This window comes from Lepisma saccharinum, chromosome 9, assembly GCF_977018435.1.
Source record: "Lepisma saccharinum chromosome 9, izLepSacc3.1, whole genome shotgun sequence".
In the NCBI taxonomy this organism is placed as follows: Eukaryota; Metazoa; Arthropoda; class Insecta; order Zygentoma; family Lepismatidae; genus Lepisma; species Lepisma saccharinum.
In genome coordinates, this window is record NC_139237.1 from 38,292,943 (window position 1) to 38,365,031 (window position 72,089).

The window sequence follows — 72,089 nt, forward strand, 5'->3', positions numbered from 1 at the left end:
ATATATTTCTTTCAAATATCATCAGTTTCCGAATTATATCCTCTTCGAGCACCCAGTTTTCACCCGTGGAAACTAGTTTAGATTGAAATATCATCTAATTATACTAGTATGCTCTGTTTCCAGCTGCAATCTTTAATTTCTTCTAAAATTAAATTGTTTCCATTTAGTATTGACCCTAGATATTTAAATGACTGAACCTGCTCTATTTGCATTGTATCTATATCTGATTTTTGTTTTTGGACTCTTCTTCTTGTACAGTGTCTCTCAAAAGTTTTAGGAAAACGACATTTTAAACTAGGCAACCCAATTTACACAAGGCGTTGGTGGGTTGCTTGTAGAGTTAGGCTCAATTTCGGAGTTACCACATGCACAATAAATATTTGTGAAATACGCGAAATAAATGAAAAGAAGTATTTTTGTATAAAATTATTAAAAATATCAATATTATATCGCAAATGACGAATTTCTTTCTAAAAGAAAAGAAACTAGGTTTTCTAGTATTTCATCGCTGATGAGCCTAAGGAAAGGATAAGAGGTTAGAGGAAACGAAAGACGACAAAGGAGAGGAGAAAGAGAAAGCGAAAGGAGAAGAAGAAAAGTAGAGGAGAGAAAAAGAGAGGATAGACGAAGAGAGGAGAAGTAGTGAGAAGAAAGGAGAAATCGAGGAGAGATGAGGAAAATGGAGCAAAGAAGAGAGAAGGAAACGGAGAGGAGAGGAGAAGAGAGGAGGAGACAAGAAGAGGGGAGTGGAGAGTAGAGTAAAAGCGAAGAATGAAAAGAAGAGGAGAAGAGTGCAGTGGAGTCGGAAATCTAAGACAGGAAGGGAGATAAGAGGAATGGAGAAGAGTGGGATGGAGACAAGATGCGAGAAAAATAGAGAAGGTGATATGAGATAAAAGCAGAGGAGAAGGAGGGGAGAGAAGAATAAGAAGGAGAAGAGAAAATAGAAGAGAATGGAAACGAAAGGAGAGAAGAGGTAGTTGGAGAAAATATCGTCTCGGCATCAAGAATTGATGGATTGATCAAATTATCGACATGAAACAAATCACTCAATAACCTTTTGAAACATATTGGAGAATGTATTAGATCGGTGCCATATGCCTTTTGGCTGAGTTCAGAGCAAGATGAAATCTTTCACGTAAGATCATTGATTTTACCTGCGATTATACCAATAAAAACATGAATGTAATTTTAACATTTATAAGAATTATCCAATTCTTCTCGACTTCTCGGTTCGTTGAAATAAAGATGTTGTAATTTAATATTTCCCCTCCCCCCATCGTTAATTCCAAACTGAATCATTCCGTTTCACACAGCGTGGACAATGAACACAATGGGATATATCTAAAACTTACGAAAATTTTCTGCCACCGGAGGGGTTTGAACCTACGACCATCAGATTGACAACCCTTAACGGTAACCACTACCCTACAAGCTGTCGCTCCTAAAAGCAGGTAGAAGGAGGTGACCAACGTGAAATGTAGATGCAACTCTCCTCCTACATGTAACGTGCAAAGAAAACTTGTTTGTAACAAAGAAAACGAAGGTAGAACGAATCGCGAAAACATTTAACGGAGAATTGCACATGTTGAAAACTTTTCGTTCGATATTTGCGGAGGGTCCTTTCATTGATCTCGAGTGGGAAAAGGGGTAAAATTAGTATATCCTGAATTGCCACAAATATAAAGAGTTATTTCATTAATATTTGTCAATGTCTTTAAACGAGTACAGAATTATCGTTAGAGTATCATAATTCATGATCTTATACATGAAAATATCCCTTTGAACGTGTGTCAATTCATTTATTTGTTTTTTTATATATACATTCCCGATGCAGAACAATGTAGCCACTTTACACTGCTATTACAAATAATGTTACCATGCTCTTGTTTAATAGAAGGGTAAATATGTTTTCTAGTATGAAGGATCGAACCTGGGACCGCAATCAATGCTTTCAAGAACTCTAACCAATACACTACACCCTTCGTTTCCCTTGGAGCAACAATTCTTAATCATTCTCTCTCCTCAATATTGTAAACGTTATCCCGCAAAAGAAAAGTTCAATACTCTGATATAGCTCTGTACTTCTAGAATTAGTTTATACAAATGCATTTAACTCTGAATTTCTTTCTGCGTATTAGTATATCTAAGCTTCTGAATATACTTGGCGGAAGGGTTCGGTGTTAGGGGTAGTACCGGACCCTCATTCCGATGCGCTTAACTTTAGCGAATCTGTTGCGTATTTCGAGCTGTTTCATGCTGTCGCTTGGCTTATTTCGCACAAATATGTGAATATCTTGACTTATTATTTTTAATTCTTCTCTAAAATTTTTAAAATACAATATTTTTAGTATTTTGCTTGGTCATCGCCGCATCTCTCGATGACCTCTGCCTAGTTTAAACATAATTCATACAACATAAATTGGAGTTGCATCTCTTTTTCCTCACACGATCATATATATATATTGAGTTTTAGGCTCGTGTAAAGTTCATTTTATGCACACAAATTTGCTGGAAAACAGTAGCGTACCTACACAATGACAAGAAAGCAATTGGGAAACTATCTCGTTAAAGAAACTTAGTGGATTTTGCTGTTATTTTCATGTCATGTCATGCTCCAGTGATATCGACGCATTCATCTGTCTCTTGAAGATATCGCATGTGACTACAGAGACATTTCCTGATAATATTCTATGGTGATGCATGTTAATAATTTATGGTTAGGAACAAAAAAGCAAATACAAAACTACCAAGGTGTGTGTTGAACTGACTAATGAAAATGCGCGCCAATAACGATCGAAGAATTTGCATGAGACACGTTTATCATGGTGGAGTAGGCTGTTATAGCTTGAATCAATGTTTGCGTATGAAGTTTGATCGTTAAATTCGTCCACGAATACAGGGTATTTTATTTCTCGCGTAACACCTAGAATTATTTCAAATGTTAAATGTATTTACTAATACAGAAATTAAAAAGAGAATTAAAATTTAAAAGCAGAACGCGGGCATGAGTTTGAGTCCTAATTCAGCCTGTATGTTGCACATCAATTTGTATTATTTTAAGGTTTACAGTTTGTACTTCTCACTGCTCGAACAAGAATCTGGCCGTATATTGTTCTCAGAACATCAAATATAAAGAACAAAAATGAAAATATTAGTTCCTGAAATAGTAAATATGATTTAAAATGGGAAGATGATTAATATTTTTTGTGATTCAAAACCGATAACAGGGAAAGAAAATGGAAAGTCCGTAGGTTGTGTGAACAAATGAATAATAATTCATTATGTGATTGTAAATTATTTTAATATTTCTTCTGTACATTGTTAAAGTGCCTCTCCGATAGCTTAGTAGTAACGTTGTCGCTTTGTAATCAAGGGTTCCAGGGTTCGATATTCGATGGTGGCATATAGTGGTTAGGATCTTAATTTGAACTGTGGGTCCAGTCCCGATTAGCTAGATGTGTATAAAGTGGAATTAAAACAGAATCTTAAACAAATCAGCAAGCAAGATATCTTTAATAATAAAAAAAACAATAACATTGGCAATCTATTTCATTTTCCCCGTAAAATATAAAAATAATAATTTGTTAATATATATGAAATTTCTATTGTGTCCATTTGATTGATTGATTTGGTTTATTTTACTTCACTTTTAGCTAATCGCGAACTATTTATTGATTGATTGAGTTAAAACTTTTGTGTGCTTCAGCACCCTTCTAAGTATACAAGTATAACTAAAACCCTTAGCTTAAAGTTAAAGAAAGGGTATAAAATGCCCCTTGATTAAGGTTGTAAAGTGACCTGCACAGAACTAGCACAACACATTAAAAGAGGCAAAAACTTTCTCAGAAATAGTTTAAAAGGCCCGTACATCTCAAAACCTAAAAACTTTTGATAAAATACTGTCCCTTATCGTCTCCCAACATGGATGATAAATTGTTGGAATAAAGGAAATTAAAATCGAAGCTTTCGAGAATAATCCATGAATTGATGATATCACCAGTTTAAATTAAAATATTAATTCGCACACTGTTCAGCTATTCATGTGAGCTAGCCATGCTTTTTAGTAGCACCATACTCGGATTTACATTTGCACATAACAAACACTGGAATGACTTAGTTCCTTATCGAAAATACACCAGAAATGCTTTCCTGTATGTCACATGACTCTAGAATCCCATGTTTTTTGGTGCTTCTCGGTCAATAGTTACCACTTGGAGACAAAATAAGGTACTATGTATAGGGAAAATATTCCATTGTTGTTACCTACAGCTCGTTACCGCGGAAACAATATACAAATTGCCTTTATCTTTCGATTGAAAACATTGTCCGTGATTTAATTTCATGCGTTAAACGTTCCATTGCTACTGACTAGGCCTGAGTCAGTAATGGAAGATTTTTAAGCCGAGAGACAATGGAATCATCCACACTTAAGTAAGTAACCAAATAAGCGATATAATAAGAAACGTGTATAATATGTATGTGCTACTAAATATCTATTTATTTGTAGCAATGCCGAGTCTGTAGCGCCCTCCCCTCCTCCAAGGTCATATTTTCAGAACAGAATTATTACAATATTTTCATTCAGTACGATAGATATAATATTAAGGATATGTTTGTTGTCATTAAGTTATTCATTTAACTAGCTAGTTCTTTTTCTGAATCTTCAAGTTCGCCTCCTTTCCCTAGCTCCAGCCCGCACTGCTGGTTGCCTTTTTAAACGGATATCATTCGCGAAAATGTTTTTACTCATTAAACGACAGGCGCTGTTGAGGTATGGGTTTATGCTCAACTGCTAGAACAACTCCGGATCATATTTCAATAGTTGATCTAGTGTTGCAGTTCGCTTTTGTAATATGTGTGTCACTGAAATTTAATTTATATTTACTGGCAAGATCTGCTGTTTCAATGCACAAACAATACGAAATATTTGTAACAGTAAAAACTATAAATTTCTTATACCTCTGAAAATTCGTGACAAAAAAGTACGAATATGAACAGTTTTTTTTCGCTATTTTTTCGTCTATGAGAAGTGTTTGAAAGTAAAGTTTTATTATATATTTGATTCTATTACCTCTTTTATACGTAATTTAGTCCAAATGGATTGACAAACTATTTGAAACAATAGTAAGTGAAACTATGAAGGAACTATGTGGATTAGTTTTCTGACGTCACGTATAATTTTGCATCTGCAGATAACCAATCTGGTTTCTTATGCTACAGAATACTCAGTCTATTATTTAATATACGCTGATGACATGATAATGTGCTTTTAACACATTTACTACACACAGAAATGCGATTAGCGAAAGGTGGCAGAAAAGCGAAGTAAAATAAAGCAAATTATTTAATCTAAGTCAACACACAGAAAAGAAATTGCATGTTGTCGTTTTCATGGTTAATTGTTGATGGACTTTTGATCAGATGCATTTTTAATTCATCAAGAGAAATTCAAGTGTTGAAGATGAATCAACAGAAAGACTGGAATGTTCCTTTAAAATTCATTTTAATTCAATGCACTTATTTTCATTTATGCATTGTATTCTGTCATTGGTTTAAATTACTGATTCACTTCCATTTCATTATTCTTGTCAATTTGTTGCTATAGACATGAAAAATGCCCTCTCATACAGGAAGTTTGAAATGAATAAAACATTTAATACGTTATGCAACATAAGACTACAACCCCGTTCGCTGAATAAACAATGATATAAATAGTATTTTAAACATCAGGACCGACTAATTTTATTATCAGAATTCAAAATGGCATAGTTCTGTTTGAAAGTAAGTTTATAAAATTGTGTAGGTCTATTCGTTTTAATGAGATTGACTTGATTAATAATAATTTAAAATGGATGCATTCCAGTGCATATTCAGCACCTGATGCATTTACGCGCTTGCTTGTGCTGTAGCAGCTTTCACTCACTTTTCACGTATGTTAATGCATGTACTTTTCTTTACATTTACTTTGCTTGTCCCTCGCTGAAAAAAACAATAGCAAAGTTCAATTTCAGCATGTGTGTTTAGTTAGATGCTAGACTAGTGTTAATTAGTCTTATAAGTTACACACTTACTTTTCTAGAATGAGACATGTGTAATTTGTTTAAGCAAGCATAAAAGAGGGCTTCTTAAAGTACTCGATGTTAGCAAAAGTATGATTATAAACTGGGTGCACACCTCTACAAGTAATTCTGCCGGCGCCCATGCTCATGGGTCTTATGAAGTGTAATATCCTTCAAGGGGGGTCCCGGACTGAAAAATGTTGAGAGCCACTGCTCTGATTGGCTAGCGACTCTTGCTATTCACGGCACAACTCTTCAGGGCAACAATCATCTAACCAAATTACTTGTTGCAGTGCCTACGAAAACACAATAATTAAACTTTAGAAATACCTTTTCAAATTGATGCATCATGCACGTTAAATTACACATTTGAGAAAGTCATTACTATTGGTGTTTCATGGAAACACACGAACTTCTTATTTTGCTGTAGCTTTTCTTGTCTTTTTAGAAACATTAGTTAGATCACTGTTGCCCTGAACCACTCAATTGTATTGGTACGAAGGGGTTCGTGCCAAACTTACCTCATCCGTGACAGATGAACTCGAAATAACCAGTACAACAATCTTCGTCACGAGTGAGATGAATGACACAATCGACGCTATCACTATCAGCATTGAAGTTGTAAAGAGGTCACTCTGATGCACAATGTAGAAGACGTAGAAAACTATATTGCAAAAGTGGGTGGCTACAACAAGCAGCAGGCGTAAACCATTCGAGGAGTCTAGAATGTCTGCAGCGTCGCACAGCATGACGTAGTTGAGATGGAGATCTTTCAGTGATTTCAGCTCATTCAAGGTTCTGGACCTGCTTTTGGAGACTACCCTCGTCGATTCTACACTGTTCACACCCGAGGAAAAGTCACGTAGGTAAACCTTCTGGAAGTAAGGTTCGTATTCTTTCAACAACTGAGACAGTTGTTTGTTAACTTCTGAGAATCTTTCCTTGATGGCGAAACAGTAAGATGAAAACTGGACTACTATCGTCAGCTGAACATACGTTGAAAGATAGTACGGGATTAAGCCATAGTCAAAATTGGTCGATGCAATATCCATGAGATTGGACAGGCTAAGAAGTGCTAAGAGGAACACGACGATGAAGAAGCACTTCCGGAACACTAATAGATTTGAAGATTCCTGCATCTTCAACTTCAGATCGATTTCCTGAAGTACATTGAACATCTTAATTCCCTCCACAGACGACTTCATATTCAGAAATGTGATGAAAATTCCACCCGTAAGGTACAGGATTTCATCTGCGATCATTATAACAGAAACCAGCTGTAATTCGCTGACAATGAACGTTTTGAACTGGTAGATTAAGCGAGCCAGAAACGTGATAATCAATGTGAACAGAAGAATGTTTGAGTACACCCGCCATCTGAAGGACTTGATCAACACCTTGTGGGAACCTCCATCTACAGAAGACCACGGTAGATATCCCAGGAGACGTGTCACGTAGATAACCGGACGCAACGAGTAGAACAGATCCCGCCTTCCTCTGTCCATTTCAACGGTTTGAAGAATACTGGGCGTTATATCCAAACCTTTACCTATTTCACGCAATCAATAACTGTTCAGGGCCAACAGTTGCATTCATTATTCAGCTTAGCGTGAGCAACATAATTGTTTGTTCAGACAAATTTCCTCATCAATAACCATGACAGCGTCTGAACATGATCACTATCGACTATTATTTCAGCATTACACAGCAGAATTGTAATTTCAGATAGAATCTCCCTTCTGCAGTATTTGCTTAGCATCAAGTAAATATAACGCTTTTCTTAGCACGGAAGTGTTAGGAACGAAAATTTATGTTCGAAATATCTAAATAAAATGTGTGAATATTTTGCTCAGTAAACAACATGCTGTGCTGGAATTCTCAGTAGAGTCATTCATCGTCATGTAAGTTTATCTCCTTGTACGCAACAGTTGTACACATCTAATATTCGTTCTTCTGGAAACTAACATAAAGTAAACAATGTATAATGTTAGCTGTTGTTGTACCATAACACGATACATTTAAAAAACATGATACATGACAGTCTTTATACGTCTTATTCGGAATACTGTTTTATATCTTTCTTGCTATTTTACATGTGCATTGGTTGATATCCAACTTAAAACTAGATCCAGTCCCTATTAACTTGTTTAAACGTCACTATACTCCTCCACCCCATACACACACAAACATACATATATGTTTGTGAGAATATTTGTAACGTCATACACAAATATATTCGTGTTCTACACGATAGAATTAGTACACGTGCTGCAGGGTTCAGATTCAACCACGGGGGACTCAACAATACATTTAAACACGTTCCATTACAATTTCTTGTACAGTGTCTCTCAAAAGTTTTAGGACAACGACATTTTAAACTAGGCAAACCAAATTACGTAAGGCGCTGGTGAGTTGTTTGTAGAGTTAGGCTCAATTTCGGGGTTGCCATATGCACAATATATATTTATGAAATACGCGAAAGGAATAAAACCAAAAAACTTAATATGCTGACCAAGGTTGAAACGTTACGTTTAGTTTATGTTTTATAATAAAATAAATTTCTGCCTTGGTCAGAATATTAAGTTTTTCATATAATGGAAACAAGGCTTAATGGTGTTATAATAAAACCAAGTATTATCGTATAAAACTAAAAAAAATACATATCAGTATTACATTTGTCGCAAATAAAAAATACTTTCTGAAAGAAAGAAAATCGATTTTCTCGTATTTCATCGCTGATGACTCTACACCTAGGAAAAGAGGAGAGAGGAAACGGAAGGGGACAACAAATAAGAGGACAAAAGAGAGAGCGAAAGGGGAAGAGGAGAAGTAAAGGAGGGAAGAAAAGATGGGACAGATGTGGATAGGAGAAGTAATGAGGAGAAAGGGAAAAGATGCGAGGAGAGATGAGGAAAATGGAGCAAAGAGGAGAAGAGAGGAGGGAAAGAGTGAGAGGAGAGGAGAAGAGGAAGCTGAGAGAAGAGGAGGAGACGAGAAGAGGGGAGTTGAGAGTAGAGTAAAAGAGAGAACATGAGAAGAACGAAAAGAAGAGGAGAAGCGTGAAGTGGAGTCGGAAATCTAAGACAGGAGAGGAGATAAGAATAGTGCAGAAGAATCGGATGGAGACGAGAGGGAGGAAAGGCGATATGACATATAAGCAGAGGAGAAAAAGGGGAGAGAAGAAGGAGAAGGAGAGGAGAAGGAGAGAAGCGAAAGGAGACGAGAGGAGAGATGAGGTATTTGTAGAAAATATCGTCTCAGCGTCAAGAATTGATGCATTGATCAAATTATCGACATGAAATATGAATAATATTTTAAAATGAATTGGAGAATGTATTAGATCGGTGCGAAATGCCTTTTGGCTGAGTTCAGAGCGAGATAAAATCTGCCACGTAAGATCTTTGATTTTACCTGCGATTATACCACTAAAAACATGAATGTAATTTTCATATTTAAAAAATTATCCAATTTTTCTCCACTTCCCAGTTCGTTGAAATGGAGGTTTTGTTATTTAACATTTCTCCTCCCGCCATCTCTTTCCCTCCTCTCTTCTCCTCTTTGCTCCATTTTCCTCATCTCTCCTCGCATCTTTTCCCTTTCTCCTCATTACTTCTCCTATCCATATCTGTCCTATATTTTCTTCCCTCCTTTACTTTTCCTCTTCCCCTTTCGCTCTCTCTTTTGGCCTCTTATTTGTTGTTTTCTCTCTCCTCTTTTCCTACGTGTAGAGTCATCAGCGATGAAATACTAGAAAATCGATTTTCTTTCTTTCAGAAAGTATCTTTTATTTGCGACAAATGTAATACTGATATTTTTTTTTAGTTTTATACGATAATACTTGGTTTTATTCCTTTCGGGTATTTCATAAATATATATTGTGCATATGGCAACCCTGAACCAGCGCCTTACGTAATTTGGGTTGCCTAGTTTAAAATGTCGTTGTCCTAAAACTTTTGAGAGACACTGTACATGCGTGATCTTCAGATTTAAATTAGCAATACATATTTGAGAGGATGATATCAAGTTAAAGCAGAAAGATCACGCTTTATCAGCATGAAATATTTACAGAGTATAATAAGAAAATAGTGAAACTAATAATGGCCGATTTAATACTAATATGTTTGGATTTACAAATATCATCTAGAAGTCCATCAATACTAGGTACTAAGATTCTTTCAAGCGCTTGGCATTGGCGTGGAAGTACCATCGTTACCTCTTTGTAATGAAAGGGTCCAGGTTTGATCCCTGGTGGAAACAGGTTGGGATCCGTCTTAAGCCATAAGTCAATTTCAATTTGCTCTCTGAGACTAGAAGGAAACAAATATCTGCAATGACTAATTATTTTTGAATGAATAAAGCCTCTGTATAATTCCATACCTCTGTGATGAGATACGTGTTTGAATAGTCACTGAAAAGCAAAACCATTTACGGTAGTTTAAATGATCATTATATTCTCTTAGTTATATTAATAGAAACTTATCTCAGCATAGGAAATATACATATCTCCACATTCTCGATATGCAAAGTTTCTGCCAATTCTTGCAAATCTAAAAGTGAACATCGCAGTTGAGTTGTTTTTCTTCACTTATGGAAAAACATTACTCCTGTAAAAAAAATTCAAGCATGCTACTTCAGAAGGACGTATATATACGAGTCGCTCTTTTAAAACAGTTTTAGTTATCTACAGAGGGAAATAATTCGATGTACTGTTCTCAAATTTCCCCCGGCTCCCTACAAGATGGATACATTAAGAAATAAATATGAAATAACAGCCTCCAAATTTTTAAACTTTCATTTTAAATTCGCATTAACGTGAAACATGCCTCGAAACATAATTTTAGGAAATATACCTCTAACCGTAATACTTTCCAGCCAATCCAACGTGACCAACAGCAGCGACAGGTCCAGGGTGAGCACTGTGTCCAAGCTTGCTCACCACAGCGTTGAATCCGTTGACTGGATCAGCAGCGTAGTTCACAACTCTCAAAGTGCCATCTGGTTCAGCCACGCTGTATTGGCCTTTCACCAAACCTCCATCACGAACTTCAGACTGGCTCTTGTGGTCTCCAGTCAGAGCGTCAGAAACTCCATATCCGAAGGCGTATCTGGGGTAGGCCTGGAAAATATACAAATTGATGTTATATCATGCATAGATTTGAGATGTTTTCAAATTGAGAGTTACAATAAAATCAATAGATCTTTCAGAAAGTGTAAATATGAACAAACTTACGTAGTAATCAACAGCAGCGGCGACAGGAGCGACAGCAGCTACATGAGCCACTGGAGCAACAGCAGCAACAGGACCGGCGTAGCCCAATGCACCATAACCGCCTACAGCACCACCAGCTGCAACCGCTACGAGAGCGGTGAATGCCAAAAGAGCCTGGAAAATAAAATAGCTAAACTTTAAGATCTTTTCGTACATGTTCTATCTGATTTGTTTAAGAATTTGTACATCGTAGTAAATCTAGATATAATTACATTTCCTCTACGAGTAACATCCACTGAGATTATGTTGATTTTTATAATTTCATCCTTAGAAATTATTCGTTTTTTAGATGGAATTCGATACTTGTTAATCTGTGAGTTGCTGTAACTTCGTGCGAAAAATGACATGTACATGTTAATGAATTTTGAGTATCCTTAAGACCGATTATTCCTACCACACATCCAAGCGACAAATGTTCTGAAGTCTTATAGATTTAAAATCGCTATCTTTGTACCAACTCAATAAAATCATCAGCTCCACGAAGTGCCTATGTACTACAAGAGCATCATCTGGAGATATCTAAATGTACACACCCGTCGGTTTTATAATATTAGCGACTGCCGGGTTTATACAATTTTCATCCCACCCACTTTGCAACATATTGTGCATCAACTTGTTTATTACAGCGTTTCGCTATAAAAATCCCCTACTCATGTCATTAGTACAGAGAGGAAAAGAGAAATAGGGAGAAAGAGAGAGAGAGAGAGAGAGAGAGAGAGAGAGAGAGAGAGGGAGAGGGAGAGAAATTTGGAAATATTTTCAGAATTTAGAGCACTCTTAAAACTTAAAAATAGGTATGAAGAGAGTTATTGATTGATTGAATTGGTGTTTTAAGTCCACTTCATGCACAGAAAGGCTAATCGGGACTGGACCTACAGCTTAAAGTGGGTTCCGAACCACTATGTGCCTCCACCGGGTATCGAACCCGGCTCCCCATGATTACGTGGCAACGTGGCTACTACCACTGCGCCATCTGTGAAGCCCTGAAGAGAGTTATCGAATAACCTCAAGTGAAAAATTTTATACTTGCTGTTGTTTTGATGGTGACAAAATTGATAATTTTCTTCCAACTCGATCCCCACCTTCTCTAAATGAGGAAAAGTTAGTAAAAATATGTCAACTTTTAAAATACAGTGCCATTTGTAATATTTGAGAAATGAATAAGGTCAGCTGACAGGAAAAATTATCAACATGTAAAGTATAAAGCGGTTAATTCTTTAGAAGTAGACAAAACATTGATCTGGCACTAAGTATAGTTACAGACAAAATTATTGTTTTAAATCAGCGTTAGTAATGCAAATCATTATAAAATTATTAAGTTTTCATTATGAATTAATAAACTATAAATTATTCCTCTCATCCTTACCAATGCATTAATATTTTGCACACATAATCAAATATCCATGCCCCTGTTCAGACTCAAATGCGGAATCATGAATAGAAAGAGTGCGAGGAGATCAGCCAATAAGATCTGTTATAGACCACCGTCACTCTCTCATGTATAACGCTATGGGATTGAATGTACTTACTGAAAACGTGTTCATGATGTATGTGTTGGTTGCTGCCGACTGTGATAAGGAAGACAGACCAAGGACTATATATACAGGTAAATCACGTGCATAAAGATTGTGAAAGTTGCTTACTAATGATTTAATTAACATAGACATCTTTCCTAGTTCCGTTACATGATTAGTACGTCCTACGAACCAAGACACGAGTATCCTATTTGAATAAAGATCATGAGGAAGAAGCTAATGAAAGACTTGTGCATTATCTTAGTCCCGTGAAAGGTATTTTTCAAGCCCGAGCTATCTCTAAAGATACACTTTTAGTTCGCTGTACGCGATGACATAATGGCGGCAAAATAATGTATTAGTGGAATGTGAAACCATGAAATGACAGTGTTGCACAATTTCGTGCCAATGAATACAGCGAACTGGATAATTACAAGATAACGAGCCACGATCCTCTGAGGTGTGTTGAATACCCTAATAAAGCTCTTACTGATTGTTCCTATAAAAGCCACGTTTATATAATAGGGAATCTATTCGTACTGTCTGCGCTTCTAGTTTTAATTTGCGTATCGTTGTAGCATACAGATATTTCAGTTTTAGTCTTGAGACATATTTTACTTTATTCTAGATGAGAAATTAATCTCTCAAAATGGTTTTTGATCAGAACACCCGGATTTAATTTCTTAGACAGATCCTATATTTCGTTTTTCATTTAAGAAGAAAGACGGTAGTTTTCAATCTACAGACCGGAACAAGAGATTCTCTTAATTTTGAATAAATCCCGTAGATTGCCCCAAAATTAGAAAATAATGTTTTGTAACTTTTTTCGAAATGAAATATCAAATGTTAAAAATTGAAAATGTAGCAGAGCCAACGGTGGAAAAGTGAAAATATTTGAGTGAATAAATTCAATGATACATCATTAGTTTATTGTATTTTAGTTATTGATGATGACATTTTGTGCCTCTGTGTACTCATCAAAAGAGAGTGGATTTGTTGCATGTACCAGCAATGGGAGGCATTCCCCTATATTGATTCGCACACTGGTTATAAATGTAAAAGTGTTGAAAGAGATAATGTAGTCAAAGAGGAGCAGAGGGAGACCAAAATCAAGATGGAGTCATCCAGGATCTGCAGAAGATGGAAATAAGAGAATGGGAGAGACGAATACAAAATAGAGAAGACTGGAGGCATGTCATTGAAGATACCAATACCCACCAGGGGCTGTTCAGCCGGATACTGGTTATAAATGTGCGTGCAGAATTATTTACTGCACAAGAATTCCGTGTTTTATTTTCTGTCATTTTTGAGAAATAAGAACTGTAAAATCAAGTTCTAATATGTGAATGTGTCAAATTATACTTATTTTTCGTGGCGCCGAATTCAAATATGTCGATACTGACCTCCCGCTTCATCCTATTTGAATTCAGCACATTTCAAGAATAGTATAACTTGACATTTGTCTCCTGTGCATTGCAAAATGCCATACTGCTTTATAGTGATTGAGAAGGTAGTGTCCCACACATTTTTCATTCCGACCACACTGGAGGTGATGTGATCAGCACCACGCTCAAGCTGTCTTATCTCCCGGAGAACCATTGGGTAGAGGCTGGATAAACCCTAGAACCATTACGTACATATTGTTGGAAACATTTCAAGCAGAGATCATGCAGCCAGGGAATCGATCCCGGAACTCCAGTGTGCAGTCACACGCCCTGAACACTGGACAACCGGGGTTTTACAACTTCAGGAACGTGATGAGGACAGAGAGTATATGTACATACCTTGCTTTCTCAAAGCGAGCCCAGATAGCACCTGCCTCATATTTGCAATCTCATTATGCAAAAATCAATTGAAACATTAACATATAATAAATAATGTAACAATATATAAACAATTGTGGCAGCACTGAAATATTAATGTCCGATCTGTACAGCATGTACCGGTACTGTTAGGGTACAGACAAGTAATTCAGGGGTTGGACGCCGGAGGAAGCTGGGGGTGGGGTGTCCACTTCGAAAGTTAAAGGTATCCTCCGAAATTTTCAGTAACCTGGCAGAGCACTAACAAAGAAATTTAGCAACAATGTTCACTTTGACTTCCTACTATTCACTTTAACGTAGAACGCACTTTTTCTGTTTCATTTGTTTCGTAGTAATAAGCACTGAATCAGTCCTCTTATAAATTAAAGTCACAATAATGAACAAATTTAAATTATCGCTAAATTAAGAAATAGGATGTATCAGATGTGTTAAGGTGTCAACTGCTGAGGGGACGAAGAACACACAGGAAGTTTCATTGATAATATTATCCACAGGTATGCTGTAGAAAGCCTAGACGCCTTAATTTGCTGTAAATGTAAATTATTCCATGATATAATATAATTATATTGATTGTCATAATCTCATTCTTAAAATTATAGTTAATTTACTTAATTGGTAATAATAATAATTTACCTAACTTAATTTAATTATATCAGAAGTAAGGGGAAATTTAGGAAATATTAGTATAATGTTTTTGTAGTATTATAATCTGATATCTATGACATCCCCCTGTCCTACCCGGAAAAAAGTGGCTGCATTGAACAATAGTACAGATGCGATTCATTTGAGGGCTTGGAATGGTGCAGCTTTCAGTGCGAATGAACTGTTACTAGTTGAAAATACAAATATTAAAATTGTATGCAGAAACTCAGTAAAGAGTACGAAGACAGATAACAATGTAACAAGTTGCAGAAAGTATCATATTAATGATCTTGTATATGGATTGTGATAATAAACCTTTTGAATCAAGGAAAAAAAAAATTAAACCTTTTTGTATATGGATTGTCTATAAATCCTAGATACTTATATACAGGGTGTCATTTTAATGGCGCCCACGGACCACGGAATCGTATAGAGGACATCAAAACAAACAACTTTTCTCAGTAACATTTTCCTCGTTGGCGCATCGTTTCGCCGCTACAGTCGTTCAAAAAAGCCCGTTTTGCCGCCTGAATGCTGGCAACCACACACAACATTTGATTGCATTTGTGACGTCATATCCCGTCGTGAAGCGATGCGTTCCAGGGTTGCCAGGAACACACATATTCTGTGAAAAATGACATAGCTACAATCAGACACATTATGTACCGTAAAATATAATGAGAAAACACGTTCTGTAACCTAACAGGAAGTAAACAAACGATACGAAAAATGGTAGAAAGAAAATAGAATTCAAATGGAAGTCATATCGAATTTTGTCTCAGCTTACATTTGCAAATCTAGTTACAAAGTTAGCATCTACAATTTAGTCCATCCACTTCGTCCTTCTGATACTAGTTGTCTGTGACACACTGAACAGATGACAAAATAGAAATGAAAGAACTCAAAATTCCAAAAGTAAGTAACACATAATATGATGTTTATTCAGGGCATTATGAGGCAAGTGACAAAAATGGTTGAAAATACAGTAATATAAGTGGTAGTAATACAAGCTCTCCGCCGACTGTGTTTATCTATGCACCGGATTCAAATGTAATAGTTTGCAACTGTTAACAGGGCATTCATTATATTCACTTCTGATTCATCATTAGATTGTTACTGTGGTTGTACGTGTTTTAGCCGTAATGTAACAACGTGAACCTCGGATACTTCCGTTGTATGCACAAAAGTATCACAAGGCATCTGGACACAAACCTGTAGATATCAACCTTGCAACAAGATATGCAAATATTTGACATGTAGCTCGGCGTAAACAGCCACATGTAAGCTGTAAGTCCAATAAAATTTATTGTTGTTGATATTTCACATGTAGGCTGAGACAAAATCCGATACTGACACTTCATTTTGAATACGTTTTTTACCATTTCTCATATCGTTCGTTCACTTCCCCCTTCCCCTGAGATGACTGCTGATCTTCAAGCTGATAGGCTACGATGTTCGGTCTAGTGGACGAGTTTCTCGCTTCGTTTTACAGCTAATAATGTGGTTGATAGTTTGTCATTTTTCACAAAATTTGTGTGTTCCTTGCAACTCTGCCGTGCGCTGTTTCGCCACAGGAAATGACGTCACAAATACGATCAAATGTTGTGTTGGGTTGCCAGCATCCAGGCGGCAAAACGGTCCTTTTTGAACGGCTGTAGCGTCGAAACGACGCACCAACGAGAAAAGTGTTACTGAGAAAAGTTGCTTGTTTTGACGTCCTCTATACGAATGTGTGGTCCGTGGGCGCCATTAAAATGACACCCTGTATAACTTTAAAACAATATTGTATGTGGACACTTGTTACAAAAACTGGCACGGCAGATTAGGACACGCCTATTTTACATGGAAGTAAACTTGAAACATGGGCGAACAATTTTATAACTATTAAAGCACAGAAAAATTGGATATTGTGAAATGGGTTGGATAATGAGGAATCCAAATTTCTGACTCCGGTAAGACGTGACATCTAGTGGAAATATTTTCAACTGTTGAACGAAGGTGGTCGGCAGTTGTGAATGAGTTTCGCTTGATTCTATTCGTGAGGTAGTGGATTGATTCTTTTGTGTTCTCATTCTTTTATATCTTTGTGGTTAATCAGAGACGTATTTGCTACTTTTAGTGAATAGAAGAATTTTCTTTGGGACGTTTGGCTGTAGATTGACCTCAATTGTGTAGGTTGATATTAAGGATGATGAAGAAGAATGGATTGTGAAGATGATCTGAGCTGGTCTGAAGAAATATCATTTTTGCACAGTAGGAAAGTTGATTTAGAACTGAGCCGATATCGATGTCGATTTATTGGTATCGGTCGAATTTTATTTACTGATACTAGCCGATACTTTCGCGCCATTTTGGTATTTCACGGGGTCAGCAGAAAATGGCGCGCGACAGTTTTGCGGGGTCTAATTATCCTGCAAGTTATGCAAAATTCAATGTTTTCAATTTATTCCACACTAATATTGTGTGATAACATAACAGGTATTTTAACATTCTGATGTATTTTGTTAATATCTCGAAACAAAACTGTAGTAAATTGATGGTAACAATTTAAATGGAATATTCACCCACTAATATAAACCAATATTTTGAACAAATTTTAATTGTTATCATTTGTAAACATCGGTATCGGTGGGAATCGGTAAGAGTAGTGGTATCGGTATTGGCTGAAAGTGGTACCGGCTCCGCCATGTTTTGCACGCAGCACAAACCATTGTAAGTACGTAGATTTTACTTCCTAATGTAACTTGTTTAGTTCTAAAAACATATTCTTTAACAGTGTCCGTTGAAAATAAACATTACAAATACAAATTGATTCATTTTGGGTGTGGATTCATACAGTCAGTTCGGGGCTCTTCCGTCAAAGAGCAAAAGAATGAAGTGTGGTAAAACATAATGACAGGAATGCAGTGTATGCAAGTAATTGATTGATTGAATTACTTTATTTTACTTCGCTTCTTGTGTCACTTTTTGGCTAATTTTCGAAGATGAGGATGAGTGATGATATGATGAAATTGATGAATGGACACCCACAAACATCCATGTTTCATAAAACCCAAAGTAATTTCAAAGGGACGGACGCTCTGCCCCTAATTGAACTAGAGATTCAGATTCGGAATCTGCATGTCAAGACCTTTCAATAGAGTGTATGGAGGGGGGGGGTCTACCTTATTATTTTTAAACTATTTTTACTTACCCAATTTATTATTAAGAAAATGAACAATTTTTAATATTTTGAATATTTGTACCATATTAGAGCCTGTACATACAGAACGTTACGTTCAAAACTTTCCAAATAAGCAAACCACGTCGGCGAGCGCGCGAGCCACGTCGAAAGTGCGCCAGTATATAATATATACTTTCACAGGCCGTAAAAGCACATTGTAGAGCACAGAACGTCTTGCAACAACGGCTGTTGCTTAATATGTGCCACCACCGCCACTCAACGTGTAACTCATGGTGGACTCTCCGTCTTTTTATTGAAGTCCATCATCCCATTCACTTTTGTAGTTTATCGTCAGAACTGACTATTTTCATTAATGACACTTTTCTCCACTTCGTGGATAAATACTAGAGTACGGAACTGCTGATTATTATGGGAATACAGCCAATTATCTGACCTGTTGTAATTACTTATTACCTTCAGCATTCTAACAGATATATAATACATTGATTATTACCATAAAAATATGTATTTGAACTTCTACCTACATAATAATTGAATCGGTCTCACGAACAAGCTAGTTTTGGATAACAGACAACTGCAGCACATTATTTGGTTTGCTCAAGTTGACTTTTCTGTTTTAAGTTGTAAGGTAGGTGAGCTAAAGGTGGCCATAGTAAGCTTCTAGGGCAATTTACAAATCTCCAATGAGAGATATATTTACGAAATTTTAAGAAATAAGTCTTATCACTAATTAACAAAATGTACCATATAAAAAATGTAAAATAGCTTGAAACTTTTTTTTTCAAAAAAACAATTACAAAACCGTTACATCTGTTCCCAAGGAGGCCGATGGGTACCAAAGGTGGCCACTGCTTATAGTTTCGTCGAAAATATTGCTTGTGCTCAAGAAAACATATTTGTTCATGTTTATTCATTTTTTTTATAATTCATAAGATAAATTGATAGTCTCAAACTTTTGATTGGTGACATGCATTATGTACAGCAACGACGCATAATGAAATAAATAAAAGAAAGACTTCCGCAAAAAAATATCACTGAAACATTTAACATATAAACCAACATAATAATAAAATTTAGTGATTCATGAAAGTCTGTGCAAATTTAACATTAGTAGGTAATATTTAATGATAGAGCGTATTTTAATGTGAAAAAAGTGTAAATTCCAGAGGCAAGTGCAACCTGTTCCCAAGGTGACCGGCCAGCCGTGGGGCCACCTAAGGAACTCGCCTCTGGACTACGGTTTTCGACAAAAATAGGTATCGTTCCTTTGACACGAAAAAAAAAACATTTTTACAATGTAACTATGTGATCAAAAACATAATTAAACGATCTTTCAAAACATGTACAAAATATTAACATTCGTTAATTTCAAGGACGTACATACACACACATATTTATCACTTACCTTAAAATAACAACGAGAACTAATCTGCTCGATCCCTGACACAATAATTTACATAAAATGGCTGCTGGCAGCCCGAGACAGTTCGTTTTCTACATGGTGCACCAGAGGGGGACTGGGTACATTGATGTAGTGCCATCTATTAGCTGTATTGAATACTAATATGATTTTCGTGAAGTGGGCCACCTTGGGAACTATGGCCACCTTTGGCTCCCCTACCTTATTACATTTCGTGTTAAATACTCAAATTGTGGGCCTTAAAATCTTATTCTCCGCACACAAACACTGTATAAATGCATATTTATGTAATTTACTTTATGTTAAGTTAAGCATTTAACCAATCAATGTGATAGCTTTCTGTAATTTCGAAAATTTAAACATTTTTTTAAAAAAGGACAGTTTCACTTAAAATTCAAACATTACGTATTCATCCAAACTATATGTCCACGGTCTTGGGGGGGAGAGCAGATCAGTGTAGTAAGTAAATATTTAAACTTTTAGTAGACACGCTGTAGTAATGAAATACTTCATGACATAATTTGCGGGAGAACGTTTCACTCCCACCTCCACCCCCTTTCGCAGAGCCTGGTGGTAATGTCGTCTTGTAATCAAGGGGTCCCGGGTTCGATATGCGGAGGCACATTGTGGCTCGGATCCAACTGTAGGTCCAGTCACGAATAACCTTTCTGTGCATAAACAAAAAATAAAACCAAACGAAAAGTCAATAGCATAACGTAGGAGCAGAGTAAAAAGGTAACTCAAAGAGACAACAATAGATGTCAGCACACAAAATTTTGTAACTTTGAAATGAATCAATTTTTTGGGGAATGGATATTTTAAATAAAGGCAGATAAAAAAAGAACAATATGCTTCTACAACAAAATTAATTAATAAAAGGGAGGTTGAAATAGAATAAATAGGAGAAAGAGACAAAATATTTCTACAATGTCACGTATAGAGCATTGACATGAGTATTAAAAATGAGAAGCGAAGAAAAAATAATTATAAATATATATATAAATTGAACCTCATCAGTAGGGTCCGGGACTTTGTTATAACATATTTTTCATATTTTTTATATATCATGGGTTCGAATTCCGGAGTGAGATCTCGACGTATCTGGTGACAATAAACTGAAATTAGCAAATTTGATAGGATATAATTTGACATATTTTACGATTTTTTTTGTTTTTATAACATATTTATTCCCTTTTCAGGCAAGATGACATATTTAGCTATCTATAATTTCCTAATTTTCCTACATACATATAATTATTTAACATGTATCCGGATCTTTATTATCCACTTATTTTGAGACTTGAAAGAAAACATCCATGACACCTCTGTGCAGGAACGCCAGCAGGATTTTTTCCTTGAGGAGGGAAAGCGACACCTTGCCCCCCCCCCCTCCGGGCGTCCATGCATCTGCGTTATTGTCTGAGCTTGCATGATGTGAACGAACTTTGCCCTTCATTGTTGTACGCATTCACGAGAATCGCCAACGAGAAACAAAACAAATTTGAACTGTTGTATGACCTTCTTTTTTCTATTTTACAACAATTAAAAAACTGACAGTTAAGAGCTCAAGCCGGCAGACTTTGATTTTAATAATAATGCGAAAAAGAGGCAGACGTAAAGAAAAGAACCTGGATGTTTGTGTTTGTCGATAAGAAGTAAGAACAATGCTTCGAATGAGTGTTGGTTAACGCAGCGGCTTCTCTTTCATGCCAAGTGAATATGATTTGACGAGGTATTCTCGAATCAGTGGTCGATTGAGAGGCGCAATAGTATCAGAATAATGCCTCCTGTAAAGGAATCCGATTCGGTCAAATTGAGAGGTTACGTTAAAGAATTTGGTAGCGATGTGTTCTCGACAGATGACAAGATTTTGTTTTGCAAGCTATGTGGTATTTCTGTTGGATATTCAAAGAGGTCTTCAGTGTTGCAGCATCTAGACACGGCGAAGCACATAAGAAACTTGCAAAGGAAGGAAACGAACGTAGCTCAGGCATTGCTTCCACATGCGGTGTCTGTCCAGGGCAGTCGGCAGTCTTCTTTCACCCAGGAACCGTGCAAAGCATTCATCGCATCTGGTATTCCTCTGTGGAAGTTGGAAGAACCAACACTTCGTTAGTTTCTTCAGAAGTACTGCGACAGGGACATTCCTCACAAATGCACGCTGCCTACGTGGAAAATATATACAGTGATACTATACGTGTCATCCGGGACAAAGTGAAAAACAAAAACTTGTTGCTATCAGTGGATGAAACGACAGACTGTTGCGGGCGTTACGTGGCAAATCATGTGGTGGGTGTTTTAGAAACGAAACAGGCAGGAGAAATATTCCTTGTGCATGTTGATCAGCTGGAGAAAGCAAACCATTCAACAATCGCTAGTTTCATTGAGAACTCAATGCAGATACTATTTCCTGAAGGTATCCCGCGATAGGATTCTGGTACTTGTAACCGGTACAGCTATATGTTGAAGGCAGGAAAAGCCTTACGGGTTCTATATCCGAAAATGGTCCACATAACCTGCCTGGCACACGGACTTCATAGACTATGCGAAGAAATTCGATCAAGGTATCCCAACGTAGATCGATTTGTGTCAAACATGAAAAAAATCTTCTTGAAGTGCCCATCACGATGCCAAGCGCTAAAGGAAGCTGCACCAGATATTCCTTCGCCACAACAGCCGGTGGTGACGCGGTGGGGAACATGGCTCTCAGCAGTTCAATATTACTGCACTTTACGGCGCACGCTTTCAGAAGGAACATGAGTTCGGCCAATACCCAGCCAGTGCTACTGCGCTGTTGCCAAACTAACTGCTAGCGCAAGGGAAGGACAGAAAATTCGCGGTGTGTCCATTATGTTTGATAATGAATGCACGATATATATGAGTACAGTGAAATAATATAGTGAATATTTCTACACAGGATTATAATATCATATCACTGTAGCATATACGAGAAACCCATACCTGAAAGAAGCTCTCGTCGTCTTCCTCGGTCTCCGCATGGACGTCCGCAGGATTTTTTCCAGGGAGGGGCAAGGAAGGTGTTTTTTCCAGGGGGGGCAAACAAGGCACATTTTCCTCCATAATAGTGTTGTTCCCTCAAAAACATTGCTTAAATTTGAATATCATATTCATGTAATAATTAACACATTTTATTGTCGAGGTAATGAAATTATATGTGAAAAATATATAATTTTTGGTTGACTTTCATTTTCCAGGGGGGCCACGGCCCCCTCTTGGGCCCCCTCCCGGACGTCCATGGGTCTCCGTGTCACTGATTTCACTCATTTCCGAATCACTCTCCTGGAGATTAGATTTTGCACCCTTGGTGCCTGTACTACTGGTGCTAAGTTTTGAGAGTGACATTATTTAAAATTAAAATAACACACGGAACACACACTATTGCACGAAAGGGTTTTATTTAATATTTTCACAAACTCTTCTTTGTGGCGTGCGAGTGAATGATAAGCGAATAATTTTACACCGGCCTTGCTACGGAAACGCTGAACTCAAACTGACCCAGACTTTCAATGTTCGAGAACGCCTAGAACAATGAAGGGTCATTGTTTATATCGAGGCGAATTTAACACCCATAGTTTTCCCTAGACACAACAACTCAGCTGCGTCAACGAACGAAACAGGCGGAAGGAAATTAAAAGTGATGTTTCCCTTGTTTCTTCAAGGAACGATAACTCTGGCTGTAGGCGACGGAAATTCATGGGACTTGGACAGTCAGGTTCAAAATGTCTTTCTCCATCTTATGATGAACTTTAAAGTGGCGAGTTTTATGAAAACTTCTTGCCCGCAAGAAAAATACAGAACAATGCTTTTAACTTCCGCGCCGCAGTCTCCTAACTGTACAACATTGGTTGATCGCCACGCACACCCTCTGCGTGGCCCCACCCGATATCGCTTCTAAAAGCGTGCGTCGTATAATCTTAACATTCTTTCCGAAGTAGTTACTGGTTTTGAAAGTGAAGAAAGATCAACTCTGGAAAGTGTTGAGGAAGCTTTGACACCTGCAGATGTAGCATTTTTTAGGTTTGCTCCAGTTACATCCTGCTCTGTGGAACGTATATTCTCACGCTACAAAGCGCTGCTGGTAGATAACAGGCAAAGTTTCACTTTAGAGAACCTGAAGAGAATTTTCGTTTCTCACTGCAATGCTTTAGGTTATTAAAATTAAAAATTTGTGAACTTTCTTCGTTTATATGCCTACGTATGATATTTTTTTAAAATATTTCCTATGTGTGTGAGGCATGTTTTAACAAAGATTTTGTATGCAGATTGAATACAGTATTTTTTTCTGAAAACTCTGCCTTTTCTTGTATATAAATTCGAAAATTACACTTCCAACAAATAGGTAACATGTGGCAGAATAGTAAATGCAACTTAGGATAATTGCACAATAAGCGCCATGGTTTTTTCCAATGTTTCTCAACGCATTCTACATGAAAGAGATTCTAATTTCATTTAATACATCATCCGAACTTTGTTGATATTGCGTGGAAAACCCAGAATTGAAATGTAAATGAAAAAATGGAAGTTCTGCTTTGCATATATTTGGGATTCACTGTTGTTGTTTTTTTCATTTTTCTGACATATTTTTCAATTTTTAAGACATATTTTTAATTTTTTCTCACATATTTACATACATATTTTACACTTTTATAGGACATATAGTCCCGGGCCCTGCTCATCAGATAATGTACCATGTTGTTTTCATATAATTTGGAAGTATTGGATGTTCGTGTCAAGCTCTGTTCCCCTTCAAGCGCTGCTCCATTGCAAACGTCACGGTTAGTTAGGTGCGGCCATATCATGGGCAGCGGAAAAAGAGACCCTCATTCAGTACACTTTTACTCGAAATCTATTTGAAACATTTGGATGAGCTTTGTGGTAAATTGATTAGAAATGTTGAATCTTAATAGTGAATATCGAAAAATGTTTATCACTTCTATATTTTTAAATATATTAGCTGTCGAATAACTCAGTTTTTGGATCAGCGTATAGACCCCGATTCTAAGTTACTGTAAAAATTTAACCTTGCAAGGCTTTCTTGCATCCTTCCTGAGTAAACTGATTTTTATATTTTTAAAATTGAGAAGCCCATTGTAACAATACGCCATTGAAAAACATTGATATGCTTTTTCAAACATCATGTTATGTCCTTTGAGAATGGCTTCATTCGAGCCATAGCGGGATCTGGAGGAGTTATGTTCAAGTCCTACAAGTTCGGCCGTCTGCCGATAGATGACTCTGACCAGCTTTTACTACAGTGGGCGTTGCTTGGCTTTCTTCTTCTTCTACCCTTGGAATTGTCTTTTCCTTGCTTTTGACCGTGCTCCGACCATTTCGGAAAATCCAGAGTTGATTTCCTTCACCCGGATGTTTTTTCATTGTGTTCATTTGTCTTATTTCTGTTTTCCAAAAGGATAAATACATTAATACAGAGACTGTCCCAATTGAATCTTACATAAATTATAGCAAAACTAAAGTTTGTTTTAAGTCAATTACATGCTCAAATAGGGTGATCGGAACTGGGCCTACAGGATAAAGTGGGATCCAGACCACTGTGTAGTTCCACCGGGGATCGAACGTGAGACTCCTTTAATACAAGGCGATATAATTACTATACTTCTAATTCCATCGAGGAAACTCAAGGACTTATTTGGGGGTGGGTCCGGAGTGAAAGAAATAAATAATGAAATGTACTTGTGTAGCATTTATTACATAATCGATGGTTATAATTTCCTTTGAACTTATTGATTGATTTGTTGTTTTTAAGTCCACTTTTTGCACAGAAAGGCTAATCGGGACTGGACCTACAGTTTAAGGTGGGTTCCGAACAACTACGTGCGTCTATCGGGTATCGAACCTGGGACCCCTCCATTACAAGGCAACTACGATACCACTGCGCCATCGAGGAAGCCCCACTCTTTGAACTTATTGGAAGAAAGATTGGAATTAGGGGGCTTCGAAGGACAGTACCAAAGATTTATGCTTGCACGCTACTATTTATAACAATATGCATAAAATATTAATCAGGAACTTTACTTTTCGCCAACCGGATCTAACATTCTCTTTTATTCAATAAATATTCAATTCTTATTAATTTTAAATGAATTTCTTTGCCAGGGCACTTGTTTTATTCAGATTATGCCGATCTTACCTACAGGTAAGCTAGATAATGAATACGTGCTGTTATTCGATATTTTTACCTATTTATGTGATAATAATATAATTTTAACTTAAACATCATATTATTATTATTCCTGACACAATTGTTTCGTTGTATTTCTAGATACGTGCCTTTGGAGGCCCTGCAGAAATTACAGTGAAAGGAAGTGAGTCAGTCTGGTCCCCTTTCAAACTGTAAAATATTGTTCTTGTCCCAAATTATGCAAACGCTCTCCGTTCTCGTCTCGATCTCTCAATATACAGTAATTGTTTGATGTGAATGTTCCGTGTAGCTTGGGAACGAGCCAGTCAACAGCAACGTTTCTCACTGTAGCTGCAGACCGAAGTGACAAGCGACACATACCTCTAGAGAACAATCCAATCAACAGCAACGTTTCACACAGCTGTAGAATAACATGTCACACAAGCCTGTGTTCAATTGGTGAAATCCTCAAGCGACACGGATATTTCACGCCGTCTAAAGCAAAATATTCACTGCGCATTGGCGAACAACAGGCTAGGGCGACATGATGCACGGTATGAAAAATAACTCAGTCCGAGGGGGACACAAGCAACAGACAAACTCACGCTGAATGGTTGATTGCATTTATTACTGAGAACAAGTTACTAAGAGACACGTGTCGTGTGTTGCTTCGATATGAAGTGTCCCTAAAAGTAAGCACCTTTTGAAGCACAGTATAATTAATTAGTAGGTAAACAGCAGTGACAAAACATATGTAATGATCTTTAATATATATATATATTTCATTCATAATTTTTTTACGGTTACAATAACCTCTAATTATTACTAAATCGATTTTTGTATTTTCCATCTAATATCTTATTCTATTTAGCTCTCGCCAGTAGGCACTCTATCTTCTTATGTACATATTTTTTTTAGCCTCCACTTCATCAGACTTATCATTCATTAATTTCCTCAATTATCTCATCGAACTCGTTTGCATTTCCACCCTTCTACATAGGAGTTGTAGCTTTCCTGACGACGTCAATCGAACAGGGGTTCTCGGGGGTTACCAGCCAGGTTAAATCGCCTTTAGCTTCCATCGCATACATTGCTCTCATCTTCAGAGATGAGATGTTGTTGCTTTGTATGTACTCGAAACGTTGGAAGCTAATGCCGATTTAATGTGGCTGGTACACCTGTTCGAACCCTTCTACGTGTTAAATTGAAAAAAACAATCTTTCGTAACCATTAAACAGGATGGAATAAATACCGGGGAGGCTTTCGTAATATTTATAATTTCAATTACATCCTCATTAAAAATTGAGCCTCTTCGATGGCGAAGTGGTAGAGTCGTCGCCTTGTAATCACGGGATCCCGGGTTCCATGACTGGTCCAGTCCCGATTAGCCTTACTGTGCATGAAGTGGACTTAAAACACGAAATCAATAAATCATTAAGAATTAATTTTTAAATTTTATAATGAATTTCGGGTGAAAGATTCAATATGCTAACCTCCATTATTAATTCAATGCCTAGAGAATTATAAAAAAAATGTGAAGGCTGGGGTTTGTAATTATACACACGAACGCTCGGGAACCAATAGAATTTTACAACCTGCAAATCGGGTTTTCTCTACCGATTCAACAAATTCAATATCTCCAATGTTGTTTGTGTTGCACCTGATTCAAAATCGGTCATAATTTATTTCGGAAATTATTTTTGGGAGGATAAAGACAGTCGGTAGGAGAGCTTGACTGCCCGGACGTTCGATTCCGGGAGGAGAGGATGAGGAAAGTGTGCTTTCGCACTGCATGGGGTGCATCTACGTACAAAGGACTTTACTATACATATAACTACGTAGGAGCATAGAGATGATTTGCATCGCCTCTATAAATAACCGAGACTGGGAATATGTAAAGAGCCACCACCACCCACTCACCAATATGCCTTCAAAACACATTGCATAATGCAGGTGGGTGGCTTTACCAATTTCTTTCAAATACAAGTACCTAATTATAGTAACAAAACATCTTTTTATATATAATTGGATTTTTCAAAATTACAATAAACAAAGCAACCCATTTTTTTTGTAACTCTGTAAAGAATAAGTTAACATAGGCCAGAATCGGTAAACTTCCCGTTCGGACAAATGTCGCAGTTGAAGTAGCAGTCTAAACAGGTAAAAAAACTGCTTACTGACACGCAATCTGACTTAAATTTGGCATAAAGCAGTCTATTTTTTAGTTTGAAAGACCTAGTGACATTTGTCGAGCCGGGATGAAGTTCTACATAACTAATGGGATAAAGAAAAAGGAAAATTTAATTCGTAACACTACTAACTGACTTATTACGCCATTAGCATGATGTAATTAATAAACACAATAATTCTAATCACATGATTATTAAAAAGCAAACATTTATTTGTAAATAATAATGTAAAATGCCTGTTTTTGACCAATCCCTCCCCTGTTGTAGGATTGTTATCCATTAAATGTCAATCTGGAAATTTTGTTTCACAGGTACCTGTCATAGAGTAATCTTTACGTTGTAAATATCATTTTTTTTAACTTTCCCATCGGAGACATCTGGGCTCAAAATTTTGAAAAAGAGAATCAAGAAACGATCAAAGAGCTATAACAGAAATTCAGCCAAAATACTCTGATATTACATAACTTCCCTAACAAAAAAATCCTAAACTTTGAATTTTGGTCAAAATCAAAATGTTGAAAAATACACGAAACATACAATGTAGCTTGAAATGTACTGACAACAATGCTTTTTACCCAAGCTATCATTTTTCTTATATGAGTTATCATAATTACCGCAACTGTCTACAAAGGCTAAAAATGCCGCAAATCATAAGTCAAACATGGCCGCAATTTTTAAATGAAGTCAAGTTTTGGAAAATACTACCCTTGCATAGGGGTTACAACAACAAAAATATATATAAATAGAAAAAGTTGACCATTTTGTCATTTATTATCTTTTTGGACCACATGGTATTAAATAACCATATTTTGCTTTAGACCTAATATTAATTAAAATATGCAAGTTTGATTAAATTAGTGCATATATTGCGTATCAGTGAAAGTTTTATAATAATACATCAAATACATTCACAGAGGTTGGAAAAAATTCCGCTTGAAATCATTCACACTGAAAATCGAACCTCTGTTTACTACGTGGCAGTCCGATGTCATATTCTCTCTGTTTTTCAGTTCAATATGTTTTCTAGCCGGAAAATCCGTGCTTCGGTCCCTCACGTTCCCCTGTACACCATCTGATTTCAATAGAAGCAGACGACAAAAGTTATGTTGCCGGATTTTTTCGTGTTCCTCCGTGTCTGGTGTGAAGTCCTTCATTCGACTTGAAGGCGCATCCAAACACAGCTTTCGAGGTAATATTACCGTTATATTATTGAATTTTGGAGTACGCCACATCTTACTATGCCCAAGAGTTGTGGGAAATGACTAAGAAAAGGAAGTCACTTTTCAGGTTAGAACATTTTCTGTGCATGTATTGACAGAACCTCTGTTATGGTGAATTGTTGTTGAAGTCCAAGTCTACAAAGTGTATTCTTCGTTTTCTAATTTGCCCTACGCCGTATTACTAAATCGCAACTATTTATTGGAGGAATAGTTGTTTCTCTGTGTTTTCGCATGAACCCTAAAAGATTGATTAAAACCAAGTCGGAGGTAGGATATGTTCCAAAAATTCTTGAAATAAAATTATGTACAGTCATGGACACTACTAGGTTGAAATGTTGCCATTACTACGTCACATGTTGACAAACTCTTCTTAACTGAAATAATTCGATTAGAATTCTTTAAAATTGTGAACAATATACTTTAAAACAATTTGATCAAAACACATTGTCCTTTTTCGTTAAATAATATAGTTTGAATATTTTCCCCACCATCGTTAAAGCATTACCGATATTGGTTAAGAAAATCTACCAAAAAAACCTGATGAGAATGGTGTCGTCATGGTATGCATTTATTTTCTGCGATGTGTATTCTTCTTTGGTGTATCGTGTACGTATATCATTTTGCCGACCCCCGTGGGGAAGTGGTTAGCATATCGCGCTACGACGTCAGGCAAATTTGCGAAGATGGGGATTAGTGATGACATGATGAAATTGATGAATGGACACTCACAAACATCCATGCCCAGACCAGGATTCGAACCCGGGACCCCTATGTGATGAACGCAATGTGATAACACTTCCGACACGGAGGCCGGCTCCCCTTCATTACATTATCTGCTAAGTAGAAGTATTCAACTTGGTGACTTCAGATGGATAATATTGTCATTTTAAAAGCTTGATTTCACTCACAAATTATATTAACAATTCTTTTGAGTAGCTATAAACACCACAATCCTTTAATAACAAAAACCAACCAAAAAATTATAATAGTGACAAAACTTCAACCTAATTTTCCCACAGTCAACAGGAACAACACGTATCATTCTCTATTTACTATCACTTCTATAATTACAATTAGCATTATTTTAGGAGGGATAACATGTAACGGAAAGTCTGACCACGTAAATCAGTCAAGCTGTGCATCAGTCTGTAGAAAATCTGGCTTCAATGAGTCTACTGCAACCCAGCATAAAGCCCATCCGGCCAATACGACCTGGAGTAATCTACCCTAAGTAAACAAATAAATTTCAACAATTAAACAACAATTGAAATAACAACTATTAGCTATGATATTTTATAAGCAAATTTAAGACAAATCACTACCAGGCCATGCAGGCCGAAAAAGAAGTACACGGAGTTACAAGGGTTGCTATTTATGTATCCGGAATAACAAACAAATAAAAAAATATGTATAATTGAAAATGGTTTTATTGTTTTTCAAAATATTCTCCATGATGATCGATGCACTTTTGCATACGTTTGAACCAATTCTCATAGCACTTTGTCCATTCCGATTGAGGTATCTCGAAAACATGGATTTTGAACGCATCAATCGCTTCTTCTGGCGTTGAAAATCGTTCACCACGTAGCTTATTCTTCACGTACGGGAACAAAAATAAATCATTGGGTGCTAAATCAGGGCTATATGGCAGATGACCCATCAATTCAATGTTTTCACCGGTCAAATACTGAGTTGTTTGGACCGATGTGTGACCAACTCGCGTTGTCATGATCCTGCGTCGCTGGTTGTCTTTTCTGATTTCCCCAAAGATTTCTGGCAAACATATGGGTGTGTACCATTCAGAATTGACGGTTCTACGATTCTGTAGTGGCACTGTAGCCATTTTTTCCAAAAAAAAACAGGCAGCCATTTGCTTCGAAGTGCTTCTTGCACGAACAACTTTTGTTGGGTTTGGCTCAACTTGGAACACCCACACCATCAACTGCTGTTTGCTTTCGGGCTCATATGCATAGATCCAAGATTCGTCACCTGTGTAGATGTTATACACGGCTTTTGAAGCACCACGATTGTATTTTGTGAGTATTTGTTTGCACCAATCGACACGAGCCTTTTTTTGAGCGATTGTCAAATTATGCGGGATCCAACGCGAACAAATCTTCTTCACGGCTAAATGTTCATGCAATATCTTATGTATGCTAGTCATACTAATACCCAGGGATACCTCAATCTCACGATATGTCACATGACGATCTTGCATTATCAGTTCTCGCACAGCATCAATGCTTTCTGGCACAACAACTGATTTTGGACGGCCTTCTTTAGATTCGTCCGTGAGCGAACGACGGCCACGATTGAATTCACTAAACCAGTGATATACAGTGCTTTTAGATGGTGCTTCATCGCCAAAAGTCGAAGTGAGTTGATCGATGCACTGTTGTTGAGATAATCCACGTCGAAAGTCGTAGAAAATCATTGCTCGAAAATGTTCTCGAGTTAATTCCATTGTTGGCCCCCGATGAAATTTTCAAGTCCCTGTAACAATTAAAAATAGCAACCGTAAGCACAACGTTCTGGGTACATATACCATAGAAATATCCAACTTTACGATGGATATATTAGATGTTACCTAGCAACATTAGTGTTGCCAGTTCCGGATACATAAATAACAACCTATGTACAATATTATCTGCCTGTGTAGGGTGTGTTCGTCCAGTCTCTAAGTCGGTAAGATTCTGCCGAGCCACACTCATTCAGCTCCGAGGTCTAGCCAATGGCAGAGCTTGCATCTTGACGTCATTACATGGCCCATACATACGACACTATATGCTCATAGGGGATATTTCCCCTTATGCATTGAAGAATGAAAAATGACACAAGTGCCGACAAATCCTCCAATTTATTCAAATATTTTTTTTAAAAGTTAATCATGAAGACAAAATATTAAGAACAATGAAGAAGGCAATTGTTCTAGCGCTTCCTGGAAAGTAACAATGCCCTTGTAGAATCTTCTGATTCTTGGAAATATCTAAGCAACGGCTATGTTAATGATTGCTGGTAACATTGGCTGCACATTCCCTTTATGAGGTAAGTCAAGTTTATATTAATAAGTAGAATACCTTCTCCGCATTCTTAATATCAAATTATATAGAACAGTTTCTTCATAAATGTCAGCCATGTAAGATACATTTAGAAGTGGGTGGAAATGTAAATATTAGCATGCATTGTTATTGAACATTATCCATTGTATGGTGTCACTAGTACTTACAACTATTCTAATACCACGAATCAAGAGAGCACATTTTCTCTCGTGTCTATACTCTGTCTCAACTATCTCTGGAGCAAGAGATCGAAAACAAGTCTCTGCGCCAGTAGTGACGTGAGACGGCTCCACCAATGAACACGTGAGAGAAACGGTATTGCGGGGAGGGGAAAGGGGGGCGACTGCATTACCAGCCTTCGAGCAGCGCGTATCGCTTCGCTCTGGCCAATAGATTCTCCCCGCTTCTCTGACGCCATGCTCGGCCTTGCTCCACAGATAGTTGAGATAGAGTATAGGTGAACAGATGTCTTTTTTCGTGTGGAATGGATCGAGCCTACGATAGACCTGAAATTTTAGGACAAATCAGATGCGCCAACAAACTAAAAAATAACATTCACATGGGGTTGCTATATTTAATAAGTGAATATCAGGGACACCGCTGCCCAGGAAGCCTGTTGTGTAGGTGGAGGAGGCTGAACCGGGTATGTGATTAAATTATTATGGGCTATACACTGGAACGGTTACAGGATTCCGAAGGTTGTAAGGTACTTAAGAAACGATCATCAAGGACACGGGTGAAAAAAAACTTGCAGCCTAATTCTAGAACAACACAATTCACGAAATTCGATTTTAAACAAATTTTTGGAACACTATTTTGTACCTTACATAATAGATTCACGTATAGGAATGTAATTAATAAAATACTTCACATTTTGCATTTTGTAACACCAATCCTACTGTAACTGAACACCATATTCGATATTGTACAAAGCTAACAGAAAACCAGTAGTCACTCTGAAGGTTGCACATAAACTATTGTTTTATACAAACTTATTGTTGAAAACTTACGTTAAGTAATTTTTTCTCTAGTAGTTTACTGTTCTTAATTGATTGATTGACTTAGTTTAGTATATTTTTCTTTGCATTTCTGCCATTTTTGGCTAATAGCGAGATGAGAACGTATGATGATATGATGAAATTGATAAAGTGACGATCACAAAGAACACTCATGCCAAGGCTGTAATTAGTACCCGTAACCTCTGGCGTCGAAGCTTGCTGTGGTAACCACCCCGCAACAGAGGCCGGCTAGTTAACGGTTATTACATGATAAGCACAATTGCGTAAACTACAAGGAAAATATTTTTACAATGCAAGTAATACGTACATACGAAATAAATTGAGTTACGTAGACGTAGATGGACTTCTTCGACTCCGGCATCTTGTTTCCCTGCATAACAATGAACGTAACTCCTCAATACCATTTTGCCTGACCCTGCTTTTCTGTGACAGTAGAAGATAATCTTTACTGAATTTCAGCACTGCAAATAATTGTTGAGCGGCGCCATCGTGGTAACTCGAGGGAGCGGTTGAAAATTTTTAACTTTTAATTATGAAAAACTTCTTCCATACACTATTGTTCCCAAAACAAACATTTAAGCCTTTCGGCTTATTCCCGTCGATTTTGAAACTGGCTAAGATTTGCCCTCTATATCAACAAAGTTGCAAGTGTCAGCGACCACAGGCCGATAAGTATTCTCCCGGCCTTGTCCAAAGCTCTAGAACACGTTAGTAACCAAACACGAAATTTCTTATCATGAAACAATCTAATGAATCCTCTCCATTCAGGATTCCGGCGCAACCATAGCACCTGCACAGCGCTCATCAATGTGACGGACTATTCTTGAACTTCTGGACTTTAATAGCTAAAGTTTTTCAGACCAATGACCACGACATCCTGCTATCGGAGATATCCTCCATGCACAACTTCTCTGCTCCAACCGTAGTTTGGCACTGGTCAACATCCATTTTAGCCCCTCAAGTAAAGATCTTTCACAATTTCAGAATCAAAATTCTCATATTCGCAATTTCATTACAGTATTACAGAAGGCAACAAAATATATTTATACAAGGGAAATTTCGGTTGTTTACAAACCAATAGGTGATTACGAAGTATTTTGAATGCTGATCACAGAAATGACATCAATTTTTTTCCATCACTTCAGGATTTTCCCCTAATTCAGGACTTTTCTCCACGTCACCTAGTTCGGTCACTCCAACATATTATAACATTATTTTTGGACATTTTGTGAAATAAATTTTTTCGACGGATTTCGAAAATAAAACTTATGTAATTCAAGTCCCTATAACTTTCATGCCAATATACCATCTCAAGGTAGAAAGTAGAATAAATGCTTACAATTCTGTATGCATTTATAGTTTCAATTTGGTGGATTTGTATTGTAGAATATCAATATTTTACCACCATCTAGACAGAGCCATCTATTGGGGAAAAATGGAACTACACATTTTATTGTGAAATGAAGGCAGTTAATATATTGCTGTTTTCTTAAAAAAATAGACATGATAGGTAAATATGGATTTTATTTTTGAAACCAACGTGTTGAAATTATTCAGACACAACAGTGATCTGTGAGAGATCCAAACCCATGTCGACCAGTGTGAAAGCCAGCAATGCGTTTTCAACTGGTGTGAGAAATCGTCGTGGCACCAATCAGCGCCGGTGTCCCCCAGGGAATCGTCCTCGGTCCACCTCTCTTCTCTGTGTATATTAACGATATTCCTGACGCACTCGAACACTGTAAATATCACATGTATGCAGATAACGTTCAGTTGTATTTGTCCTCTTCTCCAAAGAATATTGAAAATTCAATTCGCGATCTAAATTATGTTCTGAACGAAATTAGCATTTTGTCAGCTAATCACATCCTACTAATTAATCCATAGAAAAACAAAACTATTATTATAGGTTCACAAAACAATTCTTTCCGCGTTTACAATTTCGTCTCTTCGCCCATAATGGTGTTAGGAAAATGTATTAATTTAAGTAAAACAGCAAAAGATCTGTGTGTAATATTTAATCAGCATATTTCATGGCTAAACCTTGTAAATTTCGTAGCGTTACACGCTGTTGATCGGCTTAAACATTTATTACCCATTAGCATTAAAATCAAACTTGTCCAAGCACGTGTTTCTTCAACACCTCGATTACTGCGATTTTGTCTATTCCAACCTACAAAATGATGTTGCTCAACGTCTTCAACGAGTACAAAACGCATTTTTCTGCTTCGTTTTCGATCTGAAATACAGATATCATTTATCCGTTTTCTATCCAAAAATATATTGACTCAAATTATTTGATTGGCGAAAGTATACAACCTTACCCTTGTCTACAGGGCAAACAGTTCAACAGAACCGGTTTATCTCTCGAGCAGATTCTCAGTGCTCTCTGATTCACACAGTCTTGACACCAGATCGCGCGGGAAAAGTCAACTACTCATCTCTCTTCATAACTGAAACTTCTATTCAAAATCTTGAACCGTTTGCACTTCTCGTCTTTGGAACTCACTGCCCCTAGAAATCCGAAACTCATCTTGAGCATATGTCTTTAAGACACAATTTAAACATTTTTTACTGGACGCAAGTAGTTAGCATATTAGTGCAAGCTTATAGCTACGCTAGGGACAAATTGAATACAGTTAAGTGGAGAAAAACACTGAAATCCTTTATTCAAATTGATATTCCAAATTTATTTCGTTGTATGCTCGTGAGTATAGGTTAGAATTTTATTCCTGAATGTATTATTTTTTTAATTTTATATTTTTCTTCCTTTGTTTTCAATATTTCCCTTTTTATGTATCCTATTGGTTTAAATTGTTTTATTTTTCCGTGTCCTGAAATTTCTATGTAAATATGGTTAAGTGGCAGCAAAGCCTTAACTTTGCCATAATATCCAAGGCGTAAGTCATTACTTAGCCATTAATACAAGCCATTACTTGTATTAATAATGAACTAAGTGAAATATTGTACGGCTTAAATGTAACCCTATTAAGATAATAAATAATAATAATAAATAAAAATAATAAAATTATGTCCACGTATTTAAGTAGAAATAATGTTCATGAAAATAGAGTCGTATAAAGTGCTTTTTCACCAGATTCTGGGGCATTAGTCCGTCCCGAAGGAACTTTTCAGGACAAATGATAGCATTCCGGGACTGTCCAGGACAATCCAAAACGTATAGAAACCCTACACTGGTTCCCAAACGATGCGCCGTGGCTGGGTTTCAGGGGGGGCGGCGAAATTTTCCATTATTTTCACTGAAATTATTATATTGTTTCAAATATTTGCTTATTTAGTACTTTTTACATGTAAAATGTTTCTGAATTAGAAATATGTGTTTATTTTTTAACTTAAGGCAAGCAACCTAACCACACTAAGTGAGCGTTGCAAGTGTTAAATAGGCATACATTCTGACTTTGGGCGCCGCAGAAAAATCTTGAAACACTAAGGGCGCCGTGAAACGAAAAAGTTTGGGAACCTCTGCCCTACACCATAAAGAAATGTAAATTTAGACACTATATTGGCAAATGGTAATTTTAGAAAAGATAAGTGAAATTGCTATGGAATTTTGGCACAATCTGCTATGAACATTACTTCAAATTTCTAAGCGGAACTCTTGTAGTTGCTGCTATCAAAAATTAACTTGTAATTTTAAGTGCTTAAATACCAAGTAAGTAAATTTTCACATGTGAATTTCCTTCAGTAGAGTGTTTCTAATATAAGAAAATGCTGTAATCCAGTTTAAAATCACTGTTGTATATGTTTAAGCCCTTTTCTTAGAAAATACATATTCCGTATTAAGTAAGGAAACTATTTTGATAGGAAGATCCTTAGTGCTAAGAAAGTGGAAATATATTAAAATTAGACACTACTGTCCTCTAGGGAGCAGCGCTTAACTATTGACTTTTCTATTTTGCCTACATATGAAGGGAAACTTAAAACATTCTAAAAGAGCCTGTTTATACAAGGGCTAATGATACTACAGTGCTGCAACTCCTAAAAATGTGTCCAAAATATTGCTGTGGCAACCTTCGGGATGACTGCAGGTTTTCTGTTACATTTAGTATTTGTAGGTAAAGTTCCCCGTTCATGTAACACCTTGCCATAAAGGAACATACAGGGTGTCTCAAAAGTAGTAGCGGAAACTGACCCAGGTGAAAGTACACGATAATACAAGCAAAAAAGTCTCAGTAAACATGTGTCTGCAAACGAGCCGTTTTCGAGTTAATCACGAATGTGTGATTACAAGGCACCACTGACTTCATTGTTTGTAAACGTCGTCCTAGTTGGTAAAATGCTAATAATGTGTGCGAATGTTCTGTGTGATTGCAACGCCACCTCTCGCAAATGTTCTGTTTGATTACAACACCACCTGTTCTGTTTTGTAAACAAAGAGCAAACCTCGGACCGTGCATGGAGTAAAGAACTCGATGTTTACAAAATGCAATCAATGACGGCTTGTAAATCACACATTCACACACATTATTGGCATTTTACCAACTAAGACGACGTTTACAAACAATGAAGTCAGTGGCAGCTTGTAATCACACATTCGCGATTATCTCGAAAACGGCTCGTTTGCAGGCACATGTTTACTGAGACTCTTTTTCCTGAGGGTTCCTATTGTGAGGGTCAATAGGAATATTATTTTTTTTAATAATATTTACACATGGTGTACATCACATGGACTTAAGATAAACCCTGACAAATCAATTTATATGCTAATTGGAACGAAACAATCGCAAAAAATTCTATTGTTGAGCCAATTGAACATAAAATTAATAATGAAACCATTCCATCTAAAAATTCAGCAAAAAATCTTGGCTTGATTGTTAACGATACGTTGGACTGGACGGACCACATCAATGCACAATGTAAAAAAGCATATTTTATTCTGAGAAACCTCTACCGTTTCCAAGAACAACTACCTGCAGAATGTAAACTTAGACTAGTTCAATCTTTAATTTTTCCACTATTTGATTATTGTGACACTGTGTTGTGTATGGGTCCAAACTTGCGAAAAAACTCACCAGAAAAATTCAAATCGCACAAAATGCATGCATCAGATATACTTTTGGCCTGGATAAACGCGATCACATCCTTCCCATCTTAAACAGATATAATATTTTAACAATGGCCAACAGGAGGCTACTGCACTATATATCTTTCATTCATGATCTGCAAACTGAAGGTAAACCCGCGTACCTATTTGAAAAATTATGTAATCGCAACACAATTCACAGACACGTCGTCACAACGAACTTGACATTCCTCACCATTCGACTACGCTATATACCTCATCCTTTTCTACAAGGGTTGATCAAATGAAAAGGTACGAAACGTCGTAACAACGGAATCGTTTATATAATACCGATGCCGCGATGGGAGAACGTAGGGTGATATGTAGGGGTGCGATTGGAGTTGCCACGCGGCATCGGAGCTTGCAGGGGAACGCGCATGCGCAGGAGAGATCACAGGCTCCGATACAGAGTGCCGTCCAAGTGACGCGGCAGTGCGTGTTCGGACAGGATGGCGTTAACATTGGCAAATTCGACTGTTGAGGAGCAGCGAGGCGTTATCCGTTTTCTGACAGCGGAAGGTGTTAAACCGGCCTATATTCATCGCCGGATGGTGAACGTTTACGGGGAAGGCTAACGACCGGGGCTGCTCACGGAGGGTGTGGTTCTGCTCCATGATAACGCACGTCAACACGTCTCCAGGGTCACACACGCGGAACTGGCCAGGTTCAAGTGGGAGCAGCTAGACCATCCGCCCTACAGTCCGGACTTATCCCCCTGTGACTTCCATGTGTTTGGTCCCCTGAAAAAGCATCTCAAAGGAAAGCGCTTCACTTCGGACGATGAACTCAAGGACGCTGTGAAGGACCGGGTCACGTCACGGCCAAAGGAATTCTGGGAAAAAGGAATCATTCGGCTCGTTCATCAATGGGATCAATGTGCTCAGGCCTATGGAGGATCTTTGAATAAAGTATTCATTTACACCGACAGTGTTGTTTTGTACCTTTTCATTTGATCAACCCTTGTATATCTGTCCCGAAAGCATGGAATGCACTACCAACAAATGTTAAATCCATAAAACTCAATAAGTGTTTCAAAATTAAATTGAAAGAAATGCTTCTACAGAAACAGCAGCAGAACAGTAGCACATACTAGAAATGAACTGGCGCTCAACAAACGACAAAACACTCATATTCTATAACTGTAACTATTGAAATTTTATTAATATCTTCAAATTATTATTATTATTATTATTATTTACTTAAATGCAACCTTATGTTAACATTCACATTTATATTTTTCTTTTCACATTTGTATTTTATTTTATTTATTATCATTACTATTATTATTATTTTTTTAATATTTTCGTGTTCTTTCACATTTATATTATCTTATAACTAATATTACTGAAATGAGAATATTCGTAATTGTAGGTAATGTGATTTTTTAAATTTCTCTTTAGTATAATCAAGCTTTCCATCTGTACTCATATATTATCATATGATATTATATATAGGTACTTATAGTTTCTTATGTAGCTCATGACAAGGGTTAGGTGCCAGAGCAGCCTACGGCTGAACCTCGCCCGCTAAATAAAGGAATTATTATTATTATTCAAGTAGAAAGGAGTAGAGAAAAGGTAGATAATTATGTGCGGTGGGTAATAATGCTCACCCTGAAATCTAAATACGCTGGCTGTCTGCACCTCAGAATATACACTTTTCTTTAGAGTCAAAACCTTGGCTGACACCATCTGATGATCTCGCAGTTTGCACTTAATAGGTGATAGGTTTATTGGTGCACTGTTGGTTCTCTAGTGTTGTTCTTTCTACACTCAGTGTGAACACATATATAATACTCCACGCTCCAGTGGCGGCGATTCAGGGGAGGCACCCCCACTTTTTGCTACTTTAGCCCTCGCACTCTGCTATACCTTATCGACAAGGGAAAGTAAACTGTCCTTGAAACCCCAGTTTTGGAACCCCATCGCGGCCTCTGCTCCCTAGCATTTCCACTTCACCATCTTTAAGTCTCGAGCTACTTACTACTCGATGAAGTCCCAAGTCCTCTTCTAACTGCAACGTTTTTATAAGAGAAATGTTTTAAGAGCTATTTTGGATAATCTTACTATCTTGCGCGATTAGGCGTCATTTTCCAATATGGCGGACGGGGTACAGTGGGATATTATAAGGATTTTAGAAATTCTAACCATTTTTGCCAATTTCTATGTCAAGTCCACCGATTACACCAGAATTTTACGTTTGCTTGTCTCATCTACACCACCTTTGAGACTGCCCAGAATTGTAATAGGATTGATTTCCTCGCGTGGAAACCTTCCGAATAACAAATTCTGTACAGAAAGAGAGAAAGAAAGGGGAAAGCGCTGTGATCTAGTTTGTAGCGTGTCTGACTGCTACGCGGGAAGCCCATGCACGATTTCCGGGGTGGGTTATTTCAGGTGGAAACTTTTCCAGCAATGCCCCTCCGTGGAAAGGCTTTGGGGTTCACCCAGGCTAATAAATAGCTATCTGGGGCAACACCGAGGGGGTCGCGGGATGGAGATATTCTATAGATACAGCGGGGCATGAATGGAACCAAATGCAGTGTGCAGGAGAGCGAGTACAGGATCTCTGATGCAAGTTACACATGCTATTCGCTATCTTAAGTATGACATCTTGATTTCTCCTTGATTGATTTATTTGCTTTATTTTACTTCGCTTCTTGTCCCACTTTTGGCTAATTTCCGAGAATGAGGGATGATATGATGAAATTGATGAATGAACACTCACAAACATTCATGCCCATGCCGAGATTCGAACACAGGACCCATGACGTCGTAGCGCGATGTGCCACGCCACTCCTCAATTCTTTCAAATTAGAATTGGGGCAAGAAGCACATCTAAGTCATTTGCAAACTTTCTAAAATATCGAATGATGATACCGTTTTAAGATATCTTGAGTGTTATTGCATGTTAAAATAATAAAGAGCGACTTTGTTAATTTCATGGTATTTATCAATGTCCATTCCTTCTTATGCAGGGAAAAAAGTTCGCATCAACCAAAGAAGTGTGCATTGACACTATGATGATTGTGTTGGTGCAGTAAGTGCAAGGGAAGTTGCAGCTGATTTGAAGCCCAAGCGCCTTCAGATGTGATTATAGTGCATGGTGAAATGGTGAAACTCATCCAGAAAATGAGGCTGACAGGGACTATGTATCATAAAACAGAGAGTGTTGCCCAAAATTACAGCAATTTAGAGGTAAAAGTTCAATACGTTTTCGAACAATATAGTTTTTTTAAAAAACTATGCAGGGTGTATCATAAGTAATAGCGCAAACTGACACAGTTAAAGGTACACGATAATAGAAGCAAGAAAGTCTCAGTAAACATGGGTCTCCAAACGAGCCGTTCTCGAGATAATTCAAATGTGCGGTTACAAGCCGCAACTCACTTCATTGTTTGTAAACGCCGTCCTTGTTGCTAAGAGGTACTCTTCGTTGCTGAAAGGTTCCATTTTCACTACGCAGTACAGCACAACTGACGTGACTCCCACAGTACGATTAGACTGTGTACTGATTGTGTCCATCCTGTTTGATCACAACGCCACCTCTCGGAAATGTTCTGTTTTGTAAACAAAGAGCAAACCTCGGAACGCGCAAGGAGTAAAGCATTCGGTGTTTACAAAATGCAATCAGTGACGGCTTCTAACCACACATTCGCACACATTATTAGTATTTTACCAACTAGGATGACGTTTACAAACAATGAAGTCAGTGGCAGATTGTAACCACAAATTCGCAATTATGCCGAAAACGGCTCGTTTGCAGACCCATGTTTACTCAGACTTTTTTGCTTCTATTATCGTGGACTTTCAACTGTGTCAGTTTGCGCTATTGCTTATGATAGACTACCCTGTATATTTCTGTTAAGGCTTCCCTCAGTCTCTCGCTAGCTCTAGAAACAAGCCCCAGAATAACAAGATAACGCAATATATCCAGAACAACTGACAATTAGTGTCGGTTATCTTGATCCACCTTTGAATGTCCTCCATAATTAGCGTTGCCACTGACGATTCACTCTTAGAAGAAAATGCCCATGCTAAAAATTATGTTTTGTGATCCTCAGAATCCCTACGTCGTGTTTTACAGGAAGCATACTCTGTCCCAGCTAACTGTGGAGCAGGCGAACGAAAACATGTCTCTGCACAAGTAGTGACGCGAGACGGGTCCACCAATGAAGACGCGAGAGGGAAAGCGACTGCAGTTACCAGCGTTTGAGCTGCGTGTACAGCTTCGCTCTGGGTACTCGATTTCCTCCGCCCCACAGTTAGCTGGGACAGGGTATAGGCATTTCTAAAACATCATCCCATACAGTTACTAAACTGTTGAAACTAAAACCTTACAGAGAACGTTAAAAAAATTGAGTCTATATAACCAATCCACACGCTATAGGGTAACTTCGGTGAATAACGCCACCAATTGGTCATTTTGTTCTATAACTCATACATTTTTATTGTTAGGAACATGAAACATACATGTTTAGGAGAATGAACTTTCCTCTATTGTGTAATAATAAAATATTGATTGCACTGTTATAATGAAAGCAATAAAATACGAAATTCTGTGTTAATGCAAAATGGCGTTATTTCCAGACCTGTCGGGTAATAACGCCATGTTCTTAATTACAAGTAAAACATTCACATTATCTTAATTACAAATAAAACATTCACATTTTCTTTACTAAACTGTACTAGGAAAAATAATTACTGTAGTAAGTTATTAGAAAAAGCATGTCTTTTTTTGTTTTTTCGCGATACCCAGTCCCTCAAAGTTCTGCTAGGAATTTGGAACAAACGTGCAGCACATGCTATCTTCATTCCTTGTTTGACGGCTGCCATAGCTTGCCTAAAGTCATCTACTGACCATTTGGCCTGTATATTTCTACATTTTCTCGCCATCTGAAAGAGGAAATTAACCGAGAATAAATATCTGTACGCCTCGAAAGTAACTGAGCAAGGATAAACCTATTTTCGAAATCAACATTTCCTTAAATTTGAGTTTAAATTGAGTGGCGTTATTCCCCGACACGATGATGGCGTTATTTCCAGAAACAACAGATTGCAGTTTAACCAACTGTTCTAAACTTACGACACCGACCATGAAAACCGTACACACATCATTCTCTTACGTAATAAACGTAATGTGTACGTACAACATTGTTAACATTTAAAATCTAATCCTACAATAGAAAAACACTCATCTTTGTAAGCGCGATGAAAATGTGGACCCTTTTTCCTCGAAACGCAACTCAAACGTCTACACTGTTCAAATTGTTTCTCTTAAATGAAGGCTCGACAATGGCAACCGTTCTTATCAGCAATGCTACCAGGCACCATTGTTTATCGCAAAACGGTGAGTTACCCCTTAACTTTACATGCGTCCATGCTTTCAGAGTTGAAACTTTGAAATGGCGTTGTTTCCCGCCTGGCGTTATTCACCGAAGTTACCCTAGATAAACTTACAAGAAATACGGAAGCGGAACTTTTGCGTGTCAATCAAAAATTTATCAAAAGATGCTGGAAATGTGTCAAAGCAAATGGCTATCACTTTCAATAACTCTTAACACAGGTCATTACTCGGTCTGCACTAAAATACAATTTTCTTCGTGCCAAAGATATGTGCGTAAAAATAAGCGGGACGTTACAGATCGAAAATGCCGGAATTTGTGCCATACCACGCCGTCTGTAGTCAGGCGCTATTTCGGCCCCGAATCAAACTGAACTCTCTGCACCTGTTTTATAGCGTTGAAAGTCTGGCAGTTTTTCCTACTCTCTTGAGGAAGTATCAACAGCTGATGAAACTACAAATATATTGGAGGATTGCCGGACCCTGTGGCCGAGTGGTTAGCACATCGCGCTGCGACGCCAAGGGTCCAAGGTTCGAATCCCGCTCGGGCTTGGTTGTGTGCGAATGTCCATTCATCAATTTCATCACTCATCCCCATCTTTGTAAATTAGCCAAGAGGCACAAACCGCGAAGTAAAATAATCTAAATCAATCAATCAATTATTGGAGGATTGTTGACTGGAGAGTAATCTCACCGCAAAAGAATGACAGTTTAATTGAGGATCAATTGTGAATAAAAGCGGTTAATCTCTTGAGGAAGAACAACAGTATTCAATCTCTCGTTGCTTACGATCACGATGTAGTTCCAATTACTAAAATCTAAATTTCCAATACATCATCAGGAGGCAACTCAGAGGCTTCGCCTCCTTCCAAAAATAATCAAAGTTTTTCTTCTTAATGAAACAATATAAAATAATTATTAGTCATAAGTAATAAGAACTCCTTTCTTTGTAACATATTCTATTTTCTAGGAATTCTAGTAAATAGAAGACGATAGTGTAAACACATAAAATTAGCTTCCATAAATTTTATATCAAGGAAGTACTTCGTAAAAAGCAGTTTTCAAAATTCCTTCAAAAATATAATTTTTGGAAATATGAAAATGAAAAAATATTTTTCTTCTCTCCTCTGCCATCTAACGGAAGTGCGTAAACTATTACACTCACTATTACACGGGGGATGCGGAAGAGGTTGTAGTGTTAGACTGAAGGAGGTAGCGATATAAATATATATATATATATATATATATATATATATATATATATATATATATATATATGCTGAAATTTTACTAGGGATATTTTCTAAGTAAGAAATAAAATTTCCACAGAAGAAAATGCCTTTATGTCTTTCTGAACATTTCTAAATGATTGACATTTTAAGAATTCGCGAAATGCTAACGTAGATTTTTCTTGAAAAATTGTTAGATTTCAGTAAAGCATACAGTATGATTCAAAGCCTTAGTACATGAGTACTTTCACTAATAAAACTATTTTTAAAAGAACAAATTACAATATAATAAAATACATTGTTATTTTTTCTAAGTATTATAACATGTTACTGATGTTATCATATGTATTACAATGATAGAAACACGCGATATACTCGTAACTTCAATGGCAAAAAACAAACATGTTGTTTTCATGCCTAATGATATATTTAAAAAAAAGATCGGAGATTATTGCACAATTAGATATTTTTTCTAGGCATTTGATTGATTGATTTGCTTTATTTTACTTAGCTTTTTGTTCCACTAATTTGCTAATTTGCGAAGATGGAGATGAGTGATGATATGATGAAATTGATGAATGGACACTCACAAACATCCATGCCCAGGAATTCGAACCCGGGTGTGTGATTCTTTGATCTGAATTTTGCACCTTCCAAATCAATCAGGTTCTTGCAACGCCAGGTGCGTGTTTTGTGGTTTCCGCTACCCCTCTTTCGAAGTGAATTTTCGACAGTGACAGTAATAACAATTAATATAATGCAATTTGAAGCCATAATGTTGCGTAGCACGAACTCGGAATCAAGCCCAACACAATTAAAAAATAAATATATTCTGTGATTTAAAAGTGTAGCTCATGTTAAGTGTGCAAACATTTTCATAATTAATCATATCTCGTATTTGTCATTCAGAGCTTTCTGTAGCTCATTCCAAATATGTTCTTATACTATTTATGCTAAGATACTATATAAACCTTCGACTCCTTTACATTCTCTCCATTTCAGATACTTGGTTTACTCTTATATTTATTTTTGCAAGAAAATTTTAATGATTCTTAGCAAAACACAGGTTATTTTAAGGAAGCAAAAAATATATATATTCGTAAATTTCCCAGTGGCTGATGATTATACTAATCGAACTTTCTCTTGCCATCTAGTGACTAGTATCTTAACCAAAAGTTAATCTGGAATATTGTGGAATCACGAAGGTGTGAATTTTTACCTATTTCATTTTATATTCCTTTTTGCATAGTTTTATCTTGTTTCGAGACTGATAATGTGCTTTATTATAGTGCCTATAAATGCACATTATGAAGTTTAGTGATATTCTGCATTATCTTTGCCTCAAAAGACCCTATGCTGTTTTTTATTCTTATTCCAGTTTTGTTTCTACGCTTTGAATATCTCAAGAGCAGTGTAGCGGGATAGTTTTTTTTCGGGTATATAGACTTCAACTTCCAGAGTTCTAAATTTATAAAATAAACTTTGCATAATTTTGTACTTCGAATATAAATGTATATTTACCCCTGATGATTCTTGGGATATTGGAAAACATTTTTTTTAAATATAATTTTTTTATCAAATTGGGACAAAAAAGATATCCGGAAGGCGAAATTATACCGCATAAGGGCCTAAAAATTAAAAGATGTCCTCTTACATGGAAGCACAATAGCCAATATAACAAATATATTACAGAAGAAAGATGTTTAGTGTAAGAACCGTCAATTTTGAAATTCAAAATAAACTTCTAAAAATAATGTATCAAACTATTTACAGTGTATGATTTAATGTGCCATACTACTCACTGGGGTACGCAGGATTTTATTTCGGGTGGAGCTGTAATTGGAAAGATGGATAGTAAATAACCACTTTCTATGGGGGCGAAATACAAAAAAGATATTTCGAACTTTCTACTCTGAAAATTGCAATCGGAGGTTATTGTAAGGGAGGTTTGTATTTATCGTTCTGGTTTGTCCAGAGTTTTTAATTCTTTTTATTTGAAAATGTTGATATTTCCAAAATTTCGGAGGGGCTGTAACCCCATCAGCCTCCTCTTTGCGTAAGCCAGTGATACTACTCGTATTTTTATTAACGTTCTTAAAGTGCAATGAAAGTCATTAGAAAAATGTTTTGATAATCGCAAAGAAAGCACGAAAGGAACATGAGACTAATTGTCCTTGAATATTATTACAAGATAATATGGAATATGTGTTTCAGGCAGATGTTGAAACTGTATGTCCCATCCCAAATTATCTGTGTAATAAAGCTACTGTTCTTTCACAAACAATTTAGGGCCCTCCACGATGGCGCAGTGGTAGCGTCGTTGCCTTGTAATAAAGGGTTCCCAAGTTCGATACCAGATGGGGATACATAGTGTTTCGGATCCCACTCTAAACTGTAGGTGCAGTCCCGATTAGCCTTACTGTGCACAAAGTGGACTTAAAACACCAACTCAATCAATCTATCAATCGCTCACAAACAATTTCATTTCAAGCAGCGGTAAACGATTCTCCTCTTCATGATTCGGTAAACCTAGTGAAATAAATAATTACGGAATTACACACACACATAGTGTGTGTGTGTGTGTGTGTGTGTATGTGTGTTTTATACATTTTCTTAACACAAAAGTTCTGCAGGATTATAAAAAGCCATAATAGGTTTATTACAACGAAATATTGTTTTCTTACGCAAAGGGAAATTTAAAATGTTGTACTGCCAACATTGCTGAATGACGTGTGTGTGTGTGTGCAGGTGATCGTGCGATCACGTGATTCCAAGATGGCGTCGATGCAGGAAAAAAGCTCAGTGCGTGTTATGGCTTGATGAGTTAAAATATTGCGTTTTGGTGCGGAGAAGATTTCAAACAACGTTTGGAAAACACCTACAGCAGAGACAAGTATCCAGAGATAGTACGAAAAGTTCAAGACTACGGGAAGCGTAGCAGATTTGCCGCTTTGTGGAAGGCCAAGAACGAGTGACGATGTGGTGGATGCTGTACAGGAGTGTGTGCAACGGAGTCCAATGAAATTTCTGAAACGACGATCCTTGGAACAGGGAGGGGCGAGGTCTACGTTACACAGTATCTTACCCAAGAAGGTCATAGCCAGGCCCTACAAGTTGAGATTTGTGCACTATCTGATAGAAGAAGGCTGTCACATGAGGATGGAAATTTGCGAATTAATGTTAACCGGATTAAATGGTGGTTGGTGATGCTCTTCAGTCTCTCATTCTTTTCTCTGATGAGGCCACGTTCCATGTTTTGGGAAAAGTGAATAGACACAATTGCCGAATCAGGGGTGTTGGGAATCCACGAGATTTTGCCCTTGAAGTTCGTGAGTTTCTTGATAGTCAATTTCGTGAGCGATGAATTGGCAGCAGAGAACCCACACCCTGGACCACAAAGTCACCAGACCTTACGCAACTGGGTACATCAACATCTTTTGTTTTTGAATAAATATTCAATTCTTTATCTATTTGACACTTAATTTCATTGCCAGAGCAGTTGTTTTTATAAATTTTTTGGCGATCTTAACTACACGTAAGCTAGATAATGCATCGTGCCTATTAATGTAATAATAATAATAAGATGTTAGTTAATTTACGTATTAATGTTATTATTTTGATTAAAATAGTAATTATTTTAATTTTATTATTATTATTATTATTATTATTATTATTATTATTATTATTATTATTATTATTATTATTATTATTATTAGACATTTGGTTCGGACCCCACCAAAATATATTTGTAAATACGCTTTGCCATTACTGGTTGTATGTCAAGACCCAAGACGATCTGACGTTCAAGATACATGATGTGATTCACAACATTCCGGACGAGCATTGTCAGAACGCAATTCTCAGATTCAAACGAAGATTGCAAGAGTGTTTGGTTGTGAATGGTGTCCAGATGGAGACCTGGTGATGAACCAAACCACATAAGACATTAATTTTAGAGTTTCTTCTGTGCAACATACAATATTTCGTTGTAATAAAGATATAACTTTAAAATTTAAGGGTTTTTAGAATCCTACAGGACTTATAAAACACACTCAATTTATCCTTCCCACCTTCTGCCTACTGAAAGAAAAACATACAAGGTACAATCCACAATCCAAGGTGTGTCCGGATCGAAACTGAGTGTGTCTGAAATTGTAGTTCTTCCTATCATAATTGGAAAGCGTAAATATTCGCACCCATTTAGAATAGTAGATTCAACTAATGTCCCTCCCCTTTTAGGAAATGACTTTTTGAGAACGCAAAGGTGCGAAATGTCGCTAAAAGACAATACAATAACTATTTATCATTTAGGACGTACTCCAAATTATAGTATTTTAAGATCAAAGTACAAGACTCACCAGCTGTCCCATGACATATTCACTCAAATTGAGAATGTAAATGTGTATGAGTTAAGTCCACGAACAGAAACTTATATCAATTTGAACATCACCACTACGACACCTAATACACCTAAGCCTGTACTTTTTACACCATCTGCTTCCCTTATAAGCCAGCATCCAGTTGTCCTTCCCAATGATACAGTAAACACTCAGTCACCTGTCATTCCCAAAGACAACCCTATAGAAAAGACTAATCCAGACAAGAAAGATGATGATGATGATCTATTTTTTCATCAAGTATTTCATGCACAAGCAGCAGATTTTGATATTAGTTCAGAACAACGTAAAGACCCCTATTTCAGAGACATTATTGACGTATTAGAAAACAAAGATAAAGCTAGTGACCCTAAACTAAAAAAGCTTTCGTATTCTTATGTACTCAAAAATGGAGTCTTATACAGGACTAATAAAATCAAAACTGGTAATCGGAGTCTTATACAGGACTAATAAAATCAAAACTGGTAATCGGGATAGACTTTGTATTCCTCATGCATTAAGAAATCAAGTTTTCGACCTTATTCATGCACACAAAATGAACGGAAGTCACCAAGGTGCACAGAAGACATATAATTTTATGCTTATGCGTTACTTTTTCCCAAATATGAAGAAATTTGTGTACGATAAGGTTAGACATTGCATCCCTTGTCAGATTTCAAAGAAACCACAAGGTTCTAAACCGCATACGCTGCAAACATTTCAACCAGCCCAAATTCCATTCCAACGAATTCATATTGACGTATGTGGTCCTTTAGTCTCTTCAAAAACGCACAAATACAAATATTTCCTATCAGTAGTTGATAGTTGTACAAGATACGTAATTACAGCTCCTTTGGCAAATCATGATGCACAAAACATAGCAACAGCTTTAGTTGAGAAAGTCTTTTTAGTCCATGGCATCCCGGAAACGATCTATTTAGATCGTTCAACACTCAATTCAAGTTTACTCTTACGAGAGTTAGCTAATATCACAGGTGTACAACTAAAATATGTAGATACTTGTGCACATTTCACGAATGGTTTAGTTGAGAGTTCATTTAGTTACTTAAAGAAAGTTATGAGAGTTTTTGTGTTAGAAAAGAAGGCTTCATGGTGTGACTATTTAGCTAGCGCAGCGTTCAGCCACAACGTCACAATCCATTCTGGATCCCTCCAGAGCCCGTATTTTACTTTATTTGGCTACAACCCAAGGATCTTAGCTGACGCAGTCCTTCCTTCGAACCCCGACAATGTCTCCCAGACGAACGCACAGAGACTTGAACTCCTGACTTCCATACGTAAGACAGCACATGACAACTTGAACAAGCGTTACGAACAGCAGAAAAAGTACGCAGAGCGCACTTCTAGGCAAATACAGTACTCACCAGGACAACATGTATGGATTCTAGATGCCACTCCAACTCCAGGCGTGTCAAAAGCTTTTGCGTCCTCTTATAAGTACAAAGGAACTATTCTTCGCAAAGTTAATGAGAATTCCTACGAAGTAACTTTCATCGACGGCAGGAGTAAACAAAAGACTGACACTATTACTATTTCTAGACTCAAAGCCCGCTACGACTAATGCCATGAAAACCCCACTAACATTCATTAATAATTCACTCCATTATTACTCTCTTTAGCCTCATCGCTCCGTACATTGCACATGCTAACATCCCATGATCCAGCATTTTCTCACGCTCATCCACCCCCCCTCTTTCCACTTCCCGTGCTCGCACTGCATTTCTGCATTAGAACGAACTCATTTTTATTTTTAATACAACATGGTTATTTTTATTTTTAACAAGATCAGGATTATAGAATGCTATCTCAATCGTCGGAACATTTATAATACATCTTTTGCCTAATAATTAATTTTTTTACAGATATTTTAATGTTATTTTATAATTTGCGTTCAAACGCATAGTAATAGTCAGAACATATCACTTAGCTGATTTGACTAATAAGTACTTAGTGTGTTTATGGCTCTCACTAGCAAATATTTTTTTTTCCCCATTTGCTGGTACATATACGCTCAAATGAAGAAAAAAAGTACAAAGAACTAAAGAACGAATGAACTAAGATAGAACAAGATCAATGATTTAAAGAACAAATGAACTGCGTAGAACTTGCTTGAACTTTTGGCTTTTTGGCCATAGCAATTTTTTTTTATTTACGCTTAGGTGTAAGGCGAACTGCTTCTTTGAAAGCTGCAATGCACTAAATATGTTAACAAAGCATATAATAAATATAGGCAAATGTTCCCACTCTCTCCTTTAATTTTATAGTTCAAATATTGATAGCATACAACATGGTATAGCTCATATCCCATGAAATTAAAACCTACTCTATTTTTCAATGAACTAATACACAAATCTATTACTTACTCTTTCTCACTTCTTTTTCAATTTTTTTAGCAGCGAATCGAAGGCGCTTAAACCTTTGTCCACAAGACACGTAAAATTCTTGCAATTGCTTTTATAAATGACATTTACACATATTACAGAAGGAAATGTCTCGTAATCACTTAGTTCGTTCTATTATCGCTGAATTCTCCTTTCTTTTCTCATTTCATTCCCGGCTAAGCCGACTATTCAAACTCCCCCCCCATTCCCCCCCGGCGAACTTTCCTTACAACATGGAATTATTCCACCTACTCCCCCCCGTTTCCCCGGCGAACTTTTCTTCAGGTAAACCTGTTAATCATAAACAGGCCCCCTTAAAAACTCTACATCATATACGTAATAACGCCCCTTCGCCGTCATTCAAATTAGATATTACCTCCCATACCCCCCAAAATAATTCACCAGCTTTAACTGAAAGTCCTTTTTCAATTGATTTTATAACCCGTCATCATTTATTGTAAATCTGCTCCACTACCTTTTGCTTTTTCCTAATTTTTCCCTTTTTTGCGCTTGTTTCATTCTCATCGCCACGGATGTTACCGGACCCATGACGACCACCGGCTTGTACCATCGAGCGAGAGACCTAGGCTCATCGCAGAGACCGACAACGATTTTGTGGAGTTCCAGCACCAAAGGACCCGTTCCCGTCTGGACCACATGGCTGATTTTCCATCTCCCAGGCCGCGACCCAGATGTGGAGCGCTTTACTCAGGACGTCTCTTGACCCAAAGCGCCATCGCAAACTTGACTTCCAGACTGCCCTACCATGACGTCACCGCGATCTACATCGACAAGGCCCCGCCCACTCCGTGCGTACTGCCCGTGTTTACTGACGACACATGATACTTAATGTTATTTTTCATCGGCTAAAAGTGTTCCGGTGCTCAGCCACTTCAACTACCGTCAGGCACGCGCAATTAATACACACGCATGTCCTTTACAGTGCCAAAAGTTTGTGCCCATGGGTACTGCCCATACTGGATTAGAGATACGTCTCTTTCTTTTGTGTTTTTTTTTTTCGTCAGCTGCAAAGAATGTCCAGCCTATAGCGACATGAAGTTTACAGCGTTGCCATGGCAACTCACCTCAAGGCTCCGCCCCAGCATCGTGTGTGATATGCCGAGTGTACTTTGAACTCAGCAAACAGTAAATACAACCGCGTGCGGTTTCCGGCGTTTCTTCACACTGTGCTGACATGTGTTTTTTTTTATTCTCGTGTTGTCATCATTCATTCAAAACTGGTTCAGTGTCACACTTATGTAATTATTTATACCCATGCCTCAGAACTTAGTTATTGTGCTCGTACTTTTTGAGTTTATAAGAGGCTATAACCTACAGTTTTCATTTTTTTTTCTCTACGTGTTTTTATATTTTTCTCAACGGTGTTTGGTGCTACGTTATTTTTGATGATATGACTATTCTGGTGATTTCAATTTTTTTACGGTGATGTGATTCTTCTAGTGATTGGCTTGCTGTATTGGTTTTCTACGAGTTTGATATGTTAATAAATCATAATTTTTAAATATAACCTACTCCGGACGAGGTAGTCGACCATCACAGAGTGGTTCGATTATTTCAACAAGGGGAATGTAGAGATATGGAGATTATTAAACCGAGAAAACCTCGTCATGTTAATATTCACACTTGTTTATTTCCTGAACTTGTCCGACCAGCGAGCGATCTCAAGAATGCGCTAACTTGTAACTTCCGTAAAACAAGGAACTGGAAAGGCAAACGCGTGGATCTAAACAAGATCTACCGCGTTTGAAAGGTTTAACAACCTTTCGACGCCTAGAATGATAAAAGCAAGCTCCTACCCGGAGCTCGCTCTCTTTTGGATTCTGACACTCATCGACGCTACATGGATAATTAGTCCGATACTTTACAACACATTACACTGCTGAACTACGACGATGGACGATGCTACAAGGCGCAAGGGATTGCTCGGTTTGGTGAGCTGAGGGTCGCTGGATAGAACATTGGCAACTGTCACGATTCGGTCTGCAAGGAGCATCAGGACAAGACAACACACACACCTACCAGGTATGAACAAGCGTGAATAACCTTTACACCAACTTTCCATATCTCTACCCTCCTAATCGGAGCAGGTTCAGCCACAGATATTATTAAGCTCTACCTAAATGTTTAAATGAAACTTCGCTGTGACCTCTAACCCCAGGTAAACGGGGTTACAACAGTATATTACTGTATCATTTCACATTCTATATTTTGGTCATTTTCTGCACTTTGATTACATCATCATACATTATAAATGTTAGATAACTCATAACAATGCACACTAAATATTTTTTATGTATATATGGCAATGCTGCTACATATTCGTCATATATACACACACACACTTGTGTGTGTGTGTGTGTGCAGAGGGGGAGAGAGAGAGATAATAGCTTTGTCTCTGTATTTTAATAAGTTTACGTCCCATTTCTTTCATCGCGAAGATGATAATGAGTGATGATGAGATGAATAGATGAAGTAAATGAAGTGACACATTCACAGATAACATGAATGCCAAGTTGGAACTCGAAACCGGGAACATGCTTGCAAAGAAAAAAAATGTGTACAAGAGCAATTACAGACTTGCAAAGGAAAGTTCACATGCAAGAATAACTACAGGTTTCCAAAGGAAAGGTTTTGCTGAATAAGCATTTGCAAAAAAGAAGAAAGAAAACTAAATTATAGTTCACATATAATTGATCTATCCTTGCGACACCTTTTCAATACCACCAGTTCATATGACTTTGATAATCTGTATTGTTTTAAATTATAAACAAATTAATCTAATTAGTGTGTTCGATCCAAGGAATATCTGGAGCAAGTTCGACCATAATTCGGGAAAGGGGAAAAAGAGAGTGGGCGGAGCGAAGCAGTACACGCTCCTACGACTGGTTGCTGCAGTCACGTTTTCCCCTCCATGCAATCCCGTTCCCTATCATCACTACTTGCGCAGAGACTTGTTTTCGTTCGCTTGCCCCAGAGATTCCCGGGACAGAGATAGTTGTACTGGAAAACATCATGAGAATTCCTAACAAGGCCTTCAGCATTAACAACAATGTAGAGAGCGGGAAATTCATGTGAACCTGAAAAATAAAGAAGGTATTTAGAGAAGGAAGTTCAGGAATAGTAGTCATTTTTAGAAATAAATGGGTCACTAATTACAACACACTGGATCTTTGAGAATCGTGATGAGTACAACGATTTTCATTATTTTTTCATTGTTTCCAGATTCCCTCAGCACATGTCTCACATGTCTGAAATATCAGTACTTGTCTCACATATTCTGAACGCTTTCTGATATAAGCTGCTACAGAAAAACAATTACTATGATATAAAATTTCTAATCTAACCTAACCCAATGGGATTAGATTATCTACACAGGATAATATACGTTCCACTTTAGTTCACTTTCTGCACGAATAAGCTAATCGGAACTGGACCAATAGTTTGAAGTGGAAAACATTGTCACATCTCGGGTTCTATACCCTATGGAGGCCCATTGCACAGTGGTTCGAATACCACTTTAAACTCTTAAGTCCAGTCTCGATTAGCCTATCGGTGCTTGAAGTGGACTTTAAATAAAAATTTACAGGGCAGCCTGCATGCTGGCCTTTGCAAAAAAGAGAAGAAATATGAAAAACAATTTCACTTTTGTTACACATACGCTTGGTGCAACCAAATCAAACAATTTTTAAAAAAAGATATATCGGGATTTACATCTCTGGAAGGAAGATATAAAAATGCCTTTCTCTCTTATAAACATTACAAACAACTACAATAAAAAGTTATTAAACTGTTATTCTAGTTGGAAACTGAGTTTCCATTCTGTAGACTACTTCTGTATGTTTACTACATTATATTACCTTTATCTCACGCCATCTTGTGGAGAAATTATAAATTTCCATTTGTAATTACATCTCAAGCATACCCATCTTTTAATCCCGAATCTGTCCAAATTATTAGAAGTGCAATGAACCATGTGAAAATTCTACTCCTTAGAGGAAATATTTCTTTTCATAGGACAATTTCACGTATGCAAATTTGTATGGTAAAATTGTACGTGTCTTGCCCATATAGCTTTTAGGTTTCAGCAAACTTGTCTGCAAACCAAGCAAATAAAAATCACCTTCCTGTAACAAAGGGGTTCGTCTGCCTCGTTCAGATATCTCGGAAAATAAAAGAGCTATAAAATATAATTTGCCGATCATGTGCCAACCAAATAGTAGCTGAACGCAACATGCAGCCTAACCAAGTAAAGATGTCCACCGCAAAGTCGAGAACAAAAGAGCGCATTCATTTGTTTACTCCTTCCGCTTTCCTTTCTCTCGTGCCTTTTGACAGTACAGCACCATTTGTCAACGCAGGAACCCGGGAACAATGGAAGCAGCTGATTGCATTGCCTCCACTCCCTCCGCTCCTGTTGAAAATTCGACTAGAGCTTCACAGGAGCATTCTTATCTTGGTCGAGCTGTAAACTAACTGGATTGCCCACTGTCTGGCCGTAAGAGATGATGTATGTTAAAAGTGATCCGTGTGTGTGATCTGAGTCCGTGTCGTTTGCGCCGAGTCATTTGCGACGAGGTTTCTTATCGGTTCATTTGCGCCGCGACATATGTCAAGACCTTCCATGGTGAGTTTTCCCACAATCGGGAGTGTCATTACCGCCGCAAGCACGTGTGTCTATGACGTTGCCCAGCTGTAGCTGTGTTTATCTTCGATTGAAAAGGAAGGTGATTGGTAAATGAATGTAAGATGAAAGTATATATGAGGGATCTACATTAGGAAATTAGTATTTATGTAAAACTGAGACCTGAGAGAGACAAGATGGCTGAGATTATGGACACGATAGAAACAAAGCGTGGAAAGCCGTCCCTTATTTACGAAGGCCAGTAGTATAGGAAGAAGAGGGAGAACAAGGATGGTTCGATAGTTTGGGTAAGCAAATTTCCACATGTAAACTTTTATATAGTGTATCGAAATATTGTGTTTATATATACGTAGCTATTACTTATGTAATGTTTGCAAAAAATAACACTGTATTTATAATATTTTTGACGATTTTATGTAGTGTATAATAATTAAGTGTAACAGACTGGCATATTTATGTTGCTTCCAAAGTGTACATATACGTAGTACTTATATAATGTTTGCAAAAATAACACTATTTATAATATTTTTGACGATTTTATGTAGTGTATAATAATTAAGTGTAATAGACTGGCACACTTATGTTGCTTCCAAAGCGTACTTGTAGAATGCTTGCAATTTTTTAACAATACTGTATTTACAATGTTTTTTTAACGATTTTATGTACAGGGTGGCTCAATAAGTCACTTAACACCCTCAGTACAAGGCCACTGCGGCATGGAATTTGAAATTGGCGATGACCAATCATTGCCTGGCCAAGGGGGAACCACATTGACGCCACCCACACGGTCGGCGGCCATCTTGATGTCCGCCATCTTGAATTCAACTTCAAAATTTTAAATGGGAAGGGGATCGTGCGACATATCAAAATGGCTAGAATTTCACGAGAAATGCAATGGTGAAGGTTTTTTCTACGTATCTTTAACCAGTAAAAAGTTATGACTGAATTCTTGTACCAATTTGCTCCTTTTCGAGGTGTTAGAAAAATGCCTTAAAATTTGTTTAGCGCTTCGGTAATGCATCGAGATCAAAGTGACGTCTATGGAGAGACGTTCGCATGCCATTGCACAAGATTTTAATCGGATACATCCATGAAGAGCTGTGCATTATGAATGGTTGTCGCGAACAATTTACAGTGTGACGCTTCCATTGAATTAAAAGTCCTTCACAGCGACAAGGCTAATGTTTATGTTCATAAGGAAGTTTATAAACAGAATATTTGATGATTTTTATCTGATAACCCATTTTTGACAGATCAAAGCTGAATGGTTAGTGTTGGTAAGTTAATGGTGTGGCATGCTGTGTGGAACACGATTGGTTAGTCAATTTTCCATCAACGGAACCTTAAATGCTTAGGGCTACTTAGATTTGTTAAATAAACAGTTTTTTTCATCCTTGCTTATGGAAGAAGGTACTTTTTACAGAGTTTTTTCAATAGGGAAGAACACCAGAACACTTATGGGAACATAATTAACCAGTTTTTGTCCAAAGTTAGTTATCAGATGACAAGGGTCACATATTCTGTTTATAAACTTCCTTATGAACATAAACATTAGCCTTGTCGCTGTGAAGGAATTCAATGGAAGCGTCACACTGTAAATTGTTCGGGACAACCATTCATAATGCTCAGCTCTTCATGGATGTATCCGATTAAAATAATGTGCAATGGCATGCGAACGTCTCTCCATAGACGTCACTTTGATCTCGATGCATTACCGATGCGCTAAACAAATTTTAAGGCATTTTTCTAACACCTCGAAAAGGAGCAAATTGGTAAAAGAATTCAATCATAACTTTTTACTGGTTAAATATACGTCGAAAAAACCTTCACCATTGCATTTCTCGTGAAATTCTAGCCCATTTTGATATGTCGCACGATCCCCTTCCCATTTAAAATTCTGAAGTTGAATTCAAGATGGCGGACATCAAGATAACCGCCGACCGTGTGGGTGGCATCAGTGTGGTTCAACCTTGGCCTGATAACGATTGGTCATCACCATTTCCATGTTGCGCGCTGCAGTGGCCTTGTACTGAGGGTGTTAAGTGACTTATTGAGCCACCCTATAGTGTATAAATGATTAATAATTAATAGGCTGATTTATGTATTTTGTGTTGTGGAATAAAATTGATACAGTAATCCTGTGTAACGTCTTTTGAAATAAGCAAAGAAAAGTCATATTTGACTCTCTGGATAGGTTTAACATTTCAGTGTAAACACAGCTGTGCAACGTCATAAACACACGTTTGTTTGTTTGATTTCATGCACTATGCACCATGTTCCCATAAACACACGTGCGCGTGGCGGTAATGACACTCCCGATTGTGGGAAAACCCACCAAGGAAGGTCTTGACATATGTCGCGGCGCAAATGAACCGATAAGAAGCCTCGTCGCAAATGACTCGGCGCAAACGACATGACACCGTGTGATCTATCGGCCTCGCCATTTTATCTATTTTCCATCGACAATGGAAGAAAATAATACATAGTTCTTATATTTTATTAAAAAACTACCAAAGAAGGAAATAAAATTCGCTGGGCAGAATATTGTTTTGATTTCTCTATCTGTTAATTGGAGCCAAATAATGACAACAAATTTGTTAACGACCTTCCCGCGAGCAATTAATGTAGAAATATATTTTGTGTGTAAAATTTCGTCAAAGTAATAATTTTAATAGAACATTAGTTTCATCGATTTTGCTGCTTAGAAAACTGTAGATGCTACACAGATAAAATTGTGCATAACGAATTCGGATTCAAATTATAATTAATGAAGGTATAAATTATCATTAGCAATTCTTCTTAAAGAATATGTAGCCAGTAAACAGGGTAGGGGGTGCCAAGGTACTGATTACGAAATAAAGGTAGTTTCACATTGATTCATTATCGTATTTCATCAGCAAGCATTCAATTAAGAACGTTTTATTTTTCACATAATTCTTTAATTTTTTGGAAACAAGTACATCTTGGATCGTGTAGTAGGTCTAGTTGTTGTTACTGCTCTGTTGAGGTAGCATAAACCGCTCATGATGTTACGAATTAACTGGTGCATTGTTCACAGGAGGATAATCTCGTAGCAAAAGAATGGCAGATTATTTGTCGGATCACTTGTGAATAATTACATTTTACCACTTGAGCAAGAAAACCGATAAATGATCTATCACTGCTTGTGATTTTTCCAGAGCAGTTCCGATTACCGAAATCTGTGTAATGTATCATCAGGGAGTAGTTGTATTTGTGATATAACCAGCACAGGAAAGGATGAGCCCCTCTCAGGCAGATTTGCCTACACTTAAAACAGGCTCAACATGCCCATATGAGCTTTTTGATCAAGTGTGGAACCCTGCCTAATCAAAGACTTTTGTAAAAATGCCCTCGGGAAGTTCCCGTGAAATGATGAGCCCCCTCAGATTGATTTGCCTACACTTATAAAAGGCACTTCTGTGAGATTGTTGTCCATAATCCTGTCAAAAATATGCCCCTCTTCATATTTTTTTGGACCACACCTAAAAATAAACCAAACGTATTAACACACACACACACACACACACAACACTGACCTTGACCTTGAGATGATCTTGACTATTTTTTCGATTATTTTTTCGATTATTTTTTCGATTATTTTTCGATTATTTTTCGATTATTTTTTCGATTATTTTTTCGATTATTTTTTCGATTATTTTGACCTTGACCTTGACCTTGACCTTGACCACACCCACCCACATACACACCTACACCCACCCACACCCACCCACATACACACCTACACCCACCCACACCTACCCACATACACACCCACACCCACCCACACCCACCCACATACACACCCACACCCACCCACACCCACCCACATACACACCTACACCCACCCACACCCACCCACATACACACCCACACCCACCCACACCCACCCACATACACACCTACACCCACCCACACCCACCCACATACACACCCACACCCACCCACATACACACCCACACACACACACATATATTTACTTCCGGTCCACTTGTGGCCTATTTCTGCTTTATTTCTGTTGCATTATGTTTTGCAACAAATTATTACCCAATATTATGCATTAGACACGTGTTGTTTTCTGATTGGTTGCTTATGACATAATGTGATGACGTGTTAAATTCTGATTGGCTTATTGTTTCAGATGTTTTCAATGCGGTCCGTGCTGCATTGCATATCAGCCAGTATTGAAAAAGTTGTTGAAGAGTACAGATGTGTTGTTGCAGTGCTGCTCATATTTTTTAAACACAAAAATATTGCAGATTTGTATAAATTGAATTACAAATCTATTTGATTTAATATACAGAATTTTTGACAACCTGTCATAGGTTTATTAAGTATAAAGTTTTGATTTGGACCCCAAGAAATTTTATATAAATACCAAAGCCAAAAATATTCACACACATACACACACACACACACACACTAAATATACAAAACACACTGCTGAACCCAACTGATATTTTTTTTATTAAGCATAGAATTTTGATTTGGACATCAGGAAATCTTATATAATAAACAACAACAAAAATGCCTAATCAAAAATATTGTAATCAATGCAATAAGAATATATCCAGCCCCAATTGGGCTAAGCATCAAAAGATTTGTAATCCAGACAAATGCAGAACTCCCACAAAAATATGCCCTAAATGCCATAGAAAATATAATCTGGAATATTTCACATATAAACATAAAGGTACTTGCTCTGCACAGTCATCAACATTGCCTCCACAACCATCTACATCTGGTCTGAAAAGGAAGCATGAAACACCTGTTAATGCTTCACCGGCAAAGCAGCCACGCTATGAACCCATTGATAGCAGTTTTGAAGGCCAATTAAGGGATCACCGGTTTGTATCAGAGCCAAGATGTGGCATTAAGAATTTTTTGAACAGTGTAAATCCTGATGTGCAGGCAATTCTAAATGCACAAAATGGCTCTTATAAGCTGTCTCTCAAATTGTTTACACAATATAAGAAGTAAAATGGCACAAAATTTACACAGCCCCACATAACACAAACTGTACCGGTATATTCAAATGCAAATTCAGACAAAATAATAAGCAGTTTGATAGATCAATTAAATATTAAACACTCTGAATTTGCAGCAAAAGAGTCTGGATGGAGCCTATGCGGATCTCCACACAAGTTATATGTTAATATTTCTGAATTCAACCCATTACAAGGTTCCACTTATGTGCCATTACCTGCCAATATCAAAAACAAAACAGCCGTGGTTAATATAAAAAATAATGATGATAAATGCTTTTTGTGGTGTATTTTAGCTGCTTTGTATCCAGTTTCAAAGGATCCTCAGCGAATAACTTATTATAAACAACATGAAAATGATTTTGATGAGGCAATGGAGGGTTTAGAATATCCAATGCCTATTCAGAATATTGATAAATTTGAAAAAAAGTCCAGGCACATCAATGGCAAACAATTATCTATTAATGTATTTACTTGTTCTACTGGCCGTGACAATTGCTTGATAGATCCTCTCAGAATCAGTACACTTGATGATGAATCTGCTATTCCGATTGATCTGCTCTTAATTGAAAAGGATGGCACAAATCATTACACTCTGATACATAAAATTGAAGCTTTAGTCAGAACACAACTAGACAAATCCAATACAATATTCAAGTTGTGTAGAAGATGTTTAAGTGTATTTGATGGTAGAAAAATGGTGAATGGTGTTTGTGAACAGAATGCAGAAATTGCTAAAAACAAGTTAATTGAGCATCTGAAATACTGTGGCAATTATAAACCTGTTCATATGGTGATGCCTAATCCAAGTGAAAAAGCAAAATTCAAAAAGTTTGAAGCCTTGTTGGAACACCCAGCATATATTGTCTGTGATTTTGAATCAAACCTCAAACCTCTTGCATTCTGCAATCCAGATCCTGAAGAAACTTCAATTACACCATACCAGCTACATGAACCTTCCAGCTTTTATTATGTGGTTGTACAGGATGGTGTTGATAGTAAAGAAAATTTATACATGGGAGCAGATGCCATCAAAGAATTTGCACTTAGAATAGAAAATGAGTGCCATGACATAGCATCTAATATTTTATTAAAATCAAAACTCATGTTGCCTTTAACAGAGAAACAGATTGAAGATTTCAACAATGCAGAAAAATGCCCGGTATGTGATTCTGAATTTTCAGATATAAATATCAAGGTGAAACACCATTCTCATACAGATGGTAAATTCAAAATGGCCCTGTGTAATAGCTGTAATATTAAGATCAAGAGACCAAAATTTATCCCTATATTTGCCATGGAGCATCCAATTATGATTTCCATCATCTGATCAGGTACGAGGGGTTTGAGAAGCATAATTTAAATATTTTAGCTGAAAATGATGAAAAATATATTGCCATTAACAAAATAATTAAAGTTAATGGTGTTCCTATTCACATAAGATTTCTTGATTCTTACAGAATTTTATCGGCTAGCCTGGCTACACTGGCCACTCAATTATCTGATGATCAATTCAAAATCACATGTGATTTGTTTCCAAATCAGGACCTGAAATTAATTAGGCGGAAGGGTGTATATCCATATGATTATGTTACAGATTCTTCTAAATTTGATGAGTGTTCTCTGCCACCACAACAAGAGTTTTACAGCAAAATCAGAGCATCTGGAATCACTGATGATGATTATCACCATGCCCAATTGATGTGGAACAATTTAAAATGCAAGACATTTGGTGATTATCACAAGGCTTATTTAAAACTTGATGTGACCCTCTTAGCTGATATACTGCAGGCATTCAGAAAATCTTCCATGCAAAATTATAAGCTGGATCCAATATATTTTTACAGTGCTCCGGGCCTAGCATGGTCCGCAATGTTTTTAAACACTAAAATGCAATTGGATCTGATCCAGGATCAAGATATGTATCTGTTTATGGAACAATGTATAAGAGGAGGCATGGTGCAATGTTCTCAGAGATATGCCAGAGCAAATAACAAATATATTCCTGATTATGATCCAGCACTGCCATCAAATTATATACTGTATGTAGATGCAAACAGAATCTATGGTTATGCCATGATGGATAAACTGCCATATTCAGGGCTTGAATGGGTTGAAGATTTCAATATTGAGAATCTTAAGGATTTTGATGACAGTGACTATGGCCTGTTCTGAGAGGTTGATCTGACAATTCCAGATAATTTACACAACAAATTTTCTGATCTGCCCCCAATTCCCGAGGTTCAGTGCTCACCTGGCTCTAAACAGAAGAAGCTCATGATGACACTGGAGCCAAAACAGGGTTATGTTATATATTACAAAAACCTCCAGTTCCTGATGCATCATGGTGTTCAAGTGACCAAAGTTGGAAAAGTTTTGAGGTTCAGGCACTTAAAATGGTTGAAGCCATATATTAATACAAATACAGAGCTTCGAACATCTGCAATGAGCCAATTTGATAAGGTCTTGTTTAAATTGATGGTCAATTCTGTATATGGCAAAACTATTGAAAATGTCAGGAAACATACCGATGTTAAAATAATTACTGATCCCAGCCTGAGCAAAAAATTGGTTGCAAAGCCTAATTTCAATTATAGAAGAATTTATGATGAAAATATGGCACTTTTCAACATGAAAAAAACAAAAATTAAGTTTGATAAACCTATTTATGTAGGGGCTGTAATATTGGAATTGGCCAAATTACACATGTTAAAATTGTATTATGATGTGTTGAAACCTTTTTATGGTGATTGTGTAAAATTGATGTACATGGATACAGATAGTTTTGTTCTTGATATTAAAACAGAAGATGTTTAAAAAGATATGGCACAGCCTGCATTGTTTGAATATTTTGATACCAGTGAACATACAAAGATTCAACACCACAACAAAAAGGTGCCTGGCAAGTTAAAAGATGAGACACTTGGTGATGTTATTGTGGCATTTGCTGGGTTAAGAGCCAAGATGTACAGTTTTGAAACATGTAGTGGTGCTGTTGCCAAAAAAGCCAAGGGCATTGGCAGAGTAACTGTTGAAAAAGAGCTCCAATTTGAAGATTATAAAAATTGTCTCAAATCATGTAGCACAATCAAAACATCAGAATCCAGAATTCAGAGTGTGGATCACTTATTGACTAGCAATATTGAAAGAAAAGTGGCTCTGGACCCACATGATGATAAGAGATGCATTTTATCATGTGGCATACATACTCTACCATGGGGGCATTGTGATTTGAAAAATGGCAATCAATGCCCAAACACAGAGCATGATTTGAAATAAATAAACATGCCTATGAACTTATTTGGGTTTAAAAAACAAGGTATTATGGACCTGGCGACACCACAACCCTCTTCTGATATGATATCTAAACTGAGTGGTTTCTTAATTATTCATCTGAACAGCATACTTACAGATGTTGATGATGAAACGGGCAAAACATTGTACATATTTAACAATAATTTAAATCATTATCAATTACCTGTAGGTGGGCAATTACAATTTATTACAACCCCTGAGGGTGATGTCAAGATTTCAATAGGGAGAAATATTTATAGAATTAAACACTCAAACATGATTTCTGGCACTGTATATACTGTTTCTGCTGGTGACTGCTTATATATTGAGGTCCCGGGATCATATGACAAGCTTATACCCTTTTTTATAGAATTAAGAATCAGATACTCTATAATAAATAACCACTAAAACAAAAATGCCTAATGATATATTTGGCCATACAAGGCATGAAGATCACAGTGATGAGATTCTGATGCTCGATGTCAGAGTCAAGAAATTAAGAAGTGATTTACAAGCTTTACAAACCACACTCAATGCCAGTCTTCAAATAGAAATTACAAATTTACAATCACAATGCATGGACCCTCTTCTTAAAATTGATTCTGAACTCAAATTGTTGCTTCAAAAATATACTGATCTGGCAACATTAGATAATTTTCAAAGTTTAGAAGAAGCTGTAGCAGCTCTTCAAGCCAAATTTAAGACCCAGGCCACCAACTCTGAGCAATTGAAACAACAATTGGAAGAGCAGATAAATAATGTCCAGACACAGCTCCAAACAATTGTCAAAAGCATAAAATCACAAGAAGATTTTGATCTAGTGATTTCCACTCTAAAATAACAGATTCAATCACTCCACCTAATCTGGATCCTCTGCACAATGCCATAGCCGAGGTTAAAGAAAAAATTGAGACACTTGAAAATTTTATGAACAATTTGCCATCTTCTGATGCTTTGAGTGCAATAACTCGGAGTGTAGCAAATATTAAGCTGCAACTTGAAACATATGAATATTTTGGAAAAATTCAAAGTACGATAACCCATCTTGAAGGTACAATAGCAGCAGTGCAAAGTGATTTGGCAAATGTACAAGAAACTCTAGAATCTCGCCTGCCCGGTATTGTAGATACTCTTGTTAGTGTCCAGCACCAAATCACAAAGCTTGAAAACCTCAACACTGAATCTGAACTATCTCATTTTCATCATTTGATTGATGATATTCAAACAAAACTTGAAATTTTACAACAATCCACACCCACTCAGGCAGATATAGCCCTGCTCCAAAATGCTATGCAAAATGTGGCTGATGCTTCTGAATTAAACAATGTAAAATTGGCACTTGAATCTTTGCAAAATACAGTATCAAATCTTCCTACATCACAGAAACTTAAAAATATTAAGAGGGCAGTGAATAGGATATTGAAATCAGAAGATATCAAGAATATCCAAGCAGAGATCAAACATCTCACTCAGACAGTGGCCACTCTACCAACCAATCAACATATTAATGAACTGCATGCCCTGTTTGAGGATATCAGAAGACAGGTCCATGACCTTACTGCTCAAAATTCAAAATTGGCAGTTGTTGAAAATTTGCAACAAATTGTAGCTAATATCAAGCAACAGCTAGGAACCATGGAATCCAATCAAGCAAATGCTATGTCTGTTTTTGCCACCCAGCTTCAAGAGATTGTGCAACAATACAAGAAACTTACTGTGGACATAAAAATCAAGCCAGGCCATGATGATGTTGTTAGGACCATCAATGAGCACCTTGAATCTGTAACAAGCAGATTGCTTACAGCAGAAAAAGAAATAACAGGCATAATCGAGAATCCAAAACATACAGTAATTCTTGAATTGTACAGCATCCCCAACAAAGAATATGATTCACCATTTACACCAGGTGGCAAAATATATATGCTGTCCCCTGCACAATTTTATTACCAGTTTTTTGTTGGGGGCACATTGAGACCAATCAAGATCAAATATTGGCTTCAACCACAGGCACACCACTACCCCACCCTATCAATAACAAATGCTGATAACAAAGTGAAAATCACCAGTGTAGAATTAGAGGATTTTACAGATCCCAATACATTAGAAACAGCATATGTTGAAGATGATGGATCTCTGGAATTTAAAATACAAATAGGGGACAAATTATATTTAGAAAATCCTGTAGTATCAGCTGCTGAACACCCCATAGTTGCAATATTCTTGTTTTCATATTATGTCTAGAGAAATTATTGTTGATGAATTACACAGACAAGCCAGACATAATTTTAAGAGACTCCCAGTAGTCACAAAAGGCATAGATGATTTATGGCAAGGGGACTTGATTGAAATGGCAAGTGGACAGTTGAAAAACTTAGACAAAATCAACAAGGGCTACAAGTATCTACTCACTGTAATAGATACATTTTCAAAATTTGCCTGGGCTGTGCCACTCAAATCCAAGACTGGAACATGTGTTACAGAAGCCATCAGAACAATCATCAATCAGAGTGGAAGATCACCGCGCTATTTGCAAACAGATAATGGCAAAGAATTTTATAATTCAGTGTTTCAACAATTTATTAAAAGCCAGACAATACAACATTATTCGAGTTACAGTGATCTCAAAGCCTCAATTGTAGAGAGATTCAACAGAACCCTAAAAAATCTTATGTATAAACAATTTACCCTCCAAGGTAATTATAAATGGATTAATATTCTTCCAGAACTTCTACATAAATATAACAACTCGGTCCATTCCACAATCAACATGAAACCCTCTGAAGTAACTTCATCTGATGAGCAAAAATTGATCAGCACTGTTTATTATCCTAGATACCAGCCAACAACAAGAAAGGCCAAATACAGGGTGGGTGATCAATTAAGAATCAGCAAATATAAGCACTTATTCAAAAGAGGCTTTACAAGAAACTGGAGCACTGAATTATTTACAGTGGTTCAAGTTAAACCCGGGACCCTTAACACATATATAATAAAGGATCATCGAGGAGAAATTGTCAAAGGCAGGTTTTATGAAGAAGAGCTCAGCAAAACTAAACAGCCTGACACATATATCATAGAAAAATCATCCGCAGAAAAAGCAACAAGTTATTTGTCAAATGGCTAGGACTTCCAGAACACAGCTGGATCGATGCAGACAAAGTGATAATATGAGCACCTGGGATGTTATAAAAAGGCTGCCAGAACCTGAACAACAGAATAAGAGAAATGGCAACTTGCTGCCTGATAATATTAGGTGTCTTATTGTTGGGCCATCTGCTTGTGGTAAAACTACACTAATGATTGATAATTTTTTATTGGCACCCAACTGGTTAGACTGGAAAAACAGGCACTTGTATGTCTTCTCTAAGAGCTTGGAACAATTAAAATATCAGCAGCTGATGAAGCTATATGATGGATTGGATATTGCCACTTTTGAATCAGATGTTAAGCCACTACATGAATGTCTCGATAATTCTGTTGTTGTGTTTGATGACATTATACTAGATAATCAAAACAAGGTTAGAAATTTCTTTACACAGGGCCGACACAAAAACATTGATTGCTTCTACCTGGCACAGACTTTTTCTAAAATACCGAAGCAGCTGATCCGAGACAACAGCAATTTTATATGTGTGTTTCATCAAGATCATACCAACCTCAAACACATACATGATGAATATGTAGGTGGGGACTTAAGCTACAATGATTTTTCCAAGTTTTGCAGTAAGTGCTGGAACCAGGACAGTTATGGGTTTGTCACAATTGATATGACAAGAAAACCCAATAGTGGCAAATACAGAAATAAAATCAACAATTTTCTAGACATTGAAACATATATAAATAACCATGAAAAGGCCAATCATTGATGATCTTAAATTAAGAGATTATCTTGTAAAAAGATTTAAGGGATGGAAATCACAGAACCGAGGAATTTATGAACAACACAAACAAACAGAACAGCCTATTATTGATGCTATTACTGAATTAGGTAAAAATATCAAAACTGTTACAGAGCAAAATCAAAATTTGATCACAGAGCTTGTACCTGTAGCTGCAAGGAACATATTAGATTATCCAATCACCCCACTTTCCAGTATTCATACACCTAGTCCTGTTGCTCCTCGAAGAATTGAAGCTACACAGGATGCTATTGAATTGGGTCTTCTTGCTCAAAAATATTTAAGCACACCTAAAGACAACAAAGATGAGGTCTTTGGCTTATATGCTGACACAGAGCGTGATGGTAGCATCATACATAGAATTGGCAATTTCAGAGTAACAATTATGGGAGATGATATAATTGTTTATTCAGAATCTCATCTTGGACAAAGAGGTGGTTTTGTTAAATATCCCGGCACACCTGGGTTGTGGGAACTGATGACTAGGAAAAGGCCTGGCAGCTATACAGATCAAGATTATGAATATTACAAAGAAATATTAATAAAATCAGATGCTCTATACCAGAACAATGATCCCACACAAAAAAGAGTCAAGTCTAGCAGTGGGGCAAAATACAATAATTTAATCAAGCCCATATGGTCACAGATCAAGACTGGCAGTGGAATCAAACAATACAACACCCTGCCTAAAGAATTTGTGTGGGTTGATGATGTCAGGAAACTTGTAGATAGGTTATTGGTGATAGCTGGGGAGGAAAATGCTGGGAACCACAATTTTTACAATGAAAAGGTTGGAATTATGGACATGATAAGCACCAAATTATCTAATTTTATAGTGAATGACACTAAGGGGATTGGATATCTCATAAAAATTATTAATACTCTACCGCCTAAATTTTGGAATATTTCTGAGGGTCGGGGCCTGGTTAATGACATTATAAACAAGCTGCCATTTGAACTACATATTCCAGGCTATCAGTATTGTGGTCCAGGCACAAAACTGGATCATAGATTAAACAGAGGTGATCCTGGTGTTAATCCTCTAGATGCTGCTTGTAGAGACCATGACATAGCATACAACACACATTCTGATCTTGACAAGAGACATGTTGCAGACAAGAAATTAGAAGAGGCTGCATTTGGTAGATTTGTAAGCAAAGATGCTTCTTTAAGTGAAAAAATAGCAGCATTGGGAACCACCATAGCTATGAGCACCAAACAAAAACTGGGGTGGGGGTTGTGAATATGTATATAATAAACCTACAATGAAGGCCAAGGGTGTTATGTATCAAATACCTTATGCAGGTCTCAAATCTCTTGGGCCTATTGATAGCCTTTTGACCAAAAAGCAGCGCAAGAAAAAAAATTCTTGTATTGCAAAGGGACATGGTATGAAATTGTTGCTTAGTACCCCCCAATTAAAAAAATTACAGCAATCAAGAAAAAAATCACATGTGGGGGGTTTTATATTTACTATCCCTGCCATCTTAGCAGCAATTGGGGCTGTTGGGAGCTTGGCTGGGGGATCAGCTGCCATAGCAAAAACAGTAATAGATGCCAAGAAAAATAGGGCAGATTTAGATGAGCAGAGGCGCCATAACCTGGCCATGGAGAAAAAAGGCAAAGGTGTTAAGAGAGCCATGAATAAGTTTAAAAAAAACAAGAGCCGCTTACAAACCAAGATATTGAAGCTTTAATCAAGCCACTGGGCATCAAAAATTTTAGAGGTGTGTACATGTCTGATTCTTTGCCAGAGCAACCACTCAACAAAGAGTGTGGCATTGTTAATTTGGATAAGTACAAAAATCAGGGCACTCACTGGATCTGTTATCTTAAATATTTAAAAAATGAGGCATTTGTGTTTGATTCATTTGGAGGTGTTCCACCTGAAAATTTAATAAAATATCTAAATTCAGCTAATCTTTATTACAATAATGCCCGTGTTCAAAATTTCAAAGATGTTAATTGCGGACATTTGTGTTTATCTGTTCTTAGATATATGTCTCAAATAAATAAACCATCAATTGAAAATTTTCAAAAGGCCCTGTGGTATTTAAAACATCATGGGGGTATTCCATCTCACCAGCCAAAATTCAATATTGAAACTCAAATTACATGATGACATAGTGCATCCCAAAACATTAGCTCTCAGAGCATTTTATGGCATGTACTTGATCCCTAATATTACACACCACAACAATACAATTGCAGTAGGGGATCAAAAAATTGTCATCACTCCAGGGCAGTATAATCTGTCCACTCTAAATGCTCAATTACCCAGAGGTGTAGTGTTAAGTCAAAATTCTGTCACTCACAGAGTAGAGATTGTATCTGCTACAGAAACAGTGGATCTGGGTACTATAGGAGAGCTGTTAGGCTTTGAGAACAACACAAAACTTGAACCGGCCATCAAACACACTGCTATTAATATACCTAAATTCTTAGCCATAGAGACTCTGAATATTCACTGTAATGTGGCCGAGGGTATGATCACCAAATCAAATGGCATAGGCACTCACAAACAAACTGGCATCATTGCAACATTCAAACCTAATTCTGAATTTATGGAGCCAATCATCTACACTCCATCCCCAACATTATATTTTCCTGTGTGCCATAATAGAATAGATTATATTGAATTGATGGTCACTAATGAAAAAGAAGAATTAGTTGACTTTGCTGGAGCCACAACAACTGCAATCATAGAGATTAATTTTTATATAAAAATACATACAAAGAAAATGGAAAATATTGAGAGTTATGAGCTACAATCATTCCCCCCAAACAGGAGGACATTTGCAAATTTCAATCAACCCAACACAGAAATTGAGGTTGATCTTGATGTAGGGGATGGCTTTATACACCCCCACAGAGCAGATCTATACATCAAATTTGATGTTGTAAAGCTCGATGGAACAGATTATCGGGCAAATTCAAATATAAGATTGGTGGACAATTTTGTGCCGCATCTGTTCTCTGAAATTGAGATCAGAAAGCATGGTGTTGTTATAAACAGAGTGGATTATCCCGGCATTACCTCCACAGCTTTGGCCACTCTAAAATTATCCAAAACCGAGGCTTCTTACTACAAAATAGGTGGATTTGAGGCTGGTGATAAAATTATATCCAAGAGCCACACAGTGCTGTTCCCTATGCGCCTGTTGCCAGGATTCTTATCAGATTACAAAGATATTATGTGGAAGGGTGGTTTAAGAATCACATTTAGAAGAGCTGCC

General features: G+C 37.1%; 1 protein-coding gene and 1 long non-coding RNA gene across 2 annotated transcripts; both read left to right on the forward strand.

The window, feature by feature from the left end:
* Positions 1-4,343: 4,343 nt before the first annotated feature.
* LOC145992385 (uncharacterized) lies at positions 4,344-21,122 on the forward strand. Its single transcript, XR_014442163.1, has 3 exons — positions 4,344-4,434; positions 10,935-11,172; positions 21,114-21,122. It is a non-coding gene; the product is annotated as an uncharacterized LOC145992385 (long non-coding RNA).
* Positions 21,123-21,694: 572 nt separating this feature from the next.
* LOC145992386 (CGG triplet repeat-binding protein 1-like) lies at positions 21,695-22,030 on the forward strand. The gene has a single exon (XM_083128765.1). It carries the CDS (start codon positions 21,695-21,697, stop codon positions 22,028-22,030), a length of 336 nt encoding a protein of 111 aa, XP_082984891.1.
* Positions 22,031-72,089: the final 50,059 nt, after the last annotated feature.

What these genes read in the sequence shown, in the direction of transcription:
- LOC145992386 (XM_083128765.1), top strand. Translation starts at nt 21,695, where the DNA reads ATGCCTCCTGTAAAGGAATCCGATTCGGTCAAATTGAGAGGTTACGTT.